This window comes from Hemicordylus capensis, chromosome 3 (assembly GCF_027244095.1).
Source record: "Hemicordylus capensis ecotype Gifberg chromosome 3, rHemCap1.1.pri, whole genome shotgun sequence".
Classification (NCBI taxonomy): Eukaryota; Metazoa; Chordata; class Lepidosauria; order Squamata; family Cordylidae; genus Hemicordylus; species Hemicordylus capensis.
This window is the reverse complement of record NC_069659.1, coordinates 331,231,190-331,303,278: the sequence shown is the minus strand read 5'-3', so window position 1 is coordinate 331,303,278 and position 72,089 is coordinate 331,231,190. Positions and strand designations below refer to the sequence as shown.

General features: G+C 46.0%; 1 protein-coding gene across 1 annotated transcript; it reads left to right on the top strand.

Annotated features, from left to right (window-relative positions):
* Window positions 1-38,122: 38,122 nt before the first annotated feature.
* Window positions 38,123-44,528, top strand: LOC128352078 (uncharacterized). Its single transcript, XM_053312280.1, has 2 exons — window positions 38,123-39,137; window positions 42,682-44,528. The coding sequence occupies exons 1-2, from the start codon at window positions 38,693-38,695 to the stop codon at window positions 43,311-43,313; spliced, it is 1,077 nt and encodes a 358-aa protein (XP_053168255.1). The 5' UTR covers window positions 38,123-38,692; the 3' UTR covers window positions 43,314-44,528.
* The last annotated feature ends 27,561 nt before the right edge of the window (window positions 44,529-72,089 follow it).

Sequence of the window (72,089 nt, the reverse complement as noted above, 5' to 3'; positions counted from 1 at the left end):
CACAAGGTAGCCCTGTTTGGTTGGAATGCCAGCAGAACTGGGATTTGCTGACCCTTTGTATCTGCTCCCCCAATCTCAGTCATCATTGATGCAGACTCTCTCCTGTCCATCCTAGGCACAGAATGGTAATTGCTGATCATTGGGGGCCAAGTGGATCCCGCCCCCACTTCTGGCAGATTAGCAGGCATCAGGGAGGTTCCCCCCACTCCTTCTCCATTTTGTACCTTGCTACATAGGACTTCCTTCCTTCCTTCCTTCCTTCCTTCCTTCCTTCCTCAATAGGCTCAGGGCAGTTTACACTAAAATCAAAGATAAATAACAATTAAAATCAAAAACTAAAACAGAATACAATTACAATTAAAACTAGGTAACATTAAAACAAGATATCATTAAAAGCCAGGTTAAAGGGATGGGTATTTAAGGTTATCCTGAAGGCCTCCAAGGAATACAATCCCCATATCCATGGGGAGCATGTTCCACAACCTAGGGGAGACAACAGAGAAAGTCCTATCCCAGGTCACCACCAGATCAACTGGTGGCACCAAAGACGGACCCCTCCTGATGATCTCAATGAGCGGTGGGGATCCTGTAGAGAAAGATGCTCTCTCAGGTAACCTGGATCTAATCCATTCAGGCTCAGGTTCAGTGCAGGCTGGGGATTGAAGTAGGGCTGATTCATTGATAAGCACCGATTTGATCAATGAATCAGCCCTACTTCAATCCCCAGCCTGCCATGGATTGGTACTGCAAGGGATATGGTTTGTTTATTTATCAAATGTGTACACCACCCCAAACTTTTGTCTCTGGGTGGTTAACAATAACAATATGGTTGGAACCCCTCCCTATTTCATGGGCTTTGCCATCCTCAAATAATGAATGACCAGGGGGCTGCTTAAGCCTCTGAAGTTACCTTGACCCCTTGGAGTTGTCAAGGAGTAGGAAGGATATATCTTGGGATGATCCACTGATGATAACCCTCAAGGCTTGGAGGAAGGATACTGAGCATTAAGAACATAAGAAGATGCTTATACCAATTCAAATAGTTATTCCATCTAGCTCAGTATTGTCTACACTGGCACTGGCTTTCCAAGGTTTCAAGCAGAAGTTATACCCAGCCCTGTCTGAAGATGCCAGGAATTGAAACTGGGACAAATGAAGCTAAGAAACAAATTGAAGCTAATAGACAAATTCTGCATGCAAAGCATATTATGGCCCCATCTACAAAGGTGGCATACATGGGTCTCCCATCCAGGCACTGACCACATCAAGGTTTCAGAAAGATGGCTGTATTATGTGCCCTTAGACCATACTCTGGGAGTCTCTCTCCCCACAAACTGTGTTTTTATTTGTCTTGGCCCATCTAACATGCAGTGCTATATTGGTGTTACTGACCCACTGGGATTTGTGCACACCAGAAAGCAAGCCCTGGTAGGGTTGTGCTACAGGCATTTGTGCAATTCCTTAAAACAAAGGGCTTGTTCATAAGAGGGTGGGCTGGAGGGAAGGCATGTTCATACCTTATGCCTTCCAGATAACCCAAGCTCCCATTTGGGTTCATTTACCCAACCTCCACTTGAATAGGCTGCCACACACTTCAGGAGGAAAGAAAAACCCAAACAGGATCCTCTAGTATGCCACAATTAATCATGCAAGCAGCAGAGAGGCAGCCCTCAGTACTTTAGTAGTTTCCTTCCTTGGCCCTTCAGGCTAGAGGACTCTATGGTAAGCATGGCTGATGGCTATCTGGGAGCAGTTTAAAACATTGTGGCAGCACAGACCACCAAAAATGAGGTAGGGTTGGGTCTGTTTTCAATCTACCTCGCTTTTAACATAGATAGCAGATTTGGGCTACCCAGGCTTAGAGCTTCTAGTTTGGGAGGCCTTCAGATACAGAGGTGCACCTAGGTAATTTTGGAGCCTGGACCTAAAGGCCGCTGGACCCCCCTCCACAAGCTAAGCATCATCCTCCTACATGCACACACACACACACACACACACACACACACACACACACACAGTGACAGTATTTTTAACATGTAGGTTCTCAAGGGCACAAACAGCATATAAAACAGGTATATTTATGCAGATATGCATTAATAGAAGCATTGCGACATGCATATTCACATTCCATATATTTCTTTCTCTACTTCCCCCTTCTGTCTTTAAAGCAGAGGTCACACTCAGCTACCTGGTGCAGTGCGGGTCAGTGGCATAGCATAGCAACCACACCACCCGGGACAGACTAAAGTGGATTGGGGGGGGGAGGGCTGGGGTTGTGGAGGCCCTGGACCTTGGACCCAAAATCCAGGGGTAAAAGCACCAATTATACTGGATCAGGAGGCAGGGGTGCCCCTAAGTCCAAAGGTAGCCCAGACCTGAAGGGCTTCGGAGCCCCCCCAGCCCCCATGGTGAGGCCCCCCTAAATTAAAAAACAAAACAAAACAAATTCCTGCTGATGCCCCACCACTGCTCCTGTCTCCAGGGACAAGGGTTCTAAATGGTCGCCTGTCCCTCCACTGTCCAATGCCCTTCCTGCCGCTGCCCCATGCTGATATTTGCCATCTTCACCACTGGGGGTGGGGGGTGAGTGGTAAGTGGAGCAGGCCTCTCCCCATCGTGGCAGCCAGGGCACACCTGTGCAGTTTGAATAGCGAACATAACATGCTGTGACATCACTGTTCCCTATTCACACAAATATTGGCACAGGACAGTGGCAGGACAGGCACAGGGCAGCGGTTCGGTGGTGGGGTGGTGGGACAGTGGGGCTCTGGGAGCCCCCCTGATCATTTGGAGGCCCCCAGGAGGCAGGAGATCATGGACCTGGTCCCAGAGGTTTGTGGCTAAATTCGCCTCTGCCAGGAGGCCTCCCAGTTCCCCAGACGGCCACATATTCCTAGGTTAACCCTGCCCAACCCAGAAATCTGTGGTTATAAGAACAGCTTCAGAGTGTGGGCACTTGTACCAAGTAACTTCCATTGTTTCCAAAGATTGCCCTTGCTTGATCATGGTGACTGTCTCCCTTTTAAAGATTAATGTCTATGTACTTCTTTTTCTTCATGCCCAGATACCTAGTATTCACTTCTTTTTACCCAAGTGCAGATCTTCCTGAATCTAATAACTATTTGTTGTATGTCTAACTATAACCTTGAGACAATGGATGATTAGAAGCTATTTGCAATTATCTTTCTCCATGTAGGAAGAGATCCACAGACAACATCTGGTGTTACCAAGCTATTCTATTTCAAGCCCCCCAAAAGCATATTTCCTACAGTGTTTTTATGGTTCCAAGCTGTTGATCGATTTAATTGGGTTTCATTGTGAAAAATTCCTTGATATTTCTAAAAAGACAATGCAAGCCATTATTGAATTATGTTTTCCACTGGAATATGGCTAAATGTACACAATTATTCTTGGTATACTTGAAGAAAAATAATTAACTGTAGTATTAGTAAGCTTTACATTTCAAAAAGAAATAAAACAAACTTCGCAGAGAAAGAAGTTGGAAATTACCTAGCAATTAGCTGTGTTACAAAGAACAAAGGACAACCCCAAAGCACCAAAGAAATCTATGTGACACACCCAAAGAAGAGAGCCAAAATATTTGGACAAGCCAATCGGAATCCAAGCTTCCTTGTATCCCTCTCCAAATAGGAGATTGGTACTATCAATATTCACAATTCTAATAGTCTGATCAACAAATAAGCACCAAGTGATATACAAACATCTCTCTGGACCATGGCCTATACAGGTGGACCTCAATATCCATGGGGGGTCCATTCCAGGCTGCAGCCATGGATATGGAAATCATAAATATTGAGTTAAGGGAACCTATGAGATCGTCGGGGTTAGGTTCCCAGTCGGCTGAAAATTGGCTACATTTCATGAGGGGGGGAGCTTCTTACCTTGCTCTGCTGCTCCCCCGAGTTGTGCTGTGGCCCCAAATCAGCCAAAAATCAGCCAGAAATTTGTTTTTGTTTTCTATTTTCTATTTTTTCACAAAGTTGGGAGCCATTTTGTGGCTCTGTCGAAGAAAATGGCAGCTGGAAATGACCTCTGCAGTCATTTCTGGCCATCTCCGACCATGGATACATGAGGTGGCTTTTTGTTGCATATTTTTTCTGCATATCCCAAAGTCGGGTGTCTTTCCCCCAACCACGGATATGTGAATCCGCAGATAATGAGGTCCACCTGTATTCAAATTCATGTTCTATAAGATCAGGCAGGCCAGCTCCAGGTTTTAGGGAGATCTGCCCTCCATCCTATCTGAATTGGCCCCAAGAGAGTTGCTCTGCGGGCAGAACATGAAGTCTATGGGCACATAGATCATTTCAGGGATTACTAGTAAGCCATCCTAAGGGCCTTTGGTAGCTACCCAGTGATGCCAACATCTGATACGAACCCTGTATGCTTGCTTGCACTTGCTCATGCTTGCACTTGTGCAACAGCAGCACAACCCGTGGCATGCTTCATCTGTTTAAAGGAGAACATTTGTGCAAGACCGCTACAACACACAATGCATGTTGTTGTAACTGGGAGGCAGAAGTTTGGGGTAGTCTACATATTTGAAAAATAAAATAAAACACACAAGTTCAATTCTGAAAATCCCCCTTTTTAGTACAACTATTCATTCTTCCTGTGCTAACACAACTTGGTTCATTATGCAAGGGATTTATTAGTCAAGATGTCACTTTTCCATAATGCTTGATTTTTGTTGGTGGTGGCACTGTTGTTGTTTGAAAAGTTATATCAGGGAACCTAGCAGCTGTCTCCCTGTCTATCTTCCACTGCAGTCCCATGCATACCTACCAGGGAATAAATCCCAATCAATTCAATGAGACCTATTTCAGAGGATCATGGCATAGGAGTGGGTGCTAAATTACTAATCCACTCCTAATAGCTGACAAATATAACAATAAAAATATAGATTATATATTATATAAAATATTTCATTATATAAATCTTTGTTATATAAAATATCAGTAAAATAATATATGCTATTATATTACATATTTTATACAAAATGTCATTTCTCTCTAGACCTTTTTTAATTGCATGTTAAAACATAAAAAGGGAACTGCAACAAAGAAAAACGTTTCGGCATATATGCGTCAGCTTCAGTGTTCTATGAGCACTGAAGCAGACATATATATGTCGAAACATTTGCTCTTTGTTGCAGTTCCCTTTTTATGTTTTAAGAACTTAAAATAATTGTATTATATTGCCCTGCTTTCCAGCAACTGTGAACAAATTAGGGAGGAGATAGGTTTATTGGTTCCTTCTTTGAAAATGGGATCTTAGAAACTTCAGTAAGAATTCTGGCACTAAACTCTTCATCATTTTTTTCCTGCAACAGGCTAACATGGTAACCCCTCTGGGAATCATTAGAGATGTGCATGAACCTGTTTGGAGGCCCTTTTACAGTCCTCCGAACTGGTCTGAACGCTGGGTGGTTTGGAGGCTTGAAGGCGGGGGGATATCTTTAAGGGCAGGGGAGGGTGCACTTACACCTCCTTCGGCTTTTCTACCACTGCTGCTCTGTTAGTAAAGGCTCCATTGGGGTGGCAGCACACCTCCCTGCTGCCCCGTTCCCTCTTGGGCCGAAAGTGGCTAGAAGTGCAGGGTGCACATGTGCACACCAAGTGTGTGTGCACACACTTTGCGTGCGGACACGCACCTGGTGCTTCCAGCCACTTCTGGCCAAAGAGGGAACAGGGTGGCAGAGAGGAACATAGGGACATAGGAAGCTGCCATATACTGAGTCAGACCATTGGTCTATCTAGCTCAGTAGTGTCTTCGTAGAATGGCAACGACTTCTCTGAGGTTGCAGGCAGGAATCTCTCTGAGCCCTATCTTGAAGAAGTCAGGGAGGGAACTTGAAGCCTCCTGCTCTTCCCAAAGCGGCTCCATCCCCTGAGGGGGATATCTTACAGTGCTCACACTTCTAGTCTCCCATTCATACACAACCAGGATGGACCCTGCTTAGCTAAGGGGACAAGTCATGCTTGCTACCACAAGACCAGCTCTCCTCTCCAGGGAGGTACGCTGCCAGGGAGGTAATTATGGGGAGGTATGATGCCGCCCCGACAAAGCCTTTACTAATGGAGCACTGGCGTGTAAGTGTAAGTGTAAGTGCACCCTCCCCTGGAAAGTTATCCCCCCATGCCTTCAAACTTCCCCCGCCCAGTTCCATGCACATCCCTAGAAATCATCAGTGCTTGTATTACAGTTAGGACCAGAAGGGTCTCAGCTCCCCTAATTTTTGTGATGACTGCTTTAGCTACTTTTTAAAGAAGGGTATAAGAAGCTATTGTTTTGTTAAAATTGAAGAGGCAATCAGAGAGGGGCTTGTAGGGGGTCCCCTACCATTTCTGCTCCCCCCCATTAGAGCCTTGGAAGCAATGGGCAGCATGTAGACTGAAGTCATGACTAGACACTATTGATTATTGAAATCAATGAGACAAGGGAGTCATGACTAGCTTAATTACCATTACTTTCAATGGGACTAAATCATGACAGACTTCACCTGGATGCTACCCAACATTTTTGTTACTATTTATAATCTCACTAATCATGGTAACATGGCTTGAGAATCAGACTTCAGCGGGTTCAAATGACACAACTGCTGGGAATGCATGCTTGCCAGGGCCCACCATGTTTAGCCTACTTTCCAGTAGGATTATGAGATCACCCAGCATTCTGTGTGTGTGTCCGTGTGTCTGTGTGTCCGTGTATCCCCCTCTATCAACTTCACAACACCTGAACCAATATGAACCAAATCAGGTACAGTTGTAGATACACACAGGGACACCTCAATGGCATTGTTTGTGATGATGTTGATCCAAGATGGTGGACATGTAAACTTTTGAGGAGCAAGTAGGCTAACTTGTGAACCACAACCGATTTGAACCAAATTTGCTACAGCTGTAGGGACACATAGGGACACCTCAACTGTGTCAATTGTGACAATGTCATCCAACCCAATTCAATATGGCAGACATGTAAACCTTTGAGGTGCAAGTGTATTAACTTGAGGACTGTCTAACTGATTTGAACCAAATTTGATACAGCTGTAGTGAGTGACACAGAGGGACATCTCAATAGTGTAGTTTGTAGTGATGCAATCCACACCAATCCAAGATGCATAAACATTTGGGGTGCAAGAGATCTAACTTGTGGACCTTGATTTGAACGAAATTTAATCCAGTTGTAGAGACAGTGAAAGAAAGCAGACTGATCAATTCTTACTAAAACAACTTGTTGAAATGTGGAAAACTCAATTTTCAAACACAGATGCCAGATACTAAGGTCATTATCATGACCAGCCCTACCTATGTAAGACAGGACTACACCAGGTATGATTGGTTGTGAGAAGCCCCAGGATTGCTCCTGATCCCGTTGCTCCTCCTGTGGGTAGCCCTGATTCTGAACCTGAGCTTATAGTGATGTAGGAGGACAAGTGCACACCTCCTAACTCACTCACTGGTCATGGGGTCATTGAGCTGCCAACAGCCATCTTTATCAGACAACCAGGGGGAAGAAGCTGCCAGGAAGCAGAGAGGCTTCCCAACACACTGTGCTGCTTGCATGGTGCATTATGGGATACCCAGCTTCATCTCCCCCTGCCTCCTGCCCTCTGTGCCACTTGCTGCCACACCGCTTGTGTGGGCACACAGGCAGCAGAGCCTTCTCCTCCTCCATTCCTTCAAGCCCTAGATGGGAATCTAGATGGGGATGCACTTCCCTTGAAGGACCAGGTTTGCAGTTTGGGGGTGCTCATCAATCCAGCACTGTCACTAGAGGCTCAAGTGGTCTATGTGGCTCGAAGTGCCTTTTATCATTTTCAGCTGCCACACCAGCTGCAACCACACCTGGACAGAGATGGCTTGGCCAGAGTTGCTCATGCTCTGGTACATAGGAACATAGGAACATAAGAAGCTGCCATATACTGAGTCAGACCATTGGTCAATCTAGCTCAGTATTGTCTCTGCAGACTGGCAGTGGCTTCTCCAAGGTTGCAGGCAGGAATCTCTCCCAGCCCTATCTTGGAGAAGTCAGGGAGGGAACTTGGAACCTAGATGCTCTTCCCAGAGCGGCTCCATCCCCAGAGGGGAATATCTTACAGTGCTCACACTTCTAGTCTCCCATTCATATGCAACCAGGATGGACCCTGCTTAGCTAAGGGGACAAGTCATGCTTGCTACCACAAGACCAGCTCTCCTCTCTCTTAGAATACTGCAATGCGTTGTATGTGGGGCTGCTTTTGAAAATGGTTCAGAAACTGCAGCTGGTACAAAATAGGGCTGCAAGATTATTAACTGGGACTGGATATTGTGAGCATATTATGCCAGTGCTTCGTCAGCTACACTGACTCCCAGTCCGTTTCTGGGCCCAATTCAAAGTGCTGTTTTTTTAACATTTAAAGCCCTAAAAGGCTTGAAATGGTTACCTGAGAGAGCACCTTGCCCCATTTGTCCCAATCTGGAGTTTAAGATCTTTGAAGGGCATCCTCTGACTGCCCCTGCCAAACGAGGTGAAGTGGGTTGCCACTAAGGAGAGGGCCTTTTCGGTGGTTGCACCCCATTTATGGAATAACAGGGCTTCATCACTTTGTTCTTTTAGACACCAGGTAAAGAACTTTTTGTTCATGCAGGCATTTTAAATTTTGATTTTTAAATTTGATTTGTAACTGTTTTTTTTAAAGAATTTTTAAATTTCTTTGTTTTATATTTTCTTCCACCACCACACCTTGGTCTATTATGATTTAATGTGCTTTTATTGGATGTTTTAATGTTGTGTTGTGAACTGCCCAGAGAACAATTTGTTATGGGGTTGTTGTTAATAATAACAAAGTTGTTGTTAATGATAACAATAATATCATTATTAATAATAATAATAATAATAATAATAATAATAATAATAATAGCAGCAAAATAATTGCAAAAGCAATTACAAAAAGCAATTTTACTTGGAACAGCCTATATTCTGCGACAATATCTATAATAATAACAGCAACAATATTGATAATAAAATTCAGCCATCCCAGGTCCTTGGGAAGGACTCAATGTCTGGATAAAACAAACCAGTCAATAACACCTGTCTGACTGTGTAAACAACAACAACAATCATTATTAGTATTATTATTATTAGTCATGTGAACAACCTTTTTACCTTGCAAGGACAAATATGTGCTTCAAGCCACTGCAGTGTGGCCCCTGAAGAGAACTAGCTGAGCAGTTTTCCTTTGCTTAAATAAATAACTCTTTGACATATGTTGCATGATCTTTGCATAAACATTCTGAGTCCCAAAAGTACATAATTAAATGTCAAAGAACGACTACTAGTGAAATCTAGGTCAGTCGGTAATGACTATAATTACTGCAATCTCCCTAATACTTTACAGTGGAGGTTTATGCAACTACTGTTTTTCTTAATTACTGTATGCATTTTTTATCATGTACAGTGGTAATTTTCATTGCACAAACATTCTCCTCCTTTGATAGACTTCAGAGAGGCTATCCCTTGGTCCAGAACTCGATAGTCAGTAACACATCTAGGAAAACTATACAGTGACAAGAACAAAGATGTGCTTAGTTGGAAGTAGGATGCTACACCAGAGGGACTCTGAAACATGACTCTTCTGGTGTTCTCACAGCACACCTTGAGTTTGCAGTACCCTTCACACAGGAAGCTGCCTTATACTGAGTTAGACCATTGCTCCATATAAAAATGTGAAGGCCTGGGGTGGGAGAAACCAGAGAAAAAAACCCTGCCCCCCTCCCCCCGCCCAGGCCTTCAAATATCTAGGTCCATCTAGCTCAGTACTGTCTACACTGACTGGCAGCAGCTCTTCAAAGTTTCAGGCAGGAGCCTCTCCCAGCCCTACCTTGAGATACCTTCTGCATGCAAAGCAGAGGCTCCTTCACTGAACTATGGATTACCTGAGCTAATCTTAGGAACATAGGAACACAGGAAACTGCCATATACCCAGTTAGACCATTGGTTCATTTACCTCAGAATGGTATACATGACTGGTAGTGAGCTCTCCAAGGTTACAGGCAGGAGTCTATCTCAATCCTTTCTAGGGAAGGCCAGGAAGGGGACGTAGAAACCTCTGCATACAATCATGCAGATGCTCTTCCCAGAGCAGCCCCAGCCCCTAAAGGGAAATATCTTACAGTGCTCACACACATTGTCTCCCATTCAAATGAAAACCAGGGCAGACCCTGCTTAGCAAAGGGGACAATTCATGTTTCCTACCACAAGACCAGCTCTTCTCCCTTAACCAAATCTTAACCAAAATATTGTAACATAGGCCAGTTCAGTTATCTCCATATAGCAGCTGACAAACTGTGCAAGGGAACATGGGCTGCTTGATCCCAGCTAGGTAAGTGCTCCATGCATGCAGCTGAGACATGGTGCCCACTGGAAATAACTGCAGCCCAGCCAATTTGGTAGTCTTTACACATGTGCAGGGATCACACATGTGCAGGGATGTGGGCAGTACTCAAGCCACCTGCACTCCCTTGTACAGCATGTCAGCCAGCAAGTCTATCGTTGAGAGATATACCTAAAGCCAACTAATGAATTTTTGGGCAAGGTAAGATTTGAGCTGGAAACTGGTTCACAGCTGATGCTCATGATTACTATACTGTACCAGTTGTCAGTAGGCTCACTTGGAATATTCTAGGATGGGACAGATCTTGCTACACTGCTCCATGATTCTGTGGCATCTAGGCTTGATTATTGCACTGCACTCCACTCAGGGCTGCCCTTGTAGATGACACAGAAGTTTCAGTTTGTGCAGAGGGCAGTTGCATGTCTCTTATTGGATGGGTAGTTGGGTAGGGATGCGCGAATCGATTTGGGTGCACAATGAACTACCTGTTTGGGGCGATTTGTGGACAAAACAAATCGCCCCTGTGCTAGCTGGCCAGATGCGGGTCCAAAATAAATCGCCTAGATTTCGGACCTGAAACATTTGTAGATTCGGACCTCCATTTTATGGCAATCTCTCTTGCTGTCTCCATTTTCTTTCTTTCTTTCTTTCTTTCTTTCTTTCTTTCTTCTTCTTCTTCTTCTTCTTCTTCTTCTTCTTCTTCTTCTTCTTCTTCTTCTTCTTCTTCTTCTTCTTCTTCTTCTTCTTTTTGCTTTTTAAATTTTTTATTGGTTTTTACAATATCTCAACAATCCCGTTACATCTAATTAAGTAAATGTAGACTTCCCGCTCATCAATCTGCGCGATTCATTAACTATACAAGTCAACGATTGCTATAGTAATTCAAAACATATATCCTACACATTGCAAACTCGATTTTGCTCTACCCAACCTGCTATTATTACTAAATTTCAAACCCTGATGAAAGGTCCATATTGGAAAAATAGTTCTTTAAGTATAGTAAGAATGGTTTCCAATCTTCTTTAAAAGATTCCAAGTTTTCATCCCTTATCAGTACTGTAAGTTTTGCCATCTCAGCATATTCCAAATTTTTTATCAACCAATCTTCTTTTGAGGGCATTTCATTGTCCTTCCATTTCTGCGCATATACTATTCTGGCCGCTGTGGTTGCGTACATTAAAAATGTTAAGTTTCTTCTGGAAAACTCTCCTTGCGTTATTCCCAGCAGGAAGGACCTCTTAGGAAATGTCATTTTAAAAATTTTCTTCAACTCATTATATATCATATCCCAAAAGGCCTTTGCCTTCCCGCAAGACCACCACATATGAAAAAAAGTTCCTTCACAATGTCCACATTTCCAATATTTGTTTGGAACATTTTTATACATTAATGCTAATTTTTTGGGTGTCAAGTACCACCTATACATCATCTTATAATAATTTTCTTTTAAAGTATAACATGCAGTGAACTTTAAATCCATTTTCCATAATTTTCCCCAAGCTGCCATATCTATATTATGACCCACATCTTGAGCCCATTTTATCATAGTCATTTCAACCACTTCATCTCTTGTCTCCTCCAAAGTCTCCATTTTGTTTCAGGATTTAAAAAATAAATAAACCCTGCCCTCCTAAGCTTCAGATTGGTGACTTACAGTGTACAATGACTGGCTGGTGATTCCCCCTGGTTCTAGATTGGCTTGTTTCCATTCAAGTCTTGTGTTGCCATGGGTGACTGACCCTTCATTGGCTAGGGGAAGGGTCAAAGAAGGGACAAGGATGGGGGGAGTTTGAAAGAGGGGTTTTCAAATGTACTTAAGGAGGCAAGCCAACCACCATTCTGCCTTTCTGCCTAGTGGGAAAAGAGAGAGAGATCCAGGGGAGCTTTGCTTTGGCTTGCCTGCCTGCTGCCTGGAGTGGATTCTCTCCTTTTTGTTCCTGCTTTCCTGATTGAGGAGAAGAGAATTTTTTTCAACCCACTTCCTGCTTCTGAGATAATCACTGCCTGTGCCTGCTGTCTGTGCAAATCCATTTGGGTACAAAATTATTTGTACCCAGGCCAGATTTGGACCCAAAACAAATTGGAGGTGATTCAATTCGGGTACAAATCAAATCGAAAAAATCAATTTGTGCACATCCCTAATGTTGGGACTTGGAGGTGAACATATATTCAGCCTGTTCTGAGACACTTATACCAGTTACCAGTTGCTCCCAGATCCAATTCCAGGTGCTGGTTTTAACATGTGAACCCATCACAGTTGGAACCTTCATACCTTAAAGACCACTTATCCATACATGAGCCTTCTTGCCAGTTGAGGACAGTAGGCACTGCCTGCTGCCCTATCTTTACTGCCGGTCAGGATAGTAACGGCTAGAATCAGGTCCTTTACAGTCATGCACCACCCCAACTATGGAACCTTCTTCCTGAAGAGGCGAGGAAACCTACCTCAAAGTTAGTCTTTTGGAAAAACTACAAGATCTGTATTTTTCAACTGCTGTTTCGGCAATTTGGGAAATAACTATTTTAGTTATTGCATAATTTGCAGTTTGTTTTATTCTGTACTAGTGTTTTCAGGCCCGTTGTAATAACGGGCGCTAGTAGGGGAGAGTTTCCCCCCCCCGCCCCACTCCCTCTGGCCTTTGCCCCCCCACCCCCCCTCCCAGCTGCCCGAGACCTCCTTGCCCGAAGCAGCCCACGACAGTCGGGCAAACTAAAAGCAGTTTTTGCGAAGAAGAGGAGCTCCCGAACAGAGCTCCTCTCTGTGCTAAGCCAATGCCCAAACTGCTGCTATGGACGCAAAGGACGCAATAGGCGTCCTTTGTGCCCAAAGCATCTGTTTGGGAGCTCCTCTCTTCTTCGCAAAAACTGCTTTTAGTTCGCCCGACTGTTGCGGGCTGCTTCGGGTAAGGAGGTCTCGGGCACCTGGGAGGGCGGTTGGCGGCCGTGGCGGTGGCCACGGAGGCATTCTCCTGGGCCATTTTGACCCTTAATCATGGGGGGGGGAGCGGGGAAGGAGAATTTGGGCAGCTGGGAGGGCGGGAGAGCGGGCGGCGGCAGTGGCCGGGCAGACTCTGGGGGCGCTGCTGCTGGTCCGGTCCAGGCCGCCCCTGCCTCACATTCGCGGCCGGTCTCCCCGGCCGGGCAAGGGCCCCAAGGACTCCCAGCCACCCGGCTGCGGCGGCGGTGCCAGGCCTCGGTGGCGGCTCTGCCGCCACCTCGGCCGGCTTCCCCCACCGCCTCCTCCCCCCGCCCGGCTTTGGCGGCGCAGCCAAGCTGTGGCCATGGCTCCGCCGTGCCTTGGCCGCGCCGTGTCCTCTGGCCGAGGCGGCGGCTTCACCGCCGCCTCAGCCAGTGTCCCCCTCCTCCGCAGTCCCGGCTTCTTCGGGGCGGCCATTTCTGGCCGCCCAAGATGGCCGCCGGGTCCTGCCTGTCGTGCCTGCCTTGCTCTGTTCTGGGCATGCGCTCTGCGCATGCCCAGAACAGGCGAGGCACGAATGCACGCTTGGTGTCCGTCCATGGGCGGACACCAAGCGTTTTATTAGAGGGGATGGTTTTACTTTTGTTTTATTAGTTTATAATTGTCTTTTTAAGAAAACCACTGTCAATGGCAAGATATGGGTACAATGTTTGTGTGCTGTTTTCAGTGATGGATTGCATTGCACCCGAAGATCTACAATAATTATAAACTGTGTTCATGTCATTAGCTGGCTGATCACTTCAAATAATTCAATAATACTTTCATGCTTAAAGGTTGGATTTCAAGAGTTAGCAAATTACAGTGACAAAAATTAGCAGAAGAAGTCGATGTATTAGAATACTTGTAATTAGCCACTCACCATGTTGCTGGTTGTAAGAACCAACTCCAGACAACCAAATAGATGAGCGTTTTGTGAATGGAAGTCAGTTTTGTCCCCCTCTTTTAGGAGGGGGGACAAATCTACATGTGGGCTACTTAATTTTTTTGTGGATTTGCTTATTTTGTGGTCTTTTTAAAGTGTGCCCTCTGCAATAGGAACTCTTTGACTGCATTCACCTGTAATGAGTAACCGTGGGTCCATTGAACCACATCACCTCCTGCTGCTTTCAGGGAGTTCCAAAGCCAGCAGCCTGAGATATTGAATTCAGACATACTGAAGGCTCCTGGGAACCTCAGGTTGGACTGGCAAAACTTTATTCAAGACTGGAGTTCAATGGTTCTTAGATATATCCTTTGGAGCTGTTTCTGCTGTGGGACTGGTGGTCCTAAACTGCTTTTCTATTACACTTGATATCTTGCTGATTCAGCCCTATTATCTTCCCCTCAGTTTTCATGATGCCAAGGTCTTCCTGAAGTCAGTCAGCATGGGTTCCTGGACATACATTTTGAACTGCCCAAGATCCTCAGCTATTTCCATCATCCCCAGCAAATCCTATCTGCCTTCTTCCATTCAGAGAAGGACGACCGACTATGCAGAACATGGGACTGGTATATACATTCTCTCCACTTTGCCTGTCATCCCCATCTCTCTCTCCATTCCCTCTATACTAGGATCCTCCCATGACTGCATTCATTAGAACCCAATGCACTGCTTAAGGACTACCATCTTGTTAGTTGCTTTTGCTGAGCCCCATGAGAGGTTGCCAGCTACCACTTTCTGCTTCTGTACTTCACTTCTTTAATATGATTTCTCTTTGTTTTAGAAGAATCCTGCTCTTGACTACATTACTGACCTGCCTTTACCTATGCCAACCATCCCAAACCTTATGATTGCTGTGTGTACATTTGCACCCAGTTCAAGCTATTTCCACATACAAATCCCAAAGCATAGTCACAGGGCATGATAGCAACTATGTGCCTGAGCAAACAGAGTCATATGTAATTGTGTATACATGTCAGGCTCCACCTGCCCTGAGGTCCTGCACGTTACTGTCCCTTGGGGCAGTCTGCAATAATTGCCACAAACTCCTAGTCTTCTGAAGCCCTGGACAGGCCCCACCTTTTGGGATCAGCAAGGAAGCCTCTTATACTTTCTGCTAGAAGAAAAGGCCAATGAGAGATTCCCAAAGGCAGGGCCTGTCCAGGGCTTCAGAAGCTAGGAGTTTACTGCAATGTAGCAGACTGCCCCAAGGGGCAGCAACATGCAGGGACCCAAGGCAGGCAGAGCCTGACATTACTCCAAAATCCATTACTCCAGATCCATTACTTCTGGATCTGCAGCAGCAGCAGATCATCATCATCAAGCCATATAGTCGCCGTTAGGATTGTGCAGTCATGCCAGCCAGTAATCCGAAACCATGCTCCTTTAGAATATAGTTTCTTCCACTCTGTGGGGAGTCCATCATTTCCTGTAAAGTGTTGATTATTTTAACTGTGAAATTTGTTTGGTTTGTTGTCCCTTAAGTGAAGAAAGTGAGGGGGTGCAAATAAAGGTCACATCTCGCTTCCATAATGCCATGTCAGAATGTTTAGAAGGCCTTTCTAATGGATTTTAGACATCAAGAACGGTGGTTACTGACATTTTCACAAATGACACAGTATGGACGGAGCACTTGGATTTCAATTATTTAGAGATTTAAAAAGCCAAGGCCTTATGAGAAAACATAGTGAGGATTTTGACAGACTTATAGATTGGTGGAAATGGCAATGTTGGCATGTTCCAGAAAGTGGGGAGGGAAAATGCTACTCAGATCTTGGGCTGTTACTGAATCTATAAATTTTAAACATTAATAGAGTACATCAAATACTTCTCAGTGCTTTCTGTTTAGAAGGGATCGTCATAACAACAGTTACAAATCCTTTGCCTCTCATTTTTGCGGCAGAGTCTCACGTTGTGTGGGGGGAGAGGGAGCCAAAGCATGGAGAACAGAAAGCCCAATCGGATTGCCAAAATCTATTCCTGGCTGATGTGCTAGAGCAAAATTTTGAAGTCAGGTTGAAGGCTCCGCTCGGGTGAAATGGTTGATGAACTTTGAGGGAATTGTTCATTGGACTAGCCACATTTCTTAGGGAGAGGATTGTTGGCACATGTATGTCAGCTAGATTTCAAAGTAAATGTGGATATTCCCACTTGAGCCGAACTTTCAAAGAATTCTGAGGAAAGCACAATGAGTTTTGAGGAGTCAAGTGAACTCTAGTGTCCCACACATTCCTAGCTGCTGCTGTCAAATAATAAAAAAAGAAGAAGTCTAGTCTTAGGAACATAGGAAGCTGCCATATACTGAGTCAGACCATTGGTCTATCTAGTGCAGTATTTTCTTCACAGATGGGCAGTGGCTTCTCCAAGGTTGCAGGCAGGAGTCTCTCTCAGCCCTATCTTGGAGAAGCCAGGGAGGGAACTTGAAACCTTCTGCTCTTCCCAGAGCAGCTCTATCTCCTGAGGGGAATGTCTTTCAGTGCTCACACTTCTAGTCTCCCTTTCATATACAACAAGGGTGGGCCCTGCTTAGCTAAGGGGACAAGTCATGCTTGCTACCACAAAACCAACTCTCCTCTCCTCTTGGGTGCTCAAGAGTTGCCCTCAATGGGTTGATGCATACAATCTAGTTTGGATTTTCTTTTCCATCTGTGAAGCTATTTTCCCACATGCACATATGGACTGACTGTACGATGACATAGATATATGACTAGTAAAGAGTTCAGAAGAAGCTGAGTCCAGGACAGTGAGTTCATATAATTCAGCTACCCAAGCAGCTATGATAGCCTGCGAGCATTCAGTTAGAGCAATCCCTCTCTCATTTTCTCAGAGTCTACTAAATGACTGGTGTGTCTTGTGAGGAAGTCCAGGATAATGACCACATGTTGCCAACTCCTGAAAAGCTTACCAACAGCCTGAGGCAACTTTTCTGGTTTTCATGTTGTCTTTTGTAACTTTAAAAAAATATTTATTTTCAGTTGGAAATGGCATTGAATGCTTTGGCAGGAATATGTCATGCAAATACAATAAGTAAGTAAGTAAGTAAGTAAGTAAGTAAGTAATACTACAGATCCAGGTTGCCGAGGATTCCTTGATGAGTAAAAAGATCCTTGTAGCTCTCCTTGTGCCCCCATGCTTTCCCAATCTATCCCGAACATAACTGAATTCAGATGGGTAAGCCAAAGTTTATTGCTTAATTCAGGTGTTCTTCTCTTGGCCTGGAAGTGGAAGACGAGATAAACAATCTGCAGTTGTATTCCGAATACATGGCAGATATTCCACTTGGAAATCAAAATCCATAAGTCTGATTATCCACTTGGCTGTTCTTGGTGTTGCTCAACTGGATCCTTGAGTAGTAAATAAAGTATGTAGAGGTTTATGGTCTGACTGTAAAGTGAATTTTCTGCCCCACAAGTAAGTCCTGAATAGGGATGGGCCCGGACCGGTCCAGAGGCCATTCTAAAGGCCTCCGGACTGGTCTCGACCTGGGCGGTCCGGTTCGGGTGAGTGGGGGGCTTTAAGAGCAGGTGGAGGGTTTACTTACCCCTCCTGCCTCTTTCCCATTCTGGCACCATAAGTTTAGTAGTAATTGGGGTGGCAGGATACCTCCCTGCCGCCCCTTCCCCGCTGCTGCTCTGCAAAACTCCCAGAAGTCCTTTGCACGTGCGCACATCATAGAGACATGAAGCGCACGCACAATGGGAGTTTTGCAGAGCAGCAGTGGGGAAGGGGCGGCAGGGAGGTATCCTGCCGCCCCAATTACTACTAAACTTACGGCGCCAGAATGGGAAAGAGGCGGGAAGGGTAAATAAACCCTCCACCCACTCTTAAAGCCACCCCCCACCCCAGTGCCGGACCGCAGTTTGGCGGTTCCGTGCACACTCCTAGTCTTGAAGTGCCTCACCACCCAGAAACATGCTAGAACTTCTTTTTCAATGACAGACTATATCTTTTCTGAAGCTGTAAGCACTCTGGAAGCAAAGGCAACGTCCTTGCCCCTTTTTACTGGGTCAAGACAGAACCACACATATTCAGAAGCATCAGTGGTTACAAGACACAACATTTGAGGCAAATTGTCCATTCCATCCATAATCCAAAATATTGCATGCATCATTCATTGAAATACCGAAGCTTAAGAGGCTAATCTAAAGGGCAGTCTTTTGTATTGAAAAAGACCATCATCTGGGTAATGAAGGCTGTGTATTTGCAAGAATCTTTGAGCATAAGAATCTGATGATAGGCTGAAGACAGGGCCAAAGTTATGAACAATGAGGCATCTTACAAAGTAAGCAGCATTTCATTGGTATTGGGTAGTGAATGACAATCCACTGCCACATTGGAGTTCACATCTCTTAAATCTATGCACATTGAAAATGTACCATATGATTTCTGCACATGAACAATGGGAGAGACTCATTCTGATGAATCAACAGGCTCTATGATGTCAGCCTGCAGTAGTCTTAAGAGCTCCCCTCTAAGTGGTTGGTGCAATGCTATGGGTATGTTCCTCACTTTGTGTTGTGCAGGTATTGCATTTGCCTCCATCTGCATTTTATTTTTGAAATGTATGGCAGTGCAATGAGTAGCTGCTAAAACATCTGAGAAATCTGCAATCATATCAGCATATGGATGCACCATCATCTGCAATATGGGTTCCAGGCTGTTTGGGTCTAAGACAATAGACAGATCTTTCTGATGTTTCTAGTCCAATACCAAGACTCCTTTTTGTGACACATACACTTCCCCTTCTGCAGTACATCCTTTGTATTCCAGGACAGCAGTGAAGTCTCAATGTATGGCAGCAGGGGAGTCTCCATCTCCCCATGGTTGGAAGTCTGAAGGCTGCAAGTGTAGATCTGATGGAGCGAGGAGTTTCTTGTAAAGTAGATGGGGGAATGATAATATATGGAGAACCAGAATCAGCCAGCATCTGCACCTCACAGAGATTAAGTTTAACTTGACAATGTGCAGACAGGCTCTTAGTCTGTCACACTTAAAATGCTGTTGGGAATGGGTTCATCTGCTTCATCCTTATCATATGGTGAATCAATAATGGAGGTTGTCTTACGCCTCTTATTTTAAGGAACATCCCTTACATCATGGCAGTGATATGCATAGTCTGCCCCTTTATTTATTTTTTTATCTTCCCACATATAGTCATCACATGTAGAGTCTAATGAGGGAAGTCCATATGCAATTCTCACAAGGCCTGAGTCTTTGTTGCATATCACATACATGATATGGATAATATTATTATCCACAGTTGATTTAGGGTGCATTGTGTTCTCTATTCAAAACCACTTATGAATGCACAAAACTGCCTAATACTGGGCAGTTTTTAACGTCAGGCTGGACCTGAAGTTCGGGGGAGCCACTGGAGCTCCAGGAATGTGTGTGAACATAACTTCCAATGTTTGGCAGCATATGCTGACACTGGTTGTCTGAACCTGTCAATGTCAGCATGTTCTACTCTATTTATGGTCTGGAACCCAACATCTAAGTTACAGATTTTGGGGTCCAGGCAGTAAGTGGGGTCAAACATGCAGACATTGGTGAGTTTAGACATCACACCCAGTGCCATCATAGCTTCTCAACACTGGAAGCTGGGCTTGAAAGCCTTCCTAGGGCTCCAACGTCTCCAACAAACTTCAGGTTCAATGTGATGTATGGAGTCTCCCACTGAATCAGATTGTTCATCCATCTAACTCATGATCACCTACACTGACTGACATACAAACAAACATCACACTCATGAAAATCATTTTCTCATCACAGAAGGCAGAGGGACAATTTTATCAATTTTTTGACCTTCCCTCTGCTGCCACTGTGCTTCCCAAAAATATATCCTTGAAGGTTGCATCCTCTTTCATGATGAAAATTCTTGTCATCCGTTGATTGACTACAGCTAACGTTTCAAACAGGGGTCTTCCCCAGCCCTACCTGAAGGTACCAAGAACCAAAACTGGGACATACTGGGACATGTCCTCTACGCTTGTACATACAAAACATGTCCTCTACCCTTGTGCCATAGCCCCATCTTCAAGTATAACTTCTTGCAAAGCCCTCCAATGTGTATCTGAACCTCTGTGATGTATTTACATCGTTTCCACAGTATCTTTTGGTCACTTTGCATCTCTGGCTGCCATTTCCCCCACATGGATAATACAGTTCAGTTAGACAACTTCAGTTCTTTAATGTTACAGCCACAAGCCAAAACAGAAGAAAAAAAATTACAGTTATATAATTGATTACAGTTATATAATTGAATATATGTAATTAAAACAGGCTGAAATTAGAATTAGTTAAAAAAATTAACAAAATTTAAAACATAATGGTGATAAAAATTTAAAACAGTAAAATATTCTTATTAACCATCCGGTGACATATATTTATGGCAGCAGCACAGAATTTAGCCACATTAGATGTAATTAAACACTCTGAGTCCGAAAGCAACAAGGAACAATAAAATTGCTCCTGTCGACCGGGAAATTTACAAAGCAAAGGAGTAATGAAAGATTCATGGATATCCTTGTAAAACAGGCAGAATAATAGAACGTGTTCAGTAGTTTCCACCTGATCCAACCCACACGGGCAGAGTCTGTCAGCAAATGGAACCCCTCTATAGCGCCCTTCTAGAACTGCCGAGGGTAAACAATGGCAACGAGCCAAGGCAAAAGCTTTCCTATACTTCGGAAATTCCAACCAGGTAAAATAATTCATTGCAGAGACTAGATATCTTCTTTCCTCTAAGATGTAAAATTTGGAGACCTTCCCGAGGTCATTTTGCCATTCGGAGTAGAACACTCGTTGTTTAACCAGCAACCTTGCCTGATCAAATCCCAGCTTAGACAGGATTGTAACAGAGAGGCCCAAAGGATAATACAGTCATCTCAAATGTGCCCTGGCAGTTTTAACATCTGAAGTGAAAAGTCACACATATTTGCAGCTTCCCCTATTTCAGGCGAAGTCTCTTATTCCAGAGTCTCATGATCTCATAAAATACAGTGAACACACATACTACTATGTTTCATACAGTTAGAAATGCTGACAAAACCCAGTGGCTGAAAGGATTTATTGAGGTGAATTCTGGGGTTTGCACCATAAAATTAGAGAAGAACTCTTTGAGCAGGTAGCAGGAGGATTTGAGAAAGAGTTGATTTAATAACAAAAACAAAATAGGCTAAATGTTAATCTATACTATGATCTAAAGCTACTGCAACAATTTAAGACAGCTGCAAAGGAGACCCACTCTGGCTTGCCTGCCCTGTGTGTCATCTCTGCTCAGCACTAAAACTTTTCTCTCTCTCCCCCCAGTACTATAATTAGGGGATGCAAGTGGATTCTTGCAAGACCATTTTTTTCCTGAGAGGAGTTAATGAAAACTATGAAAAATGGAAGCCAAGTACATATTAAAACAGTGTCATCTTGCATTAGTAAAGGAAGCTTAAATTGCACTGCAGAAAGCTTCTGACCTTGGAAATTAACATGAAACGTAATGACTCACACAGATGTAAGCATAAAAGGAGAGTTATGAGTTCCAAAGACAGTCTGTTGGACTTGTTACTACCTAGTTATGAGCTAAATTTGATACACCTAAGTTGTAAAGGAGATTGGGGATTTATATGATTGCTGGAAAAACTGGATAAAGATGTGGGTTATTGAAAGGGAAGAAACAAAATCCCTAAATGGGTTGGATCCCCCCAAGGTCTTTCCCCACACCATCACATAAGGGCCTCACCTGAATATTTTCCTGCTCTCTTCTCCTTCTCCCAGTCAATCTCAGAAATGCATTTTTTCTCGGCCCAGAAAAGTCCTTCCTTTCTACCTCAATCTTTCTGATTTTCAAGCTCTTTCTTCTAGCTTTCAGAACAATCACAGAGAAAAGGAGATTGATACATAATGTTCCTGATGCTCACTGCATCTATATTTAGGAACTCAGAACACAGCAAGTTGCCAGTGTGGCTAACTCCATGCAGTCTTGCAAACTGGAGAGTCTCTGAGCCACATCATGCCTGCATATGCATAGCTCAGCACCTGGTTCACACATACAGTACCTAATCACCCTGTGATGATGGTACTTTCAAGAGGTAACTTGCATAGTAGAATGAACCATCACAAATCTAACAGGAAAGCTAGAACTTCCATAACATCTCATCCTCATCTGGATTACAATACTTTTCAGGGACGTCTGTACATATGTTTTGTGAATCACTAAGCGCAGAATAATGAAGGGACAGAAAATCAGCATCTGCATGTGTAAATCAACCAGTTGCTCCCACAGCACTGAAGACAGGAGGCAAAATGTGAAAGTAATGGCCCACAACTTTATTTAACCTGACAGCCGATTAAACATGGCAGCAAGGGGACTGGCAGCCCCCCCACTAATACAGCAAGGCAACAGGCAGGGCTACTACTAGCAACAAAAAGGCCTTGTTAGAGTGTTTCTGATAGAGATGTGCAAATTGATTCAAGCTTGAAATGATTCAAGCTCAAACCTGCTGTTTTGAGTGTTTCAAGCTCAAAATTAATCACCCTTAAAATAAAGGACCTGTTTCAAGCTCAAACAAAACTACCCTGTTTCGAGCTCTGATCATTTTCAGTGTTTCAAGCACCATTTTTCTGGGGAGAGCTGGTGTACTAACTGGTGTTGGTAGGTAGACCAGTCCACTGTCAGGCTGATGCACTAAGTCCAGAGCAAAGACTTGGTTTATCCAACGCATGAGGTGGGTAGACCAGGCCTCTGCCCTGGACTTGGCACGTCAACCTGCCTCGGAGGACTGGTTTACCCGCCAACTGGTCTACCCACCAACCCCAATTGGTTGACGAGCTCTTCCCAGAAAAATGGTTCTCGAAACACTTGAAACACTCAAAACATTTCAAGTATTTTGTCAAAACAGCAGGCTTGGCCACAATTCTGATGAATCGATTTGAGCATTTTGCATATCGTTTCAAGCTCAAAATGAAATGCAAAATCCATTTCATGCACACCTCTAGTTTCTGGGTCTCTCTTTAACTGGGAGAAAAATGTCCCACTGGGTTGCACAGAAACTGTAGCTTCCTCTGTCTACAGGATGCATTGCATTCTGTTTCACACAGTGACCCACTAGATGCCTCCGGGAAGCCCACAGGTTATTGCTGAGGGCATGCCCTCCCTCTCCTGCAGAGGAAACCATAAATCTGCTGCCTCTGAAACAGAAGAAAGTATAATTCCATGCTCCCAGGAAAGACATAGAAGCTGGGAAGCATAGAATTTGTAATTGACTATGACTTCCAATTTAGGGGTGTGCAGGGAACCGGCTTCATGTTCTTATGTTCTAAAATGACACTCTTCTGACCTCTGCACCCGCTTGGCAGCCATTTGCATTGTGGTGCTGATCATACAAATGGCTGCCACGCATGTGCAGAGGCCAGAAGAGTGCCATTTTGGAGTCCAAAATGGCGATTGGAATGCTTGGGATGTTCCAATTTGAAATGGGAGCATTCTCTTTCTGAGCTCGGAACAGGCCCTGCATTTGAAGGGCATTCTGTTCTAAGCTTGGAACACTTGAAACACTTGAACACTTGAAACAACATGTTCTGAGCTTTGAACATTCTGAGCTTGGAATGTTCTGCACATGCCTAAATTCAATGTGGATCATCATTTCCAATGAAAGAGAGGTATTCTCACCTCTCTCCACTGCCAGAGCCCGTGTCCTTATGCACTCCAGGGGCAGAGTGGATGGGTTCAAAGAACCCACCATGCCCTGTGTGCAGACCCACAGAGCATCCAGAGGAGCCACCAAACTCTCCTTAGCCAGGGCTCTTTCCACTGACACTGCCAGTCACCTATAGTTTTTGCTGCTGGCCACCTCCTTGGTGGATGCCCCAGCTCTTCCCATCCTCCTTCCATCAGCTTGGAGCCTGGTTGATGTAAGGAGGATGGGTGGATCTTTTGAGTTAGATGCACACGTGTGAGCACACACAACCACTGGGGGGGCACTGGGGGGAAAGAGGAAGCCACCTGTGTAGTGAACACACGCCCACTCTCCCCTTAATATGTATCTGGGACACTCAAAGGGAAAGTGGCAGGGAAGACACCAAATCCACTAGGGTTTATTTGTTTTGTTTTTTGTTTGTTTTTTTAGCTCCCCAGATGAATTCCTGTAAATATTTGATGATTCTTTTTTTTTTTAGTGCTCATAAGCAAAACCTGCAAAAATTCAAACTGCCCAATAACTAAGGAAACTCCCCATGTTTTTCTTAAGACCCTTGGTGGACCTTATTTATTGCTGATCTTAACTCCACTAGTGTAATGCTGCAGCTTATCGTTCACTGGACTACTGTATGTTTTAGCTGGTCTTTGCTTCACATTTATATTTTTATGTAACCCCCCTTGGGCATTAATTTAATAAAAAGGAGCATTGTGAAGGCTTCTTGTTCCTGGATTTGAGGACATCTCACATGGGTTATCCTTTCCACATGCTCCAAGAGGCAGGGCTATATAAATTATACTATGCTTTATAAGCCTGGGAAGGAGAAACCTCAAATCCAGTTCAGATAGCCAAGTCCAAGGCAAAGAGAGCAAAAACGAGAAAAAAGTGAGTAGTACACCAATAGATGCGGATGCCGGGATGAGTGGGTTGAGATGTCTCAAATCCAGTGGCAAGAAGAAGCTTTCATGATGATTAACCAATGTTTCTTTCTATGCTAATGGATGAGGACATCTCATGTGGGACATGCCACAGCTAAGAACCCAGGGTGGGAGCATAGGTGTCTAGTGGGGGTGGAAGAACTTATTGGAGGGCATGCCTGCCAAAGGCTGCTTGTGAAGATCAATGTAAGTTGAGCTTTTAGTGTTGAGTGAAAGTGGGCAGAGATGCCCAGGTGGGTACTACTCGGCAGATTTTGGAAACCGGCTCATTTGTGGGAAATGCGGTTAACGTGGCCGCAGATCTGGTAGAGTGCACTGTCATGTGGAGGGGCAGTCTTAGGTTTTGCACCTTGTAGGCCAGCACAATACAGGCCTTAATCCACCTGGCAATAGTTGTGGTGGAAGCCTTCCGACCCATAGATGTGATCGAACTGAATCAGGCCCAGTTTGAGCAAACCAGTTCAGCCCAAAAACGGGGGCAGGCAGGGGGCAGCTAGCAAGTGAGTAAGCTGATTACTGGGCCTGTGCGGCTGCAGGCACTGCTGCTTGCTGCTGCTAAGCCTCCCAGTGTCCCCAAGCAGCATGTTCCCCTCTCCTTTACAAGCCACCCAGCAGCTCAGTAAAAGAGCGGACCACTGGGAGGGCAAGTAGCGGTGAGTGGCAGCACCAGTGGGCCAGGTAAGCAGCTTAATTACTTGCTCGCCACCCTCACCCAGCCACCCAACTCCAAAAGGGTCCCCCCAAAAGGGTCCCCCAACACCTGTACTTGAAAAGCGGAATCCTCACCAGATTGCGCTTTACAAGTATATTCCCCAAACTAGTTCAGCCCAGTTAATTGGTTGAACTGAACTGGACCTGGTTCAGGCAAACACAGAACCATACCAGTCCGGGTTGGTTCAAATCCAGATTCTAACCAAGCCAGCCCAACCAGTTCTGTGCACACCCCTAGCTGAGAGAAGTTGAAGAGGCAGAGGAAGAAGATTTTTTGAGTCCTTACGATGTAGAAGCAATTGATCAAGCTTGCCATGCTGTGGACACTTCTGAGGGGAGAGTAGGCATGGGAGCGGGCTGAGCAGGCTGGTCAGGGAAGATGGGAAGGAATGGGCATGAAGGCCCGGGTCTCACCAGTTCTGGAGCTGTCAGCATCCCAGGCGTGCTCAACATCTTATTTCCCAACTCTTGCTGTGGGGAGGCAGGATGGATTGTTTGAGAAGACCCTCCCATACTATCATCATCAGATCACCCATGGCCTTTCCCCCAGGCTTTTTCAGCCCGTGGGCTGAACCGCTTGGGGCCACAATCGGCCAAAGAGGAGCACTCCTGCTGGAGGCTCAGGCATAGGGCCGGGCACTTCCGGCTGAGGCTCCAAGAGAGGTGCTGTGGGGCTGGAAAGCTCTGTTGGAGGAGGCGAGGCTTTGCAGTGCAACCATTTGGGGAGGCCACATGTAAGGAGGGGCAAGGCCATGCAGAGTCTCCAGACTACAGAGATGGAGGTGCCACAGAGAAGTCCAGCACTGGTCTGGGATTACTCAGTACTGAAGTTTGGTGGCAGTTGCAGCAACGCCAAGTCCTGGTGTCAGACAACTGCCTTTCTTGAGGATCAGGCCCTCCTCTCCATTGGAAAGTATTGTTGATGACCTATTGGTCATTGGCATGTGTGTGGCAGTAGAAACAGCCGTTGCCACTTGAGGGTGAAGGTTCCCGCTGTGGGAGATGTTGGACATTCTCTGTGGTGAGAGAATCCCTTTTCTCATTATAGCAGAGTGCACAGAGGCACAACATAGCGGAATTTAGTTAGGCATGCATGTATGCTGAGAGTAAAGTAACTTGGAGCCAATTCATAGTTTCAAATCAATATATAAGGCATTTATTAAGGAACTCCATTCTAGATAGGAAAGTGAGGAGTTAGGATCTCTAATCTATCTATCTAGCTGGATGCAGATGGATTCTGCATCTTCTCTGCACACATGGTTCAGGGAGAGAGGCTTGCCATGTTGCAAGGCAGAAGGGCAGTTAGGGAAGAGAGAGAGGAAGGAAGTTAATCCCTGAGATTAGCAATCTACATATCCAAAGATATAGTGTCAGAGCAGTGGAGAAGGGGTGACCAATGTCTTGACCCTCTAGCCCTCTGACTCACTAGTCTTTCCTCCACTGTCTGAGACAAGAGACAGTGCAAAGTCCTTTAACTTCCAACAGGAGAAGTGTAAGGTCTCATTTCCCTTTTTATCTGTGTGACCCTTGGTCCATAGAGACAGAGAACAGGAAAGGGGAGGGAAAGGATAATTAAGCGGCGTGGGGTGTGTGTGATATGGCGGGGGGGGGAGTGCATCCTCCCCCAGCCTTAAAGTTATCTTCCACCACCATTGAACCAGTCCCCGCCAGTTCTGTGCACATCGCTATGCAGGACTAAAAGAAAGGTGTGGGGTTTCTCCTTCTCAGGGTTATAAAGCATAGTATAATTTACATAGTCCTGCCTCCTGGAGCATGTGGGAAGGATGATGACAACAAGGATGATGAATAATCCACGTGAGATGTCCTTATCCAGCAGCAGAGAAAGGCAGGGCTGATGCATAGATTTGTAAACATAAAGCAACACATATAGCAGAATCCCAGTGCTGAGTTTCTGCCTGTGTCTGTAATTTGTACCAAAATGTAATTTGTATGAAAATGATATCATCACACTCTGCCTTTGCTGCAAGCAGCTGTTCGTGTGGAATTGGAGACAAGGAAATGCATCATACCATGCAGGGAAAGTTTTACTCCTAATTGTGTTAGTAGTAGTAAATGGGGACAATTCAGTAGAGGGATGGCAATTTAATGTCAATTTTTGCATCTGTTTTAGCAGATTTATGTCCCGCTTTCCAATCATAAGAAGGTGGCCCATGGCAGAATTAAAAACAACAATCAACTTCAACAACCAACAACAACAACAAAAAGAAGAAACATTAAAGGCAGCCAAAACAATCCAAGACAACCAAGAGCTGGCATAATACAATCACAATGTTAACTGAATTCCTGTGGGAAAATCCAGGGCTTATACTGCCCTTCTAAACAAGATGCCCACATGCTGTGACATTCGAATGAAAAGCTACTTCCTGAAAATATGCAGAGCCTCCATGTCTCCTAAGCACAGCATTATTACTCCAGTGATGAAGCTGCCACTGGGAATCATGGGAGCATTGTCAGTAGACAATGACGCTGTGCTTAGGAGACACAGAGGCTCTTGTCTGTTTGCAAGCAATCATGCTGGGCTTTTCAGTAGAACGCTGCAGTGTGTTGACATCTAACTTAGAAGTGTGGTAGACTACCTAGTGTGTAAGCCCAGGTCTTCAGTGGGAGCTGTATCCCCACGTCTGTAAATGTAAAGTGTGCCATCAAGTCAGTGTCGACTCCTGGAGATCACAGAGCCCTGTGGTTGTCTTTGGTAGAATACAGGAGGGGTTTAACCTTGCCATCTCCCATGCTGTATGAGAAGATGCCTTTCAGCATCTTCCTATATCGCTGCTGCCCGACATAGTTGTTTCCCATAGTCTACACCATTAGATGGTAGATATACCTTAAAACTCACTGCTTTCAGCACCTTCCATATATACTGCTCTGCATCCTCTTTGGGAATGAATTATGTAAATTAAATGCATATGGACATTAGAATGTTCTTACATGTGCATAGTCGTTAGAATTGCACTGAGCTCATAAAACATCTAGAACTGAATTAGTTATCACACAGAAACCATTAAAGAAACAATACTTCAATGGAGTCTTGAAAGTCATCCTATCCTTAAAAATATCGAAGTCCATTTCATCATGCTGCATTATGTCACAGTACGCAGAAATGTATACCCTGACTTTCCAGAAATGTTTAAAATAAGCCCGTGTGAGTTATTTATGTTCATAGTTTCAAATAAAGTTGTGAGTGATTCTGAAAAGCTATTACAATCATGTAACATCAATGAAAATTGATATACAGAATTGGGAAGGCATCTGTAAGGTGTGCAAATGTAGCTAAAAGTGCCAAATTAAAACTTTACATCTTTGTCTTTAGATTCAGGAGGATATAGACTTGTCTTACACTGAATGAGGCCATTGGTCCATCTAGCCGAGTGCTTTCTTCTCTGACACCAATTCTGCAGGCTCTCGTGCCGATATCCTTTACAGGACTATTACCTAAATCCCATTAACCTGAAATGCCAGGGGTTGCATTTGAAACCTTTTACATGTAAAGTAATTTGCACTAGCCATTGAAATTCTCATGAACAAATGGTGGAGATGGGGGGGGTGAGCTTGAGGGAAAGCAAATAGCTACTTTCCCATTCCCACATGACATAAGCCCAATCTGGGCTCTGCTACAGGGGTGTAGCAAGGCTGGAGTGGGCCCAGAGACAAGATTTTAAAATGCCCCCCCCCCACTCACTGAAGCTCAGCTCATGAAGTAAAGAAATCTTAAATGAGGCTGAATAGTGGAAACATCATCCTAAGTTATTTTTAAAAAGGTTTTGTAAATTGTGGACGATGCAAGTCATTTAATGGTACTAGAGAAAGACATGCTGTTCTGGTAGCTCCAGGTCTTAACACTCACATCAGTTTCGGAGGATGAATACAACTGAAGGAAGCTCGGGCAGGTGCACGGCTGGGGGAGTCAGTCATGTGACTTGCCTCTGGGGGGGGCCCAAGGCAGGGGGCCCCCAGACAACTGTCTCCCCTTGCCCTATTATAATTATGCCCCTGCTCTGCTACCTGTATGTCCACATGAGTGACATTGCAGTAAGTTGGGCAGCAATTGAGAGTGGGAGGGAAGGAAACCAGGCCATCAGGTAGCCCACAATGCACTGCACAAGCAGCATGGTGCATTGGGAAAGGTCTGTGCTGCCAGGCTGCTCCTTCTCCCTGGCTCTATGATCAAGATAGCTGCCAACAGCCTGGGAATAGCTGCCAGCAGCCCAGTGACCCATATAAACCAGTATGCATATAGGTTTATATAGAGACAAATGAGGTCATGTAACAGAACAGGACACAGATAAAAAAATAGTAGGCTGCCAATTTGCTCAATCAAAATGACAAATAAAATGAGGTAAACCCAAGGTATGTTTTCGGAAATCTCTATAGCTACTGGCTCTGAGAATTAAGGATTCCCAGGGCTGTCCTTAGAGAAACCTGGCAGAGTGCAGGGTCTGGGGCAAATCAGCCAGTATGGGGTCCCCTTCCAGTTAATTCTAGTAGAGGTTAAAAGAGCAGGGGCCGGGGTGGTCACCCTGCTTGCCATGCCCTGAGGACAGCCCTGAGGATTCCTTAGCCATTGAAAAGAAGATCTCATAGGAAGAAAGAAAAGAGAAGGAAGATGTATATGGCACAAGTATACACCATTGTTTCTGTCATCTCCCAAGATTGAAATAAGAATTCCTTAGCCATTGTCTCAGCTGCTTTTAAGGACATTCCAGGTTCTCAAAATGTTTATTAAAACAGTCAGTATACACACTGGATTGGTTAACCAATATTAATTTTAAAGGTTAGCAAATTTGGTAGTAGGTCATCCATCAGATGCTCACATGACCTCATGTGACAGATACTGTTGAATATTGACAGTGGTTACATGCCAGCTGTCAAAGCTTGCCAAATAAAGATTGCAGTATGTCAGATATTGCCTACTACTGCACTTCAGCTGTCAGATGTCAAATACTGATTTCTGCATGTCAGATTTTTCTCAGTTGTCAGATATGTTGAAGATGTTGGCTTCTGCAGAAATATCTTAGGATGGCAAGTGCTAATGCTGAATATGTAATATTAGTGGACCATTAGCACAAAGTGATAATACTCAGAAAATAATCACCATTATTCAGTGGTGATTTTTTTCTGAGTATTATCTCTTTGTGCTAACGGTCCACTAATATTATATATTCAGCATTAGCATTAGTCAGTAGATAGATAGATAGATAGATAGATAGATAGATAGATAGATAGATAGATAGAACTTTATTATGATCATAGATCAGTCAATAACATTCGTCAGTCAGTATGGTGTAATGCTCAGAATGATAGACTAGCCACTAGAAATTCCATGTTCAAAACCCCATGTAGCCATGAAGCTCACTCAGTGGCTTTGGGCCAGTCAGTGTCACTCAGCTTATCTTACCTCACAGAGTTGTTGTGTGGGGAAAATAAAGGGGGGGCCTTATAAACCCCCCACCTGAGTTCTTTGGAGAAAGGGTGGGGTAGAAACATAGAAAAGGAGAATGTTTTCATTTCAAGTAATTCCCCCCCCAACTCTAGAACTGTCCCTGCTACACCAGGGCTTTTCAAAAGTGCATAACCAGGCCCAAAATGCAGGGCCCTCTCAAAAAAAAAAAAAAAAAAAAGCTGTTCTAAAACAATATTTGTACAGTTCAAATATTCAACTTATTTCAACAGTTGTACTGTATTGGAATGAATGAAAACAATGAGAAAAGTAAACAAGTAGTCCAGGCTCCTCTAGAACTCAGACCTTGATCAAGACCTTGAAAGGTCTTGAAAGGTCTTGAAAGGTCTGAGTTCTAGAGGTGATTTCTCCCATTTCTCCTCTCCCTGCCAAATACACTTCCTGCAGTCTCCACTGCTACTCCCCACAGAATCCTCATGGAATAATGGCTCCATTTGTATGTAACGCGGAGCCACAGGTCCAATGGACCCATGGTTCCACTCCCCATTGCTCTCCTGTCCACATTCAAATGAAACGGAGAGTGTCCTCTCTGCAGTCAGCAAGAATGCAGAGAGTAGGGATGTGCATGGAACCAGTTCACCCTATATGGACCTCCTAACTGGTTCGAATAACTGGTGGTTCTTCCGGTTTGAATGTGGGGGGATACCTTTAAGGGCAGAGGAGGGTGCCCTTACCCCTCCCCCTGTGTTTCCCCCACCAGCGCTCCACTTAAAAAGTCTCCATCAGGGCAGCAGCATACCTCCCTGCTGCCCTGGAGTCCTCCTCGGCCAGAAGTAAAAGGAAGGACCCAGCAGGTGTGTGAAGTACCATGTTGGGCAGGTGCATGAGTGAGTGCAACATGCACATGCATGTGCCCGGAGCGTGTGTGCCAGGTACTTCATTTTACTTCCAGCCAAGGAGGACACCGGGGCGGCAGGAAGGTATGCTACTGCCCTGACTGAGACTTTTTAATTGGAGCGCTGGCGGGGGAAATGTGGTGGGAGGGGTGAGGGCACCCTCCTCACCCTCCTCACCCTCCTGCCTTCGAACCACCCTCCACCATTTCTGTGCACATCCCTAGCAGAGAAGAAGGGAAACTGGCTGTGTGGGCTTCCTTCTTGCTTGAAGGACAGCCACACAACATTCATGAAGGGAGAGATGGAGGAGCTTCCTCCCTCAACTCCAGTCCAGTCAAATGCAGCCTCCCAAGCTGCATTCAGATGTATCGAATGCTCCATGGAGCCCCGTTTTGAGAAGCAAAACTCATTATAAACCCTGGGTTCAAATTGGAGTCTCTGGAGCCAAACCTTGGGTTGAGGAAGGGATGGGACCAGACACACGTTCGGACCTAACGGTAAGGATACCTCTGGCCCCTGCAACTCCAGTTCCCCTATGTGCAAATGCTGCCAAAATTGCACTCTTCTTCTGAGGATTTTATCTCACTCTACAGGCGGCTTCAGATGTTATAAAAATGCCTCACTGTAGCTGTGTACAGCAGGTTGAAGAGAGAGGAAGTACTGCCCCTGTGATATCAGTCACCCACATGCCCCACCACATATGCTTACAGCTGGGCTCATCTGAAGGGGGCAGAGCCCTACCTATGATGGTAGGTGCTCCCATGATGGCGAGGTTGGATCAATCCAGTCTTTTAATAACTGAAGTGCCTGCTATCTCAGGTAGGGCTCTGCCCTCTTCAGATTAGCCCTGCTGTAAACATGATTGGCAGGGCACATGGATGAGTGATGTGACAGGGGTGGGTCTTCCTCTCCATTCAACCCACTGTACACAGCTACAGCAGGACATTTTTAAAACATCTGACGAGAACTTATTTAGGCTTCTAAATATGTCTTGGAATGTGATGCTAGGCAACAAAGTATGTTAAACAGACAAGGAAAACGCACAGGTGTGTTTTGTAGTGGCACATTCTATGCACATGGGTTCCCTCACATACCATTCTACAGTTCTGAATTTCCCTTTTTAAAAGCCCGCGTTACATAAAGTGTGTGACAGATTAGGTAGGATATTGCACTAAGCCATCATATAATATATAGGGCACCTTAACTGACAGAGCTAATAAGCTTCATTTCCTGTTATCATACTTCTATCTCTTTAAGATTTAAATTTTCCTCGAGGTAGGAGGAACAAAATGAACAAACCTGGTTGACCATTGGTTGTTTGCATGCTTCAGAAACCTGCAAAACCTGTATGGCGAGAGACATGTGAACTCATCTGTGCAAAGTTTTCAAAAAGCAAAATTGCTCATGTGATCAAGGAGACCATAACCGGATAGTAAAAAATGATAGTGTGTCCAAAGGTCATTTCTACCACACCGCCTGTAAAACACTCATCTTTTCAGAGCCTAAACTGTCATTCTTAAATGTCAACTACAATGGAGACTGACAGTAGGTATCTGCTCCTAGCCTTCTCGTCTCCCTGAGTTCATAAATGTACATGCTAGAAATGCTCCACTAACATTTTAGGTTACAATGGTCTTGGATTGGGGGCTCTTAGTGGCAGGAAATGTTCTGCATGTAGATTACAGACAGAGAAGAAGAATGTGGTTTTTAAAAAAATCACTGATGCTTTAAAAATCCGATCATGACCATTTCCGAAGAGAAGCATATTTAGCCACTTAGTGTTTGATCTTACTGGGAGGGATTCCAAAATGTTACCCAGTCAAGTGTTAACACACAGTATTCTGCTAATGTCTTCCTTCATATCTATGTTCCAAATCAAGTCATATTTTTAATGCTAAAGTGCTACATGCTGCTGCTACTCAGGCTGCACACCATCAACATTTAAGGGTTAAAGGCCTTCACAGAGGATTGACCCTAACATGAGGTAAGATGTGCAACTAACATCAACCCTCAGGTTCAGGTCTTGGCTTCCTTGTAGCAAATAATAGGTTAGGATAAGCCGAATCTGATTGGTGGGTTTGGGCATAGCAACTGATCTTGGGATAACCTAACCTACAAAAGAAGTAGGCATGTGGGCAGGATGGAGGGGAGAGTGCACACTCTCCAGACTGAGGGAGGTCACGCAGATGCAACGTTCTGAACCTGCCCAAACTATGACTTTTGCTCTGGTCTGTTGAATTGAATAATTACTGGACAAAATGATTTGGGTTTCATTGGAAGTAGAATCTAGAGTGCTCAACTAAGAATATTTGGCTCAAATTCAGGGAAAGTGGAGAGGGAGGCAAAAAAGGTCCCAAACCCATGCTGCGTGTTTCATTATTGAGTGGATGGGTTCAAAGAACCCAGCACACACACCCCAGCTCCTGCCCCCCAGCAACTTTTCTTAATTATCTTCCTCACTCTGAGGGGCCACCAGGGAGAGGGGTGAACATGGGCCTCCTCTCCCCTAGCTACACCCCTGGGTGTATGCTTGTGAGAGGTCATCCTCACAAGGTGAGCAGCAGAAAGTGCTATTATTTTCTATCTCTTACTTTGGCAAAAAGTAGACTCTCATCATGTACCCCACAGTAGTTTGGTTTAAGCTAATGAAGAATATAATAGCTCAGACCTGTGATTAATGTAAGTGTGGCCCATTGTTCAACAAAGGCTTTTTCCTTGGATCTGGGGTTAAGAAGTAAATAAATACTACTGGGGAGTGATAGGAAGATGGAAAAAGAGTCCGACATAAGTGGTTTTTAGACCTTAGCACTCTTCAGACATTAAATAGAAGACACTAAGGCTGTTTGTGTGAAACGCCGGGATCCCAACGCTGCCCCACCAGCCAGCAATTTCCCCTGGGTGCACCCTTCTACTGGGGCTCCTGGTCATGTGAATGCTCGGGCTGCCTGCCAGCCAAGCAGACACAGAGCTGGGTGCCTAGAGATCCCAGATTGAGCGAGAATACCTCAATGCACTGCACCCATTGTGCCTTGTAGGATGCCTGAAGGCTGGGCAGCATTTCCCCATCCTCCAATGGCAATTGTGTATGGTGACTGTCACAGTATGGTGACAGAAGCAAGAGGATCATGTGAAGGAAGGTAGGTATACTCTTGACTCCCCAACCCAGCCCTCCCGAGCCACCAGGGATTGTGGTTGAGTGAACGATCCTACTGCTCATGTGTAAAGGTAAAGTTGGGCCCTTGAGTCGGTGTCAGCTCCTGGTGACCAAAGAGCCAAGTGGTTTTCTTTTGTAGAATATAAGAGAGGTTTAACATTGCCTCCTCCCATGCAGTGTGAGATGATGCCTTTTAGCACCTTCCTCTATCACTGCTGCCCAATATTTATTTTATTTATTTTTTACATTTTATATCCCGCTCTTCCTCCAAGGAGCCCAGAGCAGTGGCCTACATACTTAAGTTTTTCCTCACAACAACCCTGTGAAGTAGGTTAGGCTGAGAGAGAAATGACTGGCTCAGAGTCACCCAGCAAGTACTATGGCTGAATGGGGATTTGAACTCGGGACTCCCCGGTCCTAGTCCAGCACTCTAATCACTACAGTTAGAAAATTTTTCTATACTAAAGGTGGATATTATATTCCAGCAGCCTTCAAGGTGCTTCAGGCCAAAATATTAGCTCAAACGTTATATGGGATTCAGATCTTCCCTACAGGTAACTTTTCTTTATTGGAAGCTGTTCAGGTGGGCTTCCTTCAGGCTATTTTTCATCTTCCTAAATGTGTTTCCAATGCTGCCTTACACCTTGAATCTGGAGTGATTAGAGCTGAAGCCCAGGCGTGGTTATATTTGATTAGTTTTTGGTTTAAACTCCACGCCCACCCCTTGGGCCTTGTGCCATTAGTGTTGGAAGATGAATTCCAGTCACCCTGGTGAAAGAACTCACAGGTCATCTTGGGTAAGTGTGGGTTCTCATGGCAATATCTGTCATCTTTAATACCTGATGCTGCTAAAAAGATAGTTAAGCAAAGAGTGCTAGATGTGGAGAAACAAAGAGAACTAAGTTTGATTACTGCAAAGAACACCTTAGGCAGTTTTCCGAACTATCCCCAGCTAGGAGGATACTTGATACGCCTGACCACTTTATGTCATAGAAGAGCTTTCTCAGAGGCATGCTTTAACGTGTTACCTTCTGTGGTGTTAGAAGGGAGGTTTAGGGAATTCCCTTAAGGAATCAGTTATGCCCTTGTGGCACGGGAGTTGTTGAGTCGGTAGTGCATGTCCTTTTACACTGTGCCTTTTTAAAGGACTATTCACCCTATATGTATAGAACCTCTTATAAAAGATAAACTGGGTTATTCTCTCTCTCTCTCTCTCTCTGTATGTATATATATATCAAGATTTTGTGCTGTGGCATGTAAAATGAGATGACATAAACTTAGCTGTCTATGATCTTACCATCCTTATAACTCAGTTTTATCTAATTTATTCTTTTGATGTTGTATATTTCTACTGTATTGTATTGTATTGTTTTTATTCCTTGTTTTCTTGGTCATGGACCATAATAATAAACTTGATTTGATTTGATTTGAGGTGTTTCCCATATTCTGGGAAACATACCAGCTGCGATTTGAACCAGCAACCTCTTGCTTGCTAGGCAAGTCATTTCCTCGGGGACTGTCCCGCCGCTTCATTCATCCCCTCAAAGTGGGTGTTTCTATAATCAGGAGGCTGGTGGAACATAGGAAAGGAACATAGGAAACGGCCATATACTGAGTCAGACCTTTGGTCTATCTAGCTCAGAATTGTCTTCACAGACTGGCAGCGGCTTCTCCAAGGTTGCAGGCAGGAATCTCTCTCGGCCCTATCTTGGAGAAGCCAGGGAGGGAACTTGAAACCTTCTGCTCTTCCCAGAGCGGCTCCATCCCCTGAGGGAATATCTTACAATGCTCACACTTCTAGTCTCCCTTTCACATGCAACCAGGGCAGACCCTGCTTAGCTAAGGGGACAAGTCATGCTTGCTACCACAAGACCAGCTCTCCTCTGCACAATAGTCTCTTGATAACAGAAACATCCCCATTCACGGATACAGCATTCTCCTCTTCAGATCAGTGCCTGCATGCCTGTGAGCAACAGCTGTGAGTGGGTGACTGATGGGATTGGGGCCGGAGCAGGACTTCTACTTCCATTATATAATGCCTCCTAATGGCACAGTAACAGTTGTACATTTAGGTACATCCTGGCTCTATGATTCTATGAACAGATTATATCCCAGGTAAAATGACACCACTTCCTTAAATCTGCCAATTCCTTTGCTGGCGCAGCGGGGAGGTAACTTGCCTAGGGAAAAAGAGGTTGCTGGTTCAAATCCCTGCTGGTATGTTTCCCAGATTATGGGAATCAAGGCTCTGTGGTCGCCAGGAGTCAACACTGACTGGACGACACAACTCATGTACAGTGTCTTTTATTTAATATCTGAAGAGGACTTCAGTCACGGCACTATATGAATTCTGGAATTTAAAGAGGACTGGGGCACACTGGTATGTGTCACTTGGATTTCCCACCTGTGCCCCAAACACATGCTCCTTTGAGAGGGGTGAACAGTGTGTGCATGGACAAAAATTAAGCTCCCCTGACACTTCATGTCATAGTCTTGACATAGTCCTGATAACCCCACCTCTGCAGCTGCTATTTAATATTTAGAGATCAAAAAGATAATTTAAAAAAATATATATTATATTATATTTGTATTTCTTTCTTTTGTGTTGAGATTTGTTTGTTGTGTTTTATGTGTTTTTATTGGATTTCTTTTTAGAATTTTCTGTTGTGAGTCACCCAGAGAACAGGGTTTTTTTATGAGGCATCTAACAAATAAACTTTATTATTTATGTTATTTATTATAATTATTTATTATTGTTGTTATTATTGATTATTAGTAGTAGAAGTAAATATGTACATCTAGAAATCCCCCTCCCCTTGCCTCGTGCAAGTGGGAGGGTGTTTGTCCCAGCCCGGGACTCACAAGCCCAAGAAGAAGCCTGATTGGTTTGCTGGCTCGTGGTGGGCGGGGCTTGCTGAGAGGCCGAGCGTTTCCCCGCTCTGGCCTCACAGTCGGCTGTTTGTTTCCGATTAGGAAGGAGCTCAGTCTGGGAGCTCCTTCCTCGAAGGCCTTAGTTGGGGGGGGTGCGCCCGACAAGCGGGCGAGGCGGCATTCGGCGGCGTTCCGTCGAGGGGGCCATAGTGTCAGCGGTGGCCCCGCTGGTAGGGGGGTACTCCCGGGACTGCTCCCGGCTGGGTTGCAGCTGCAGCAGCAGCGTCTTTGGGCCTCTTCAGCGCGGCGTCGGCACTCGGCTTCCTGGGCGTGGTTCTCCTTCTGGGCGTTTGCCCTTTTGGTTTGTGGGGTATTTGGGGGGTTTCCATCAGCCTGGGTGGCTGGGCAGCGGCCCCTTTTCCGTTCCCTGGAGCACTACTTTTGATGCCAACATTCTTTTATTTGTTTGGTGGGTAGCAGGTGGGTGTTTGTGCTCATCGGTGCCCTGGTGGGCCTGGCCTGGTTGAGAGTCAAAAGGCCTTTTCAAGCCTTCTCCTTGGGTGGGGGGCTCTGGTGCTTTCCTGGATAGGATTGAGTATTGTTTTTGATTCAGGACAAGGGCTTGGCTTTTGTTCTATATCCTTGCTACCTTCATTCTGTGTGTGGTTGGCGCTTTTTTTTTTTCTCCAACCCCTTTTGGAATCCCACTATTTGGAGGCAGTATGCCGGGGAAGGCCAAGGGCAAGAAAGGGGGGCGCCCTGTTAAGCAGCCCAAGAGGCCTGCTCCCCCGCAGTCCTCCTCGGAGGAGGAGGATGAGGAGATGACTCTGATACGGGGGTTAATTAATAGGATGGAAGCTTTAGAGAAAGCAAAAGCAGCCCCCTCCGACAAAGGTGCGGGTCCTTCAGGTGTGGGGGGGGTGCCTCCTCCTAAGGTCCCTCGGAGGACCAGGGGTTCTGTGAAAAGCCAGCTGCTAACTTCTCTCTCTAGTAGGCTGGCTGCGCTGGAAGAAGGGCTGAACCCTGCTGGACTGGGCCCTTCTGCTCCTGCGTTACCGCTTCCTGAACCTGAGTCTCCAGTTCCGGAGTCGCCTTCACCATTGCTACCTCCGCCTGCGGCACCAGTTGTTCAGCCTCCAGTGGATACGGCTACTCCTTTGGCCCAGGGTGAGCCTGCAGCACCTACACCGCCCGGCGTCACCGGCCAGTGGCTTTGTCCCTGGCCGATGCCTGCCATGGGTGGATGGGGCCCAGCTTCTTACTGGCCCCCATATACACAACCTTGGGTGGCGGGTTCCCCGCCGGTTTTTCCTGGAGTTATTGCAGGCTTACAAGGCGCTGCGGAGCAGGTCTGGTTGGGCAACCGGCCCTCCAGCGGGTCGCTCCCACTCCCGGGGGTGGCCTCCTCTGCTGGATCTGCCACGGGGGTGCAGGCGGGTTATTATCCGATGGGGATTCTGCCGTCACCTCAGCATGCGCCCTATGGTAGCATGGGCCTCCCGTTAGGGGATCACTTACTCCCTTCTACAAAAGAAAAAATCCTTAAGGGTGAATATGTGGACATTTTTAGCTTGTTGTTCAGGGAACCTGAGGTTAAGCATAAAGAGGGGGAATCTTGTAAGGAGCACGAAGCCACCAAGAGAAAGCCGGTTGAAAAGACTTGGAATAATTGGCTTTCTGGCTTCACGATTTATATGGGGGTTATTGTCCAAGCCCAGCCCGCAAGGGGCCCTGCCCTGTTAAAATACATGGATATAATTCACAGGGCGGTCTCCGACTTTGCTGGATCTTCCTGGGTACGGTACGATGAGAGTTTTAGAATGAGGGCTGCCCTTGACCCCACATTGCCCTGGGATGCTCCGTTGCAGGAGTTGTGGCTGGTTACTATGTCTCCAGCCCGGCCCATAGAGGGAGATAGGTCTGACAGTGGGCATTTGCTTTCTAAACCATCGGGGGTTTTGCCCTCAGGGAGTCCTGGGCAACAGTGGGTTCAACCCCACCTTGTTTGCTGGGAGTTTAACTCCAATGGCAAGTGCTCCCGTTCCCCTTGTCGGTTTAAGCATGCCTGCGGGGTCTGTGGGGCGAGGCACCCCAGTTCCTCCTGCCCCAGGGCCAAGTTTGGGGGTTCCGGGGCTAAGTATAGGCAGGGGAGCAGTAAAAAGGGTGGCCCTCCTCCACCCGCTCCGAATAAAGGGTCCTAGCCCTATCAAGGTGAAGGTGCTTGAGCAGCTGTTGCTGGACTATCCTGACCAGTCAGCAGCTTCTTATTTGTTATGTGGCTTCCGGGATGGTTTCAGAATTCCCTCTTCGGCCCGGAGGGGATTAGGCAGTTCTCGCAATCTGAGATCAGTGGTTGGTAAGGAGGAAGTCGTTGTTAGGAAAATTGGTAAGGAGGTGGCTGCGGGCAGGGTGATGGGGCCTTTTGCCAGTCTCCCCTTCCCCAGCCTTAGGGTCTCCCCATTAGGGGTGGTCCCTAAAAAGGTTCCTGGTGAATTTAGGTTGATTCACCACCTTTCTCATCCCAGGGGGTCCTCAGTAAATGATGGCATCCCTGATAGCTTATGCTCTGTACGTTATACCTCATTTGATGAGGCCGTGGAAGTGGTCAGGGGTAGGGGCCCCGGGGCCCTTTTGGCGAAGTGTGATATTGAATCCGCCTTTCGCCTGTTGCCGGTACATCCAAATGACTTCGAGCTGCTGGGCTTTGCATTTGCTGGCCAATTTTATTTTGATAGGGCTTTGCCTATGGGCTGCTCGATTTCCTGCGCAGCATTCGAAACATTCAGCTCCTTTTTGGAGTGGGCAGTTAGGCGCCAGGCGGGTCTTCCCTACACGGCTCATTTTTTAGATGATTTTCTTTTTACAGGCAGGGGGAATTCGAGGGAGTGCCACCATTTACTTCGCTCCTTCATGGAGCTAACAGACCGGCTAGGTGTCCCTTTGGCACGGGATAAGACGGAGGGGCCGGTCACGTGCCTCGCCTTTTTGGGGATTGAGTTGGACACTGTTGCCGGTTGCTCCAGGCTGCCTCAGGCCAAGCTGCGGGTTTTATTGGACATGGTTAGGTCCCTTGGTCGCGCCCGTAAGGTCTCCCTTAGGGATCTCCAGGTTGTTTTGGGTCACCTCAATTTTGCCTGCAAAGTGGTGGCTCCGGGCCGGGCCTTTTTGCGCCGGTTATGTGACCTGACTGTGGGCGTTAGGGCTCCCCATCACAGAGTACGAATTACGGAGGGTGCCCGGGCCGACCTGGCTCTTTGGGAAGCATTTCTCACTGATTTTAATGGGGTGTCTTTCTGGCGGGATGTTAGACTTCTGGAAACCGACCTGCAGGTCCACTCTGACGCTGCAGGTGGAATAGGTTTCGGGGTTTATTTCAGGGGACGTTGGTGTTCCGCCAGGTGGCCCGAGGACTGGTTCAGGCAGGGGGTTTCCCGGGACCTGACTTTCCTAGAGCTCTTTCCAATTGTGGTGGCCGTGCATATTTGGTCCGCTGAGTTTGCCAACTCCTCAGTTGTGTTTTGGTGTGACAATCTGGCAGTTGTTCAGATTGTCAATAGTCAGACTTCCCAGTCCCCGAGGGTCATGGTTTTGGTTAGGGCATTGGTATTGCAGTGTCTGCGGGCTAACATCCTTTTCCGGTCCCGCCATGTTCCGGGTATCCGGAATGACATAGCTGACGCTTTGTCTCGTTTTCAGTTAAACAGGTTCAGAGCGTTAGCGCCCGAGGCCGCCCTTCACCCGGAACCCATGCCAGCTTTTCTGTGGGAACTTGGCAGGCGGAGGCACAGCGGGCCATAGCGGCATCTCTGGCGCCTAGCACCAGAGTGAGCTACACAGCCAAGCTTGAGGCTTTCTCTCTTTTTCGAAAGACTGAAGGTTTGGCGGAGGTGTGGCCGGTCCCTGTAGAGCAACTTCAGCAGTTTTTGGTCTTCCTCCGCAGGGCGGGGCGTGCGGTATCCACTTTGGGGGGCTATCTTGCCGCGTTAGCTTTTGAAGCCCAGGTTCGTGGGGTTGGTGATTCCTCCTCCGACCCGCGGGTGCGGCGCATGTTGGAGGGTTGGGCTAGGGGGGAGCCTAGGACTAGGGACCCCAGACGCCCTTTTACTCTGGAGTTGGTGGCTTCAACGCTGGGCCACCTAGTGGGGTGCTGCTCTGGCCCATGGGAGGTGTCGCTGTTTAGGGCTGCACTGTTGGTTGCCTTTTTTGGGGCCTTCCGTCCAGGGGAGTTGCTTCCCCGCAGCGGGTCTTCCCCCAGGGACCGCTGCTTGCAATATTCTGATTTATCGTTCGGTGACGGGGAGGTGCGTTTGCTCCTTCGTCGCTCCAAGACGGATCAGAGGGGCAGAGGCCAGACGGTTCGCCTCGTGGCGGCCGGGAATATCAATGTATGCCCCGTGGTGGCCCTGAGGCAGTACGCTGGGCTGGGCCCCTTTTCGGGGGGATGTCTTTTTACCCACAGCAATCAGACTCCTCTGACGCAGTATCAATTCTTGGCGGTGGTGAGGAAGGCTCTGTTGGCCGCGGGGGTTGCGCTCCAGGGGCTTACTCTACATTCATTTCGTATTGGTGCGGCCACCACCGCTACACGTATGGGGCTTCAGGAGGTCGAAGTTCAGAGGATTGGACGTTGGAGGTCCGTGGCGGTCAGGCGTTATGTGCGCTGACAGCGGACAGGTGTGGGCTCTACTGACCTGTTGCTTTCTTTTGGCAGGTGCTGGCGGGGCGGCGGTCCCGGTCCGAGTCCTGATGTGTGGCCATTCGTTGGTCTTCTGGGCTTTCAGGCGGGCCAGCACCACCCGCTGGGGATCCCAGTTGGGTTTAGGAAGCAAGGCTTCAGTTTATTGGTTGGGCATGAGGGGCATGCTCTGGAATCAGTTGCTTCCAGCATTGAGGGAGCATTTAGATAGGTTTCCCATTCCCGACATCCTGGTTCTTCATTTAGGGGAGAATGATTTGGGCCGGCGGCCTGGCCTCGCCATCCTTCAGCAAGCCTCCTCGGATTTGTCTATTTTGCGCAGCTGGATGCCTGGCGTGCGCATAATATGGGTTAATTGGCTCCAGCGCAGGGTGTGGCGGGGTGCTCATTCTTGCCTTAGCTTGGAAAAGGCACGCAGGAAGATTTCAGCCGCGATAGGTAAAGTGGTTTTGGCGGCCGGGGGGTCTGTGGTGCGGCAGCCAGATATAGCTGCTCGCTTTCCCGAGTTATTCCGCCCTGACGGGGTCCACCTGTCTGAGAAAGGTTGTGATTTGTATCTGCATAATATCCGGGAAGTGCTTGCTGAAGGTTTGGAGGGGGTGGGGCAGGAAGGTCAAGCGAGGGCTAACCTTCCTGGGTGGCGGTAACAGTGCGGGCTGTGGGTAAGGAGGTCTAGATTTCGGTGAGCACCCTTGGACATTTTAAGGTGGATTGGTCAATTGCTTCCTTGTGGCCTGTGCGGCACGGGAAGAATTACATTGCCAAGAAACCTGCTTCAGGACTTCACCTACCTTTGGGCTGTGCGGTCCGGGGAGGTAAAGATCTGAAGCTGTCCAGATCCCCTCTTCTAAAAGGGGTGGTTGGCTTTGAAGGAATTGGGCGGGAGCTACCTGCCTCTTTCCTGAGCCAGGGTGTGTCGCCCTTGCAGGCGATGGGTAGGACGTTTTGAATCCTAGCCCACGCCTAGGTGCCCGCACTGTTTTTATGTTGGTGATTAATCACCTTGTTTCCAGTCCGCCACAAATGTTGTTATATTAATAAAGCGTGGCCCGTTTCTCCCATTAAAAAATGTCTCTGTGTCTTCTTGGGCTGGGGTCTGGGTACAATCCCCCTCCCCTTGCCTCGTGCAAGTGGGAGGGTGTTTGTCCCAGCCCGGGACTCACAAGCCCAAGAAGAAGCCTGATTGGTTGGCTGGCTCGTGGTGGGCGGGGCTTGCTGAGAGGCCGAGCGTTTCCCCGCTCTGGCCTCTCAGTCGGCTGTTTGTTTCCCCCTCCCTCCCTCCCTGTTGCAGAGCGGGTCTAGTGACTGGTCGCCTATGGGCCGAGTAGGAATTTTTTGCTCTCAACTTATTGGCTGTTGTTGGGGTTTTTTTCGCCTACTCTGTTCTGCAGTCAGTTGGTAGTTAGGTTCTAGGTTGGCCACGTTGGCGGTAACAGTGCGGGCTGTGGGTAAGGAGGTCTAGATTTCGGTGAGCACCCTTGGACATTTTAAGGTGGATTGGTCAATTGCTTCCTTGTGGCCTGTGCGGCACGGGAAGAATTACATTGCCAAGAAACCTGCTTCAGGACTTCACCTACCTTTGGGCTGTGCGGTCCGGGGAGGTAAAGATCTGAAGCTGTCCAGATCCCCTCTTCTAAAAGGGGTGGTTGGCTTTGAAGGAATTGGGCGGGAGCTACCTGCCTCTTTCCTGAGCCAGGGTGTGTCGCCCTTGCAGGCGATGGGTAGGACGTTTTGAATCCTAGCCCACGCCTAGGTGCCCGCACTGTTTTTATGTTGGTGATTAATCACCTTGTTTCCAGTCCGCCACAAATGTTGTTATATTAATAAAGCGTGGCCCGTTTCTCCCATTAAAAAATGTCTCTGTGTCTTCTTGGGCTGGGGTCTGGGTACAATGCACATAGGCAGTATAAAATATGATTAATAACCATAATTACTATTTTTGTTATTATATTACATACAGTGACACATGTGTTATACTGTAAGTAGCATGGCCATACTGTAATGCAAAATAATTTCTTTAAGGGCTCATCCTGAACTTCCTTTCTCTTTAGCACACAGCTACCAAGGAAGGGTCTCTAAATTTTATTATCACCACATGCATCAGCTAGTATATTTTTGTGTTCCATTACAGTATGTTTATTTTTAATTGTATTTGTTCCATCTGCGTGGAGACTGCTTTGAGTATTAATGGTAGAAAAGTAATATAATAAATATAAGGGGTTTGGCTCCTAACAATGAATGGCCATTCAAGGGTGATGAAGGCAATAAATCACTAGTGATGTGCATGGACTGGTCCAGAGGCCATTCTACAGGCCTCGGGACCAGTCTGATCTTGGGGCGCTTCGGTGGTCTGAGCGCTGGGGTGGAGGCTCCTTTAAGGGTGGGGGAGGGTGTACTTACCCCTCCCATTGCTTTCCCCCCACCGACACACGTTATTTTTGTAAGTATTTGGGGCAGCAGGATACCTCCCTGCCACCCCTTCACTCTCTCAGCAGCGAAAGGCTTCAGAAAGCCTTTTGTGCATGCGCACATTGTGCGCACATCGCGTGAGCGTCACATCTCTGCAACGTGTGTGTGTGCGCCATGTCTCTGTGTCATGTGCGTCGTGGAGACATGACGCGCACGTGCGACGTGCAGACGCACAAAAGGCTTTCTGTAGCCTTTTGCTGCTGAGAAGGCAAATGCTTACAAAAAATAAATAACATGCACCGACAGGGGTAAAGCGGTGGGAGGGGTAAGTACACCCTCCCTCTGCCCTTAAAGGAACCCCTACCCCAGTGTCAGATCGCAGCTCCGCAGTTCCGTGCACATCCCTACAAATCACTTCAACCACCTGTAGGGTGAGACCAGCTCACCATCTTCATGGCAGGAAGAGGAACTGGATTGCCAAGTCTGAGTGAGAAGTGCAGGCCAAGCAACCTGGTAGGCAGACAATTTCAGCTTTTGCAGGTGAGAGAGGAAAGGCAGAGCTATGATTCAACAGTAAAGGATCCAGCAGTCGAGAAACACGCCACAGACTAGCACTTGGTAGGGTTGCAATGAAGGCGCTGGAAAGGATATTTAGATGCCACAACCTACAAAGATTAGAATAATTCAGACAATGGTTTTCCCCATGACACTCTATGGATGGGAAGGCTGGACTTTGAAGAAGCAAGACAGAAAAAGTATTGACGCTTTTGAATTTTGGTGCTGGAGAAGACCCTTGAGGATGCCATGGGCAGCCAAGAAAACAAACACATGGATCATAGAACAAATCAAACCAGAATTTTCTCTCAAGACACAAATGACCAGGCTCAAACAATCATACTTTTGATACATTATGTGAAAACCCAGCTCCCTTGAGAAGTCCATAATGCTGGGAAAGGTTGATGGACAGAGAAGAAGAGGATGACCAGCAGCAAGGTGGATGGACTCGATTACTACAACAATGAATGCAGCACTGAGAGACCTTAAAGGCCAAGTTGAAGACAGATCATCCTGGAGAGAGGCTATCTATGTGGTTGGTAAGAGTTGACACCAACTTGACCGCACTTAATCAATCAATCAATCAATCAAATGATTATATTATTCATCATTAGAAGTTGTGGCAGAGCAGCTGCTGTGACTGATGTTGCTCACAGTCTAGTACAGCCTGCTGTATGCTTGCTCCTGCATCCCTGTAAGCCCTGCTCAATTATTATGCTTATCTAGACAAAAATAATCATCAAGAAACCTGTCCTCCAAAATAAAACATTGACCCCATAAAGCAATACTGGATCTTCCCAAAACTCAGGGAAGTGGGAAATATGCAGCACACTTTTCACAGAGCCATAGAAGTTTCCCTAATGTGCGAGGCCAGAAAACCAAGCATGGCTGCAGAAAAGCTGTTCTTTAATATTTGATTACCTTAGTCATTATTTACAAGGCCACTGTTAAGACTTTGATACTTCACTCCGGTACCATCCAGGAACTCGTGTTTCTTCATAATCCTCCAGGACTGGCAGAAAGTGTTTAAGAAGCCTGTGAGCAGCTGCTGCCAAAGACAGATGTTCCCACAAGAAGGTGGAGTGACACAGACTGCTGGTCTAACATCCCCACAGGGACTGAAGGACAGAAATTCACTGGTGGAACAAGTTCCAGAGTATAAAACTAGGCTATGAAGGGAAAGAATTGCTTTAATGTATTCACTCTTTTTATTTGCATTGGCTTATGCTGTCACAAGAGGAAAAAATAGAGAAGTTAACTTTAGTTCTGCTCTCCAAAGCTTATCATTACACTTGAAAAGCATTTTCCCACTACAAATGCAGCAAGAACAGGGCTGTCACAGCCTTGGCAGAGTTTCATTTCTCCCGTCAGTGCTTGGTGGGATCACGGAAAGAGAGGTCCTTTCCACATTGGTAGGGGGCTTGCATCACTCTAGATCAGGGGTTCCCAATCTGTGGAACTCCAGATGTTGCTGAACTACAACTGTCATCATCCCCAGCTACAATAAATTGTAGCTGGGGGTAATGGGACTTGTGGTTCAACAAGATCTGGAGTTCCACAAGTTGGGACCCCTGATCTATATGGCAGTGGGGTGAGAATCAGGAACCTCAGGGCAGGATAAATGCAGGAGGCAGAGGTCCGAGTTAGAGAAGGCACAAAGCTGATGAAAGGTGAAAGCAAGATCTGGGACTTGGAGATTCAGCTCACAAAGGACTTATTGGAGTGGATAAGCAAGGGCTTTGGGAAATTATGGGTCCAGGGATAGCAACACACACTGAATTTCACATTCATTGCAAATGCCCAGCCAAAGCTTTAGCCAGAGGTGTCTAGCATTGTTCTTAATGCAGTGAGAATGGCTATATGAAATGAACAAGGGGAGAGAACCCAGCTGGCCACTGAAATAGAATAAAAACATATTTAGACTTTCCCCACTTCTTTGCACTAAATACCAAATAATATTAAAGCCCCCAAGCCTGACCTTTTCAAAGTGCAGCAGATCTGACCAATTCATCTTCCTGAGGGTTTCATACATCTCAGGCAGACTGCTGTGCAATTTACAGTTACCTGGTAACATCAGACAACGCATCAGCTTGCATATAATATTGCACTGCCTTGTGAGGCTGTGCCAATTCAGAACTTAAAAGGGGACAGCATATCAAATGTGGGTGTAGGAGAAGTGTGTGCCTTAGAGAAGTCAATAGAAAAGTTAATACCTCTGCACGTGCCTGGAAGTTTACCTTTCAATTTAGACTCACCTCCCGCATCCTAAGCATGGAGAAGAAAAATTAGGCACTATAGCTTTAAGGAACTTACAGTTTATTTGCTCTTCTGCCCACAAGGAGGCTCCAGAGTACTGATTAGTTCAATCAGCTGAGGGAATGTCCCAAACATTCCTCTCTGCCCTGGGAATTGAGAAGGGGCCGTTGGACATTGAGAGCTCAGCCCAGTAAGCACGTCTGAGGGATTTCTCTCCCCAAGGTTCTTGGGGGATGTAGAAAGAGAAGGCGAAAAAGTAAGGTCTACCCCTTTTTTCAGGGCAGGAGTCAGGAATGTCCTCTACGGTCTCCTCCGCTCTCCAGAAGCCATTTCCAAACTTCTTTCTATTTCCTCTCTGGATGGCTTTTAACAGCTGCCCAGGGCAGGAGTGAAGACTGGGTGATTCAAACAGGGTGCCCTAAGCACCGCAGCTTTATCAATCCTATCATGCTGCTCAGTGGGACAAGACAAACAGCAGAGCCATGGGAGAGTCACCCTCTGTGAGGCACGCCACATCAGTGGTGTAGTAAGCTTATAGGTGGCCAGGCGACAAAGTGCAGCAAGCCCCCCCCCCTTCCCCATCATGCATGCAAAGTTTGTGCACACACAAGCCACACCCCTGCATTTGATGTCAGATGCAAGAGGGGTGGGGCAATTAGCTGCTATACTCATACTGGGGGACCCACCATGGCCTCCTCCCTGCCAGCACGGTCAGGCTTTTCGGGTACTGCTTCAGCCACTTTTTGGCTATCCCAGCAGCCTGCTTCTCAAGTACCACTCACCCGCAGCCACTCTGCAGCAGCCAGCAGCCCGCCCAGCACCTGCCTATTGCTGCTGCTGCTGCTCTACACAGTGGAGCCCAGCATGGTCGCTGCCACTGGGCAGGAAGGAAGAACTGCTAGTTCTTCCTGCCCAGCCCACCTGATCTCACCATCAAAATGAAACCCTATTGGGGTTCTCGGCATCAGCCCTGCCCCTTGCATCTAATGTCAGGCACAGGTACAGGATGAATGCCAAGGAGAGGGACCCTCCCTCTTCCAGAGAGCTGGAGAGGAGAGGAGAGGAGAGGAGAGGAGAGGAGAAGAGAGCGTGCTTCACGCTCCCAGCCAGCGAGCGCTTTGCGTGAAGGGGCAAAGTAGCCTTGTGGAGCCCCTTGACCCTTTGGGCCTGGGGACAATTGTCCCCCCTTGCTTAATTATTGCTACGCCCCTGCACAACACCCTACTCCCCTTGGTCAGTGAAAGTGTCTTTTCTTGCTGAAGAGCATTTAGGGTGCTAGTGGGGTGAGAAACCTGCATTGTTAGGTAGTCGACCAGTTGGTCGGTGAGAATCCAACTCTCTAGCTGGGGATTCTCATCTTTCATCGTGTCCATGGTGCCTTGATGGAGCACAGGAATCAGGATTGTCCTCCAAATCTTCTTCCACTCTCCAAAATGTTGGAGGGAGTGTTTATTAAACCGTCCCCGACTGTTGCGTATTGTGCACATGTGAGAGGAGCAAAGCTAATTAAGAGTATCTGGAGACATGTGATTAAAGTTCAAAAGAAAGAGATTTATTTAGGAAATACATACTTGATAGAGAAAGCCTCTAACCCTTCTGCTAGCTACATAAGGTATGGGGAAGAAAGGAGAGGACGGAATCTCTCTCTCAGGGGAGAGAATGAAACCTGAGACCATGACTGCGTTCACATGTAACGCGGAACTGCAGGTCCATTTGACCTGCGATTCCACTCGCCCCTGCCCTAGTTCTGTCTGAATTGAGATGTAATGGAGAACTCCATTACATTGTAATGGAGGGGGAACTGGCTGTGCAGACTTCTTTCTTTCATGAAGGACAGTCCGCACAGCCAATGACAGCTAGGTTGAGGGAGGAGCTTCCTCCCTCAACTGCGGTTGGAGTTAATGCAGTCTGTGATTCTCCATTCACATGTAACACATGCTGTGTAAGATCTCGGGTCAGAGTGACAAAACTCACTACAACCCAAGGATACAAATTACAGTTTGGAGAGCAGAACCTTGGGTTTCTCAGAACGGAATTGGAGTTCCAGGAGCTAGGCCTGCATTTGGATGTAACAGTCCAGTAATCTCTGGTCCCTTCAACTCTGGTTCTGCATTATGTACGAATGCGGCCAATCAGTCCAAAAAAGGGAAATTAGAACCGAGACAGAGAGTGAATAGAGAGGATCCTGTTACTTCCTGCCTCTATTTTCTCATGCCCCTAGTGGTCAGTAGGATTGCCGGTGCAAAGAATCAATGCGTTCTGGGGCTTGCATCTTCCAACATGAAACTTTCCTCCTGTCTCCTCACTGCCCGACTCCTCCCGGCTCAGTGTAGAAGTGGAGACTGTGTGACCTGCACACAGCCACCTTTGGCAGCACATTGTATTGATTGGCAAGTTGAGGGGAATGGTGGAGCTGTCAGTTCCCACTCCCCACGTGGGAACTGACAGCAGGAATGACACCAAAATTCATTGTTTATACAGGGGATGGTAGGGGAAGAAGCTACATTCCAAGCTCAAGCAATTAGCTAATTTTAGTTGCGAAGACTGACCTATCCAATAAATAATTGTAATGGCCATTTACATGGCTGAAATGATTTGTATCTGATCATCACTTTGAAATTGCTTTGCATGAATGATGAGATTTCCCACTCTTTGCCTCTAGGATAAAAAAATGTCAGGATGTTGCTTTGCATTCTAAAGTTATTGGTTTTTTTCCCCTTAAAGAAACAAGAATATTAATTCACTGCAAGTCAGTAGCATACATTCTGAAACACAGCTGGAAATCTAGCACAGAACAGGAAAGTAGCATGAACACATAAGCTAACTAAGCAGAGGCACTTTTTAAAAGTGGCAATTCTCTTTACTGAGCAGGGGGAGAGCAACTGGCCCTATCCATCCCTAGCACAGCTTCTCTCCAGTGGCTGTTGCTGGTGCTTCTTCTTTTTTAGATTGTGAACCCTTTGGGGACAGGGAGCCATTTTATTTGTTTGTTTATATCTATGTAAACTGCTTTGAGGACATTTGCTGAAAAGTGGTGGAGGAACCTAGGAAGCCGCCATATACTGAGTCAGACCATTGGTCCACCTAGCTCAGTATTGTCCACACAGACTGGCAGCGGCTTCTCCAAGGTTGCAGGCTGGAGTATAAAATATTTGTTGTATTCGTATGTCCAGACCTAAAGGACCATGAATCAGGAACTTTACTGAGCTAAGGAGGTCTGGTTCTGATCAGTGTATGGACCAATGATCAATGATGCCTGGATAATCCAGCAAGATTAGTCAGTTGCCTTGAGCTGAATAGGAATTTCCCACCTCCCTACCCATGTTGATTCTGGGACCGTGGGGAGCAGATGCCGCCTATTCAACACCTCCTAACTGAGGTGTGGTACAGTCTGGGATGCATGCTTTTGAAAAGGTGCCCCTTATAGGTCAGAAGAACCAGAGACAGTGTGGGTAATGAGAGAATGATTGGCAAGCTTGACTTCCCACCTAGCATTCTAGTTCAGGAAGGCCTTCCTCACCACACTTGAGGTGTGAGGTGATAAGGAAACGGGAGCAGCAAAATAACAGATGCTACAGCATCCAATGTCAGGCGCAGGGGGCATGGCTTTGCTCCAAAACAGCCATGCAGCCCCATTTGAGAGCAAATACCGGCCAGTGCTGCATTCACAGAATTGCTGGGAGCTGCTCTCCCTGCCTTTAAAGGTGTTTGCTCCATTTGATGTCGGATGCAGGGGGTGTGGCTGGGGCACCAGGCATGGCCCCTGATTGGTGGTGGCCAGGGGTCTTTGAACCTGTCTGCTAAATGGTGGCTCTGCCCCTGATTACAATGCATACAATGCTAAGAAATTCTTCCAGATTTCCTGGAATACATCATCACTTCCATCCGATTCAGACATTATTCTGTATGAGTGTACAGATGTCTGTACACTCGCACATGTCTTTTCATGAATGGCTGTACCTCTGTTCATTTGAAAGGTGACACTTCAAAGCATGGTACAGATATTAAGAGGACAGATCTGTGTCTGTGTACACTGTAGACTTGTTGTATTAGTGTTAAACATAATACGTGACTGGGCCTTCCCTCTCTTTTAAATGGTTAATAAATGTGCAGCCCCATGTATTCCTAGCACTTGAGCTTGTCTCTTTACTTCCCCTCTGTATCGGCAATTTCCCCCTGTTTCATTAATGCTATTATTGGAAGAAGGTGAGAGAGCCGTAGAATCCCAAACTTTGGAGGTCTTAAAGTTCTTGGGTATAAGTTTGGAAGTGTTAAACATCTTGGGTATTAACGAAGTCTATTATAATGCTTAAAGACTACTCTTGTGGAACAAATCTCATTTCTAGAAAAGAAAGATAAACAAAAGTTCCGGGAACATTGTGTGTTCCCAAGTTCCTTCTTAAATTAACAACTGGCTGAACAGTAATAAGAGGATGATGAGAGTCTTGACTTGTATGTAATTTAGCAGGGAGCAGAATCACTCTCATGACACCACTTCACCTACGAATGGCATCAGGATCAGAATATATTGTCCGCATAACTCATATTCTGCCCTCCTTCCCTTTACTGCCAATAATTTGGCTCATTTGAAGTTATGCTGAGAAACGTACTGCCTTTGCCTTATAATCACAGTCAGTGTGTGTTGCTTACTTATACAAGAGAGAAAAAGAGGGAGGGATCCACTAAATTAGGTTCTGAAACTTTGTGAGAACACTTATGAAAAAACAGACTATAATGCATAGGTGGCAATGTCATCTTTATAGCCAAAAAGCAGCAGGGCAGAAAGTGAACTGGATATTTAAAAGCACTCTAGGCCATAAGCAAGTCACTCTAGTTTTCTCCTTGATGCTCACTGACTTTGAATAGTAGGGGGCGTGGCCAGCACTGGGCAGGGAGAACATGTGGCTCTTCAGTCATTTACAGCAAGCTGGCACTTTGATCACTGGCAGAGTGTTATTTATTTTCATCACGCCAAGCTGACATATGAATATGCAGACATCTGAACACAGGTACAGCGTATTCATTTATGTAGCACCTTTCATCCGAAGACCCTAGGATGATTAACAACAAGAAAACAACAATTCAATACAAACACAAGGGTGCTGGATGGGGTTACCCCCCCCCCCAAGGAGCAGGTGCGCAGCTTGGGAGTACTCCTGGACCCAGGCCTCACCCTGGTATCTCAGGTGGAGGCCATGGCCAGGAGTGCTTTCTATCAGCTTTGGCTGATTCGACAGCTGCGTCCATTCCTCGAAGAGGGTAACCTCAAAACAGTGGTGCATCAGCTGGTAACCTCCTGGCTTGACTACTGCTATGCGCTCTATGTGGAGCTGCCTTTGGATGTAGTCCGGAAACTTCAGTTAGTTCAGAATGCGGCAGCCAGATTGGTCTCTGGGGCAACCCGGAGAGACCATATTATGCCTGATTTGAAACAGCTACACTGGCTGCTGATATGTTTCCGGGCAAAATACAAAGTGCTGGTTATTACTAGGGGTGTGCAATTTGGATTTTTGGTGTTTCGATTCAGATCCAAATCAAAACACCCCAGATTTGTTTCGGATCCGAATCTGGCCCATCCTAATCACCTCCGATTCGATTCGGATCTAAATTAATCTGAATCTGAATTGATTTGGATCAAAAAATGGGACCTGGGGCCAAAAGAGTGGGGTGGGGTAGTAGTTCCTAATGGGTGGAAGCTACCACCCAAATTGCAGAGGGATTGGCCAAAGGGCTGATTTTTGGTGAATTTTTGAAGTTTTGTGTTTTGGGGGCATAACGTGGGATCTGGGCCAAAAGAGTGGGGTGGGGTGGTAGTGCCTAATGGGTGGAGGCTACCACCCCAATTGCAGAGTGATTGGGCAGAGGGCTGATTTTTGGTGAATTATTGAGGTTTACGCGTTTTAAAGATTTTCCCCCATTAGGTATAATGGAGGGTGTATCGCTTCACGTCAGGGGGAAAGGGGTGGCCCAGAGTGGTGTGGGGTTAGTGGTAGTGCCAGGTAGGGGCAAGGAAGCTACCTGAATTTTTTCAAAGGATTTGGGCAGAGGGCTGATTTTTGGTGATTTCATTTGTTGGAGTTTTGTTGCTTCTGAGGTGTTCTGAGTGTGGATTCAATAATAGCAAATGAGATTTTCAATGAGACACCATGAATCCACTCTCATTTGCTATCATAGAATCTACACTCAGAACACCTCAGAAACAACTGAACCCTGTACCTACCCCAATGGTTAGAAACCCATGAGGATGGTTGGCACCCTATGTGCACTACACCACCACTCACTCTGGGCCACCCCAGCACCCCCCAAGTGCACTTATGGGGCTGCTGAAACCTCCATTACACCTTATGAGGAAAACCTTAAAGACACATAAACTTCAACAATTCACCAAAAATCAGCGCTCTGCCCAAATCCTTTGAAAAAAATCTGGTAGCTTCCTTGTCCCTACCTTGCACTACCACCAACCCCACACCACTCTGAGCCACCCCTTTCCCCCCGACATGAAGCGATACACCCTCCATTATACCTAATGGGGAAAAGCCTTAAAGACGCGTAAACCTCAACAATTCACCAAAAATCAGCCCTTTGCCCAATCACTCTGCAATTGGGGTGGTAGCCTCCACCCATTAGGCACTACCACCCCACCCCACTCTTTTGGCTCTGGGACCCAAAATTCAAGTAGATGTCACATCAGACCTTTTTGCATTGAAGTCAATGGGAGGCAAAAGGCGGGAAATTCAAATTGACGTCTTTGCTCAAAATGGAGGGGGAAGAAGAAGGCATTTATCAGCCACAAAATGGAGGGCCGAAACAAAGATAATTCGGAGCTGAAACGGGGGTGTTTTGTTTCGGCTCCGAAAAATTTCGGGGGCCGAAATTTGTGATTCGTTTCGGATCCGAATCACCAAAATTGGCTGTTTCGGGTACAGATCGTTCTGTACCTGAAACATTTCGCACATCCCTAGTTATTACCTTTAAAGCCCTGAATGCCTTAGGTCCGAGTTATCTAAGAGAGCGCCTCCTTTTATATGATCTCCACTGCACGTTAAGATCATCTAAGGAGGTCCGTCTCCAGTTGCCACCAGTTCGTCCGGTGGTGACGCAGAGGAGGGTCTTCTTTGCAGCTGCTCCTGGGCTGTGGAATGCACTCCCGGAAGAAATTCATAATTTGAGATCATTGCTGTCCTTCAGGAGAGCCCTTAAAACCTACCTATTTGGCTTAGCCTTCCAGGTTTTTTAAATTGTTTTAAATTGTTGCCCTGATTTTCAGGGCTTTTAGCTGTTTTATTGGTTTTATTGTGTTTTAATAGTTCAATTTTAATTGTTAATTTGTTTTAATTGTTTTTATCATGCTGTGAACCGCCCTGAGCCATTTTGGAAGGGTGGTATACAAATCTAATAAATAAATGGATGGATGGATGGATGGATGGATGGATGGATGGATGGATGGATAAGAGAACAAACACAGCTAAAAGTTTTTTTTTTAAGAGACAAGGAAAAGAAGCCTGGATAAAAAAGGCAGTCTTCACTTTCCTTCTATACAAATATTTGTCGTATTCATAAAGGCTGGGAGAAATGGACCATGCTGATCTCAGCTGAGAGCAATTTTCACAGCCTGCGGGCAACAGCTGAGAAGGCCCTATCTCACATGCTTGACAAATGGGCCTCCAGCAGGTGTCAGCATGTGGAGCACAGCCTTCCCAGATGATCTAGTCAGTTGGGAAGATTCAGTTGGGAGCAGATAGTCCTTAACGTATCCAGGGCCCAGGCCATTTAGGTCTTTAAAGGTAATAACCAGCACTTTGAATTGTACCTGGAAACAAACGTTATGTCTGAACGGGTTTAATGTCTCAGCTTCAAAACCTGAGGTTTGCAGTTTCACAGACTCCAAGTCTCAGATACAGCCCAAGTCTCTGATCCCACCAACAATGAATCAATGTGCTTACTTTCACTTTTGATAAGTTCTCAAACGAACTTTTCATGTGAAGAAGCTACATGTCTGCTACTGATCATGTTTTATCATTCTGCACATTAATAGGGATGTGCACAAATCAATTTTTTATTCGATTTGTACCCAAAACAAATCACCCCTGGTTTGTTTTGTGTCCAAATCTACCCCCACAAATCACCCCCAGGTTTGATTTGTATTTGATTCTATTCAATTTGGATTTGGATTGATTCTGACCACATAACAAGGCCCTAAGGACACCAGATTTGGATGGTGGGTAGGTCCCCATGGATGCCACCTACCACCCAAATTTCAAGGTGGTGGGGTGGTGGGGCACTTGGCGGTGGGGCGCTTGGATGACTTTTAATGATTTTTTTTATTTTTAGTGATTTTGTATATTTCCGCCAAGGAAATAAAGAAATAATGGGGATTCAAAGTCGACCCATCCTAACCCTAACATGGATCCCCAGCTTTCATTTCTTTTTAAAATCTAAGTTCTAGCCCTCATAGAAGTGGAGTTATAAAGCAATATATTTGATCATTAGTTTTCAAGTGTTTGGATTCTTTGGTGTATAATAACTTTTCCTCAGAATGAATCCCTATGAGGATTCATTGCACACCTTCATTTATTCTGTTCATTTGGACTGTCATTGGACAGTGCCAACTGTCAGGTGCCATGTATCAACTACACACACACACACACACACCACCTGTGAGGCAGTGGGGTACTCATTTTATTTTTTAGGAATATTGAAGTGTTTAGATTATTTGGTGTCTAATAACCTTTCCTCATAATGAATCCTTATGAGGATTCATTATACACCTTCGTTTCTTCTGTTCGTTTTGACTGTCATTGGACAGTGCCAACTGTCAACTGCCATGTGTCAAGTACACTGCCCTGCCCCCCTACATACACTGGGGTACTCAGTTTATTTTTTAATGAATTTTGAAGTGTTCAGATTCTTCGGTGTCTTCATTACACACCTTCTTTTCTTCTGTTCATTTTGATCCCACTGCTTTGCTGGTGGGGGTGGGGAATTAGTGGAATCCCATGTTCCAGCCACCCCCAACCACAAGCCACTGGGTGCTCAGTTTATATTTTAGAATTTTTTGAGGTGTTTAAACTCTTTGGTGTGTAATGAATCCTCATAGGGATTCATTATGAGGAAAGGTTATTAGATACCAAAGAGCCTAAACACTTGAAAAAATTCCTAGAGCTTAAACTGAGTAGTACGCCACTGCCTTGCGGGTGGGAGTGGGCTGTAGTTGGCCCATGGCAGTTGACAGTTGGCACTGTCAAAAAGACTGTCAAAATGAATAGAAGAAATGAAGGTGTGTAATGAATCCTCATAGGGATACATTGAGGGAAAGTTATTATACACCAAAGAATCCAAACATTTGAAAAATAGTGACCACACATTTTCCTTCATAACTCCACTTCTACAAGAGCTAGATCTTAGTTTTTTTTTTTAAGAAAATGAAAGCTGGGAATCTGGGGAAATTAATGAGAGGGATCCAAATCGTGAATTGATTCGAATCAAATCAGCCGCGATTTGATTTGTACCCAAATCTAGTTAATGGAAAACAGGGATGATTTGTTTTGTCTCCAAATCATCCGAATCAGTTAGATTCAGGTACAAATCGATTTGTACCCATATCAATTCACACATCCCAACACATTAAGTAAAATGTACAGCTGCATAAAGAAATCGTACCTCTTCCTGTTTATGAAGAACCAGCAGCTAATGGGGAGAAGGTTCTAAATTATCAGGAAGTAATGAGATAAAATGGCCCTATCCACCACCACCCCCAGTTCAGTATCCCTCCAATGACTGTTTCTTTTTGGAATGTGAGCCCTTTGGAGACAGGGTTCCATATTACTTTTACTTTTACTAACTCACTTACTTACCCCTCCCCCCTTTGGGAACTTTGGTTGAAAACGGTATATAAATATCAGTATTAGTAGTATTAGTAGTAGTAGTATTAGTAGTAGTAGTAGTAAAATGGCTTGAGCTGCTTTAAGCAAACAGATACTTCAACCTGATCAATTAGCAAGTATCCCTTATCTTAGGTTACATTATTATTATTATATTTCATTTTTAAGCAATGTCCCACTTTGTTGATCTTCAGTAAGCCTCCTCAGTCCACTGCAGGATGAAAGGTTCTTCAGATGGCTGGCCAGTTTCTTCATACCCATACTCATTTTATTAATGTTAGTCCAACTTGTTTTATAAACATATCCCCAAGTGTTTCATGAATGTCTACTTGCTTTGCAGCCCACTAGGAAATATAAAGGCTTTCTGGACATTTGTTGTTGTTCTTTTTATGTCTGAATTGATGTTGGGGGCAATATGCTAAATCATTGTAAACCGCTTAGAGAGCTTCGAGCTATAGAGCGGTATATAAATGTAAGTGCTATTGCTATTGCTATTGTTTAATAATGACTAACAATAGAAGGAGTGTAAGCTACTCATAAAATACTGTTATGACTCCTGTTTCATATAAGAATGGGTGGAACCAACCAGTTCTGCTTGGGTTGTTTTTGGTGGCCTCCAGACCACATGGGTTCCGCACTGTTAAAAACTCTGGGATGGACCTGAAATATGAAATGCATTCTGGAGGCCTTAAGGAAATATGTAGAGAGTTCCAGTATGAGCTGGAAAGTCCTCAAGCGGCACTGGGCCTCTTATCATGTATTCTGTCCAGACCAGACTTTGAATCTATTAGAAATTGGTAACCATCGGTGACTCACACAGCCCATGAACTCTGAATGAGGCTCCCAAGCTAATTGTCAATTGGACCTGTGTAATGCTTCGGCCAAAGCGGAATACTCTGCACAGTCTGCCCTTCCCCCCTGGCATCATGAAGAGATGACCATTCCCACCATGCAGTGCTGCTCTTTGCTCAGTACCAGGGGGCTCCTTTAGGGCAAACGGAGCCCTCGAGCCTCTGCACAGTCTTGGAAGGTGAGTATGGAATGCTGGGAAGTGCAGCCCTTCCCTGTGCTTTATGCCGAGAGCTCTTAAGAGAGGGCTTTTGGCCCTCTCAGTGTTGCCAAAAATGGAGTACTGTGCAGTCAGCACAGTGGGAAATGGCTCTTTCAATGAAGGTTTCTCCGCAAATGGCCCCTTAAAAAAGTAGTGAAGATCTCTGGTCTATGGCATTACAGTCATCCCTTGCCAACGGCAGTTCTCACAATCACAGTTTTGAGTATCCACGACTGGGAAAATTGTGACTGGTTTTGCCAACCATGACCTGAGTATGCACAGTTTGGTGAGATTTTTAAGTGGAGTTGGGGGGGGGGGTTCCACAAGGGGGTGGTGGTTCAGAGGTTCAATCCACCCATTCTTCTTGCTGGCCCTGTCAACTCCTCACGATGTAAAGTGATTTTGAGTGTTTTTGAGGGGGTTCAAAAGTGCCTTTGAGCTTTTTTGGGGGGAGGGGTAGGTGGGATCAAAATTTTCCAGAGGTTCAATTTGCTCACTCCTCTTGCGTATTCTTGGTGATTTTAAGGGATTCTGGGTGATTTGGGGCAAATATTTTGTATGTTTTCTTTGATTTCTCAGTCTTTTTGCGACCACAGTTCCCCGAATCCCCTTATTCCCATTGATTTTATTTGCTTGCCAACCACAAATCTGCCAAAGGCGAGGTTTTGCCAGAACAGAACTTGTACTGGCTGGTGTGTCATTTTCTAGTAACGTATATTCTGGTAGTATAACAGTAGTGTTTACTAGTATTCATATTAAGTCAAAGATACAGGGGGTCCTTTGATCTGCAGAGCAGCATGGCATATCATAAAGTGGTAGGACCAAGGCATAAGATCTAGCTTCAACCCTTACCATTGCTTGTCACAGGATCTTAGATTGCTAAGGCTGAGAAAAATCTGTGACTTTGGAATGCTACCACCAGTCAGCAGAGAGAATACTGACTTGACCCAAGGAAAGGCCCTTTCATATCTCCCATTCGCTTGAGGTTTTTTCCAAATGCTTACATATACAGGTCGAGAATCCTTTATCCGGACTCCTGAAATCCAGAAAGCTCCGAAATCCGGACACTACACCGAGAAAACAAACAAACCCCCGCTTGTATTTTCTGCTTGGGTTCTTGACCTGTAGCTTCAACCACTCACAAAGCTCTCAAACCAATCCCAGCCCCAACTTAGCAGCTAACCATAGCAAAGCAGCAAGAAGCCCACAAACTAAGCAGCACCTGCAACTCACAGAGAGGCAAAGCAGCACCCACAACTCCATCTGCAATGGTGCTCTGAATGGGGGGGGGAGCCCTCCTTCTGGGCGGAGCCAAGCCGGTTTTGTGAATGGGATTGCACTGCCACTCACACGCTGCTCAAGCCAGTCTGTGAGAGGGGAAGCAGGAAGGAGCTTGACTGGAAGGCGGGAAGGAACTTCAGGGGTTGTTGGAGGGGAAAAAACCAGTAACCTTTCATGCCCTAGATATCTCATTTATGAACATATTCTGAAATCCGGAAGAATCTGAAATCCGGAACACCTCTGGTCCCAAGCAGTCCGGATAAAGGATTCTCGACCTGTACTGAGTCTTTTCCCCATCTCTTCAGTCTTTAATGCCTGTCACTCTGCATTGTCCCTCTGCTTTCAGAACCTGCCTCTGTGGCCTTGTGTTTGCTTTAAGGCAGAGTGGTCCGCACCATTAAGCTTCTGTGTGCTATCAGAATGCCACTTATCTTCCTGACATTCTGTCCATCTGCCAACGTCTTCCAAACTTGCCTGCTGTGAGCCTGCCTTCCTTTCCTCCAGGCCAAATCCCACCTCATAGCATGTTTCAAGTTGCACGGAGACAGTTCCAGCTGTTTCCCCTCCGTCTGTTGTGACAGTTCACAGGTTGGTGACTCAGCCATTCCAAAGGCATAATTTCCTCCCTGTGATTGATAGATGGGGCCTGTGCCTGCTTTCACTGGCCGAAGCGAGCTGGCAGCATTCTTAAAACTGGGGAGTGGACTTGACCATCGTTGTCAATGGAAGTCTGAAAATAGTCACTTGACTTCAGACAGATTGCCTGAGTTGCTAAACCACTGAGGTACATATAATGAAAAGATGGAGCTTGTGGGATGAATTGCTGGAAAACTAATCTTTTCGATACTGGCCCAATGACAGTAGATGTGTTTCATGTATGCCATCATCCATTTGTCCTCCACTCTGCCTGGTTGCATAAAGGTCAGATTCAGCTATTTGCTGTATCCATTTTTAAAACCAAGGATATTTGAGAACTGTGAATTTTTGCAGAGTAGAAATGTCTATCCTAAGAATGGGAGTTCCCCAGGTTTCTATGGAGAAAGGGTACTCTTCAAACAAAATATGGTTCTTATAGCAAAAGGAACTATAGTAAAGTAAAAGGAGGAGAGCTAGTCTTGTGGTAGCAAGCATGAATTGTGCCCTTTGCTAAACAGGGTCCACCCTGGTTTGCATATGGCAGGGAGACTATATGTGTGAGCACTGTAAGATATTTCCCTTAGGGGATGGGGCTACTCTGGAAAGAGCAGAAGGTCCCAGATTCCCTCCCTGGCATCTCCAAGATAGTGCTGAGAGAGACTCCTGACTGCAACCTTGGAGGAGCTGCTGCCAGCCTGTGTAGGCAATATTGTGCTAGATGGCCCAATGGTCTAATGCAGTAGATGGCAGCTCCCTATGTTTCTAACCTGCTTTGGCCAGTCTTAGTGCTCTCAGCCTGAACTGGAAAACAGACTTCACAAAAGGGAGCTAGGAAGCTTTCAGATGCAAGGATCTGCAAGGCATGTCCAGTGAATTAGCATATATGCCAACCACTCTTGACTGTGGAAATCCCAGGGCTAACTGACTTTCCACTCAGAATGATGGGTCCATAGCTCATTTGTAAAGCACATTCTTTACATTTGCATGCAGGCGGTCCCAGTTTCAATCGCTGGCATCTCCAAGTAGGACTGAGTAAGATCCCTCTATGAGACCATGGAAAGCTGCTGCCAATCAGAGTAGACACTACTGAGAATACCAGTGGTCTGACTTGGTATAAAGCAGCTTCCTCTGTTACAAGGATGGGGCTGTAGTTCAGTTGCACAGCATCTGTTTTGCATTGAGAAAGTGCTAGATTCAGTTCCTGGCATCTCCAGGTAGGGCTTGGAAAGACTCCAGCCTTAGGGAGCTGCTGCCAGTCAGTGTAGACACTACTGAGCTAGGTGGATCAATGGTCCAACTTGGTATTAGTCAGCTTGCCATGTTCCTATGTAAAGTGCAGCAATTATGACATTTAACCAGCAATAGGAACATGAGCTCCATGCTTGGAAGGCAGATTATAACCGTGCACTATAAGATCCATGCTGAAAATGGACGCCTTGTGTCATTCCTCTTCTCCCTCAGCCAAACATCTAACATATTTAACTTCTCTTGTGCCCCAAATGATGCAATTATGCTCTGTGTCTTCCCATCCCCATTCCATATCCTTGGCCGCTGCTGAAAGGGATGGGGAAATGTTCAGTGTAATCACATCAGGACATAAAATAAGTTGTAATCCAAGTGACAGAGGGAGAGGTTTGACATGGTGCTGCCAGTATTCGTGGCGGTACCATGGTTTCTCTAAGGTATTGTCTTGAGACACTTCCTGTTTCACTTCCTGTTTGGTCCTCCAGTCATGGCAGAAAATGCTGGGTGGAAGCAAGCTTAGATAAGAAAGCTAGACATTCATGGAAGGGAAACTTTCAACTTTGCTTATCCAGCTCACTGGCAATCTCTTTCTTCAGGGACGAAGATTCTCCCAACAGAACCTCTTGTGGCATTTCCTTCTGAATCAGTAAAGTGCATACGCCTTTGGGCTGCTAAACATTTCCTGAGAGACCTACAATATTTTCATCATAGATGCAGACATATTTAAAAATTAAACTCTGTTTTCCCCAAATGTGTGTAATGACACCTTGATGAGTCAGTGTCAAGGCAGTGCAAGATATTTTTCTTGCTTCAGCTGAAGGAATTTCTTTTTTTCTCCCTCCTTTTGGGACTGTGGTCTGTATTGCCCAAGAGAGAGAGAGAGAGTGTGCTCTGTTACTTTCTTATGCCTAGATGAGCAGAAACCATAGAGAGCTCTATCTCACCACAGCTAACACTTTATTTAGTTCATCACTTTTAATTTTAATTCTTTATGATAAGAACATAAATAAAATCCTGCTGGATCAGTTCAGCATCCTGTTACCCATAGTGGCAAACTAGATGCCACTGGCTTTGAAGGTCAAAACCAGGACCTTAAATTGAACTCGGAAGCAAATTCGATATGCACCTATATAGGAGAAAGTAAAGGCATTCCAGGCCACCACTGGGATGAGAAGTAATCCTCCTCCTGTTGACCCCAGCCATTGAGCATAGAGCATGCTGCTGTCTGTATTGTCCTGCCTCTTCATCTACATAGCCCTATCAAATTATATTTCTTGGTCACACTAGAGTGTGACGGAAAGTTGGGAACTGGCCTTTATAAAGATAGCCATGATCCAGCACATACTGAACCCTCTTATGTACATCAGTGAGGCATACAGCACAATCCTATGGATTTTTACCCAGAAATCCCACTGCATCTAATGCAACTTCTTCCAAGTAAGTGTGCATGGTACTGCAGCTTAGAGTTGCTTAGGTTTGACTTGATTGTGCCCATTGTTTTTATCTTGCAGTAAACAAAATACCATGTCCTTTATAAACTATAGTCAGCAATATAGATAATTAGAATTTCTTTTTTAAAGAAAGCTACAGAGAAGACTGTAAAATGCTCAGTATCGCATAGGGTCGAATTAAACAGAAGATTCTTCTCAGATTCTGGCCAATGTAATGAAGCAATAACCATTTTCAATTTTATTATGGATGGCGCAAGTTGCTATTTTTAGTGCAGAACCACAAAATAGCTGCCGTTCTTATTTTAATCACCCTTTTTGGCTTTGAAAGAGCCAAAACATTTCTAATCAAGTTTGATTTATATCTCTGTATCTCTATATATTGTAGCCTGGGGTGAGAGTTTCTCCGCCAAGTTGCAATATATTGCAGTCTCCCCGATCCCTGAGCCCAAGTGATTAACCCGTACAAATGTGGCTTTAAATGGAAAGTTTGGCAGAGGTTTTGCCACCTCAGCAGCTTCTTTATATATAACAAAACTGTTGATTTGGGAGGCCAGATTCTTGCCCTTCATTCATAATGTGTGTGCCTACAAGCTTTGGATTTGTGTTCACTATGGGCAAATTAAAATGCCCTTGCTTATTTGTACCTTCAATGGCATGAATAAATCCACAAGGCTGGAGATAAACACAGGGTCTGATCCAGGCAAAGTTAAACACTTTGAACAGGAATTACTCCAAGGGGTACTAAGCATTCCTCCCAATTTTCTACTCCCGCATCCATCAGACTGGAATTTTACAGCAAAGTGCCAGATAATACAGTTGCAGTACATTATGATTCTATAGCTTGAATAATTTAAATGGTTTCCATTGTTTAAAAAGGCCTCATTTATTCACTCCTCTACATCATAACAAGCAGCAGAAACCAGTGCAGTCAGGTAGGTCTGGAGATTCTTCCAGAATCCCAGGAGCCAGGACAACCCCTTCGTTTACTTCCTGGACAGGGAGCGAGTTTGGTGAGACCATTTGTGCAGGGTGGTGCAGGGTCATCTCCTCTGCAGATTTCAGCTGCCTCCCCATCCCAGTCTTTCCTATGATATGGTCTTGGACACACAAAGAGAGAACAAGCCTGGAGAGCAGACGGGGAAGTCTGGCCTCATCCAAAAAATCAGAATTTTCTAAGAGGAATCTGGCCCATTTTCTGAATAAGTTTGAAAGTGTCAAGCAAGCTTCATTAATAAGGCAAACAAACATTGATTCCCTTACCCCTATAAGTATTTAATATATCACAGATTCCTTACACCCTAATAATGTTCTTTGCCACCCCCTTTCTCCCCCAAATTAGTTGTTCTAGAATGACTCCTACTCTGAAGACCCATTTCATTGGCAAGGCTTAGTTAATGCTAAAACCCCTCTATCAGAGGTCTGAAACAACCTCACCAGGTGGTAAGACTACAGAGGAAGACTTACTGGGAGGCAGGCAGCAATAAGGTTAAGTGGGTGAAATGGAGCCAGAGCATTTATCCTCTACTACTGTGAGCCAAGGTCTCCATCAAGGCAGCTTTGAAGGATCTGGGAGGGACACAGACCTTAGGCAGCGTTGAAGGAAAAGGATTCAGGACCTCGGCTAGCTCCAAGCAGGCGCATTCAAGAGCTGGTTAAGACAACTCTCAAGAGCAGTGTTGCTCCAGGAGTTGCTTGGAGCAGACTGTTGGCGTTTATGACTGCTGCCCAAGAAGAGTGAATGGGTCCAAACCTTTCCCTAGGGAAGTGTAATTCAAGGCCTCTCTTTAAGCCTTTACTATTCTGGTTTCAGGCTTAGCTGAATCTCAGAATGGGATTGAAGGGATTCCAGCACCCTCAATCTTTACCTCCCAAAGCTGCTTGCCTTCCTTCAGCCTCCGTTTCCTTGTGAGGTTTTCTCCAGTCTGCTACAGCAGTTTCATAACTGACTCTGATATCCTTATATACCACACCCTGAGTGTGAAGCACCTTACCAAGCTCTGCAGGGAGAACAGGCTTAGCCGACTCTCCCCACAGACAATCAGGCCTGCAGCCCTGGGTGGCTGGATCAGCCACACACACACTACCACCGGCTCCATCACAGAGCCGGCAGGGGTTGTGGGGATCGGGGGCCATGCAGCCATTGGAAGTCCCAGGATGCCCCAAGCAAGCACGCAGGGCATTCTGGGGGGACCCCTGACACTGGGAGGCTGCTTGTAGCCTCCCAATGTGGGGTCTACTCATGTGTTGCTGCATGCCGCAGCAGCACACAAGTAAAAAAAACCAAGGCTACAGCTTGATCTGTTAACCTCATTTAAGGGGAGGGGGATTTAGGCGGGCTAGCCACCTTGGAACCATTGGGCTCATCTGCAAGACTGGTGGTTCCGACAATCACTGGAAAGATTGTGGGAATAGGCTCCCTAAGTTACTGGCCCCAACTCTCCCTCCTTCCTTTTCCCTATATGAACTTCCACGCTTTGAGTTGCCCTTTCTTTATTCCCTTCTTTCATATGTAGCAGTCCTTGTTCACAGAGCAAACCCTTTTCCAGCCCATCCCAGCCACCTATTTCCCCCTGACAATGCCAAGGTAATTCCTTTGTTTGGGAAGCTGCTACCTGTCTGTGTTGCCTAGAAAGTGTGATGTAGTTAGGCCAGATTGCAGGCTCACATCGCTGCCATCAAAATGGTCAGGACAGATTGTGTGGTTAGGTGCATACCACAACCACAATGACTACCATGATAAGGCTTCACATACACTAGATAGCCACACAATCCTCCCTAGTCATTTCTAAAAACACAGTGAGGCTATTCTGATTGTCCACCGAAATTGGGCTAGGGGAGCTTAGCCCAATTTCGGTGGACTGTGAGAACTACCAGGCAAGCCGGTGTCCTCCAGGTGGTTAACCTGCCAAACTACCCCTCCCCTTAAACCAGGTTTGCGGAGTGAGTGCTCCGCAAACCAGAGTTTTTAAATTGTGAGTTGGCATGGCTCCACGCCACAACAACCAACAAGGAGACCCCTGACTGGGAGGCTGAAATGCAGCCTCCTGGATTGGGGGTCTCTCCAGCATGCCCTGCGTGCTCAGGGGGGTGCAACCCCTGAACTCCCCAGCCCCTGCCAGCTTCGTGATGGAGCCAACAGTCGTGTGGGCAGCCACTGTGGCCTCCCGGAACAGACTAACTGCTCGTCTGCAGGGAGAACGGGCTTAGCCCGCTCTCCTCGCAACACCCCTCCCCCCATGGCTCTTCTCACCGATCGTGAAAAGAGCCTCAGTATCAAACTAGGATGGGATCAACAACAAAAGCAGGAACCATGGTTTTCTGAAAACGTGCCTAGCAAGATTATAGCCAGTCTACACATCAGATAAACCATGTGATGGAAAATGCCTGGGATTTCAGGCTTCAGGTGAGGAATGTGAATACTCCCCTACATTTTTTTTTAAATGCCTCTCTGAATATAGACAACTAGTGCAGCAGGGCAAGGTTTGATTCCCTTCTTGCTGATTTTCTTGTTTCTTGTAGGCAGGGAGGTTTTGATATGAGAGCACTGAAGCCTGTGGTCCACCCCCATCTGAATGGGTACATCGAATCTCTCCCATGTGGTGTATCTGAATGTATTAGCTGTTATAATATTGCAGACCTCACTTATTCCACCATTATAGTGAAGCTCCTTGACTGTGGGCTGTGCGGCTTTGTAACACACAGCAGGAAGCAGGGGTTGAGCATGTGGGACTCTCAGAATCCACAGATTTATGGCTTTTTATGTATACATACGCATCCAAGTGTAATACAAAGCTCTGGAGATCTCAGTTAATCTAGTGTTTAATTACTAACATTATTGATGATCTGGAATAAAGAGGAGAGAAAAAACCCATGCAAGTGCTATTCTTAGATAATGCTCAATTGGAAGCAATAGGTCAGAGATATAATGACAAAAAGAAGCTTGGAAAATTAAAGCAATAGATCAGATACCTTTTCAAAAAGCACCTGCTAATTGAACTGTAGGTGGGGAAAATATGAGAAACTAGTACTGAGTAATGAGAGGTTTGAGGCAGGAGTCCGGAGGGGGATCTTCTTGTTCATAGAACACAATAAGGCTGTTCTCACGAGCAGCCTAGCACACTCTCACCCAGCCAAACCCAATTTCCAAGCCTAGCCTTCAGCTGAGCATAAGTGTGCAAGCACACCCTTAACCCAGCTGCCAGGATCATGTGCAAGATCGGGTTGCTTGCAGCCTGAATGCACACAGTGCCTAAAGTGCCTGTCTCATGGTAGTATCTCCCAATGCACCATGCTCATTCTGCAGTACATTATGGGATACCCAGAGGCTGAGATGCATTGTCCCAGCCTCTGGAGATCCATGCTGTGCACAGTCCATGCGTCCAGTCCATGCGTCCAGTCCATGCGCCCAGTCCATGCGCCCAGTCCATGCGCCCAGCACAGTCCATGCACAGTCCATGCGCCCAGCAGCAATTTTCAGTTGTAGGTGGAACTGTGCCTCTCCCCACCACCCACCTGCTCTGTCAGTCATGATCATAGCCTCAGTGGCTGACAACCTGTGCAACATTCCATATGCCTAACATGAGAGAGTGTGCACAGTTGTGCAAGAGCACGCTTGTGCAAAATGCAAGGATTGTGCAAATGCACCTCCATGATGGTCAGCCATTTTTTCTAATGGTCAGCAATCGTGCATTTGCACAGGCAGAACAACAGACAAGGCAGATGGAACATTGCACAGTATGTCAGCCACTGATTTCTGCCTGATCATGAGACAAGTGATCCCACAAGGCATGGCTCTTTAAACAATGCTCTGGTTCAGGGGTTCTCAGCACCAGTGGTGCTCCAGATGTTGCTGAGCTACAATCCCATCACCCCCAGCTACAATTTACTGTGGCTGGGGATGATCGAAGTTGTACTTCAGCAACATCTGGAGTACCACAGGTTGAGAACCCCTGCTCTAGCTCACAGGAGGAAAGGTGCAGTTACTATTTTATTTATATATTTATTATGTATTTATTTCTATACCATATAGCATCTCTGGGTGACTCTGGGTGGTTTACAATTAAAATCATTTAAAACATCAAATCAATTAACAATTAAAATCATTTAAAACATTGAAAGCATGTATAACCCAATAATTAAAATATTAAAACTATAATTGTAATTAAAAGCCTGGGTGAATAAATGTGTCTTCAGTGCCTTTTAAAAAGTTGCCAAAGATGAGGAGGCTTTTATTTCAATATGGAGAACATTCCAAAGTCTAGGAGCAGCAACAGAGAAGGACCGTTCCCAAGTAGCCGTCAAACAAGTTGGCGGCAACCACAGACGAACCTCTGCGAACCTACACAGATGAACCTACACAGGTTCCTTCCATTGAAGGATAACTTATTGGCTGTAGAAGACCTCCTTCCATGATGCTGGAAGGTAATGGCCAGAGCAGACAGATAGAGAAAATCAAGATGGGACCAACAGAGGAACAAAAACCTCTAAGGTTCACAAGCTAGTAGTTTTTTTCTACTCAATGCATTTTCAATTAAACATGGTCACGAGGCTCCTTGAAGAAAACACAACCTTCTTCACAAGATTGTTGTGAAGAAAGCTGTTGGCTAAATAAACAGATAACTTCTGCACTTCAGAAGTTTCCCTTTTCTTTAGTGCTAGTGCATGGGGAGGTATGGATTTCAGGGGCACCACTGGGATGACATCACTATACCACATTGTGGGCAGCAAAGAGAGGCAAGCCAACGATGGTGGTGAGCAGGGGCTATGGAAGCCAGGAACAAGCACGTGGGGAGTGGCTGCTGCCAACATCACTATGTCACTGGCCAAGGTCCATGAGGTCCATGGCTAGTGAGGCTAGGGCCTGGAGTACACCAGGGGGACACTGTAGACTAGGCCAGGACAGAGGGTCAGGCACCTGGTATGTGTAGCAAGCCAAGCTAAAAGCATCATATTGCTTGCCAGCTACAAGGCCAATGGTGCACACTTGTCTTTCCTGGCTGCAACTAAAGATGGCAGAGACCATGGTAGCTCACCAGGCTAGGTTCCAGACTCAAACCATATGCTTCCTAATTCAAGCTTCCGAATCCCGATATACCATGTCCGCTCTTGAAGCACAACCAAGCACTGTTAAAGCTTTAACAATGTTTTAAAAAGAAAATGGTAGTCATTTTTTTCCTTCCCAAATATCACACTTAAATTCTGTTCACTTCTCGGTGAGAGAAAAAAGTAATATTGCTGACTTACAGCACTTTCTTTCTTTTGAAACATCTAGAAGCACATTCCTTAATGTACCAGGGTTTCAGAGTCATGCCCTTTTCTAAATGGCATTTAGATCAAGTTAACCTCAAATAATACAATTTCCTAAGAGGACATTTCCCACTTCAGTTGTCCCTAGGAAAATACACACACACACACACACACACACACACACACACACACACTGTAAAGCAACCAAGAAGTTGATACTTATTTGATACTTGTTCTTAATCCTCTGCACTCCAACCCCAGCTGACATTTAACTCAAGACCCCTTGAGCCGGGTCTCACGATCCATGAGACCAGGTTTTGCAGGGTGAGAGGGGAGAGCTGGCTAAGCCCACTCTTCCCACTCATGAGTGGAGAGGGAGCCCTGGGTGTCTGGATCGGGCACCCACACGATTGCTGGCTCCGTGATGGAGCCAGTGGGGGCTGGGGGGAGCAGGGGCCAATCGGCCACCACAAGCTCCAGCATGCCCTGCACGAGCACGCAGGGCATGCTGGTGAGACCCCCGGAGCCGGGAGGTGGCTTTTCGCCTCCCCTCCGGGGGTCTCATCATGAGCAGGCGTGGCGTTGAGCCGCGCCGTGGCTACTCACGATCAGAAAGCCCAGGTTTGCGAAGTACTCGCTCCGCAAACCCGGGCTTTAGGGAGGGCTACTTGAGCAGGTTACCTGCTCATAAACCACTGGGCTTGCCTGCGAGCCCGGTGGTTCTTACGATCAACAAAAATCGGGCTAGGTTCTCCTAGCCCAATTTTTGTTGATTGTGAGAATAGCCCCCTTGTATAGGCTCACCATTAGGAAGGGTAAAAGAGCAATGCATAATGAATTTAAGGATGACAATCTCTCTGTTGGTCCACTGAATGTACTTGTAAAAACTCTAAGACCATGGCATATTCATTTGCCAAACAAACCATATCCTACCATGGCATATCTTGCTACAATTTTGTATCCATAATTACAGTGGCCTGTACAGGATGCTACCATCATGTATATGCAGAAGCACTATTACCCACGGACCTTGGGGCCCTTGCCCGTGGCCTCCAAGGCCTGGTGGGCCTTCTGCCACCACTGTGAGCCCTCCCCCGCCACTGCCATGAGTCCTCCTCCCACAGCTGCGAGGCCAAACTTCCAATATTCTAGCTGCAATGTGCTCAGGGGGTGGGGAAGGAGGCAAGCAGGCCTCCCCGCTGTGGTGGTGGTGGGTGGAGTGTCTACTGAGCCTGTCTGTCCAGCTCAGTGGCTACTGAGAACTATGAGGAGTTCCAGTGCACCTGCGCAGTTAGAATAGAGTGTCACTCTACCCGTGGCGTCCCCACCCACCCCCGGCCGCATACATGTTGTCTAGAATATTGGCAGTTCAGCCTCGTGGCAGCAGCAAGAAAAAGGCTTGTGGGTCTCATGGCAGCAGCAGGGAGGCCTCGTGCCAGGGGTGGTCCAGGTGCCCAGATTGCCTAGCTGCAGCCCTGTATATGACACCCATGAGGGGGAGAGGTATGTGCCTGCTGGGAACATATACTTTATCCCAGCCGTGCCTCACACCCAGCAAAGTGGGCCCTGTGGTCCTAGGTTGAGCTAGGCCAAAGATAGTCCAAGAAAAGTGAAAAATGAAGAAGAGAGATTCTTTCCCCCTTAATATCTCTTTTATTGTTAATAACAGAATAACAAAAGCAGAACACCATCATTGACATAAAGTCAAGGCACACATCTGAGTTGAGGTCTACAGTTACAAAAAGATAGTAGCAAGAACAAATGTAAGAGGAGAAGCCTCAGTATAAAATGCTTCCCTCCCCCCGAAAGCTAGCTGAAAAGCTTTCCAAGGTTACTTCTCCATTCTAGATGTTTCCATGACACAATAGTATCCACTCCAGATCTTTTCCCTTCTGCCCTGATAACCCTGCTCAGGCTTCTGATAAACAGTTTCATGAGCACTATCCCTAACTCCCAATTCGAAACAAACCAGAAGCTCATTAGCTCATTGTCATGCCTGTGCATTTTGACTGGGCGGGATAACTCGATGGCTACACAATGAGTGCACAACAGGAGCTGTTCTCAGCAAGAACAGGGCTGTGCACAAAAAGCACAAAATAGTCTTTCCTGAGTCAAGATGGCTCTGCTCAGGCTCTTTTGCCAATTTAACTTCAGATACCCACCAAAAATTGAGTCCTGGCTATAACACTACACAGACTCATACTGAACATCACACATCTACAGAGTACTACTGTAGTAATCTTCTGTGGACACCACAAAAATTGTTTCAGAAAGGGCATAATGTCCCTCTCCCTCAGTCCGTGGTGCTAAGAGCTAGAAGTCCACTGCCCTTCAGTGAACCACCTCTCTGGCTGTCATGGGGTATGACTAAGACCAAAAATATGTAATGTTCAGTGGCGACTGATCCTGGGA

Coding starts and splice junctions, on each gene's coding strand:
- LOC128352078 (XM_053312280.1), top strand. CDS start 38,693: ATGCCGGGGAAGGCCAAGGGCAAGAAAGGGGGGCGCCCTGTTAAGCAG. Junction 39,138..42,681: donor GGCTACTCCTTTGGCCCAGG/GTGAGCCTGCAG, acceptor TTCTTTTGGCAG/GTGCTGGCGGGGCGGCGGTC.